The 72,089-nt window shown below is 42.3% G+C and overlaps 1 protein-coding gene across 1 annotated transcript; it reads left to right on the forward strand.

Annotated features, from left to right (window-relative positions):
* Positions 1 to 22,716: 22,716 nt before the first annotated feature.
* On the forward strand, positions 22,717 to 33,521 carry VIP (vasoactive intestinal peptide). The gene is made up of 7 exons (XM_075266591.1): positions 22,717 to 22,945; positions 24,198 to 24,314; positions 28,006 to 28,146; positions 28,998 to 29,102; positions 30,935 to 31,066; positions 31,553 to 31,667; positions 32,989 to 33,521. The coding sequence occupies exons 2-7, from the start codon at positions 24,208 to 24,210 to the stop codon at positions 32,995 to 32,997; spliced, it is 609 nt and encodes a 202-aa protein (XP_075122692.1). The 5' UTR covers positions 22,717 to 22,945; positions 24,198 to 24,207; the 3' UTR covers positions 32,998 to 33,521.
* The last annotated feature ends 38,568 nt before the right edge of the window (positions 33,522 to 72,089 follow it).

Genomic DNA, 72,089 nt, shown 5'->3' on the forward strand with positions numbered 1-72,089 from the left:
GGCACTCTTTGGGCCCCTTGGTACCAATTGAGCATCGTTGCAACGCCAAAGCCTACCTGAGTATTGTTGCTGACCATGTCCATCCCTTTATGACCACAATGTACCCAACATCTGATGGCTACTTTCAGCAGGATAATGCGCCATGTCATAAAGCTGGAATCATCTCAGACTGGTTTCTTGAACATGACAATGAGTTCACTGTACTCCAATGGCCTCCACAGTCACCAGATCTCAATCCAATAGAGCGTCTTTGGGATGTGGTGGAACGGGAGATTCGCATCATGGATGTGCAGCCGACAAATCTGCGGCAACTGTGTGATGCCATCATGTCAATATGGACCAAAATCTCTGAGGAATGCTTCCAGCACCTTGTTGTATCTATGCCACGAAGAATTGAGGCAGTTCTGAAGGCAAAAGGGGGTCCAACCCGTTACTAGCATGGTGTACCTAATAACGTGGCCGGTGAGTGTATGTCTCCTATCGATTAAAGTAATAGCATTGATACACATACATTGGTGGCTATAACAACATACCGTAGGTTCAGTGGCGTAACTACCGCGGTAGCAGCGGTAGCAGCCGCCACAGGGCCCGGGCTATTAGGGGGCCCGGGACCCGACCTGTGAATTTAAAAAGAAAATTTTTTTTTTTTTTCTTTTTACATCTGAAATCTCGCACCCCCCCCCTTGTGTTGGTGAGGGGGGGGGGGGGGGCGGTCTTACCGGTGGTACCGTGGTGTGTGTCCTATTTTAGCCTTTGCGGGGTGTTCGCTTTCCACCCCGCACAGGCCTGAACAGGACCTTCCGCAGTGTCTCCTCCCTCAGCGTGCGTCCTGACGCTGGGGGCGGAGACTTATTTTGTAAGAAGAAGCAGAGCTGGGGTAGTCCATTGTTTTAAGCGCGGACGCGGCAGAGCAGCCGCACAGGTGAGCGCTGGCAGGCAGGACAGGCGGGTGAGCTCAGCGCTTGTAAAGGGCGCTTGTGTGGTGGTGACCGACCCGGACCTTTACGGGGCCCGGGCCCCGACCTGTCAATTTGATTTTTTTTTTTTTTTTTTTAAATTTGAAAGCTTGCCCCCCCCCTCCTCTCTGGTGGGTGTAGAGGGGGGGGGGGGGGTCCGATCTTAAAGGCAGTACTGTGGCGTGTGTGTCCTATTTTAGCCTTTGCGGGATGTTTGCAGGCCTGAACAGGACCTGCCACAGTGTCTCCTCCCTCAGCGCTGACACTGCGGAAGTTCCTGTTCAGGCCTGTGCGGGGTGGAAAGCCAACATCCCGCAAAGGCTAAAATAGGACACACACGCAGGGTAACGTCAATTATGTGCGGCTGCCAGGGACCAGAAGGAGCACAATGACTGTGCAGGGAGAAAGTGCAGAGACAGGATGCATTCCTAGAGTCTTTATAACTAATAGTGACATTAGGGTTATTAATGCCGACATTCCAGCTATGAAGGCTTTGCAGATTCAAGTTAATGTACTCTCTGAGGTAAGGTAAGAGCTGCATCTTTGTAATAAAAACCCATGCAAAATTGCAGGCTATTCCCTAGAGAGTAATATGGCAATGAACTACTACTATACTTACCGTAGTTCAATATACATGGCATCAGCCTGGCATCTAATATGTAAGCAGTGGCGTAACTACCGCCATAGCAGCGGAGGCAGCTGCCACAGGGCCCGGGACATTAGGGGCCCGGTGACAGCCGCTACCGCTGCTGTCATTATACTCGGGGGTCTTTTCGGACCCCCGAGTATAATGATCAGAGGACCGGGAGAGGTAAGGGAACATAAAAAACATGTTACTTACCACTCCACGATCCTGCCTGATGTCCTTTCTGACGTCACATGAACCCGGCCTGCGTCCTGGGTCATGTGACGTCAGACGTCATTAAACAAGGACGGCAGAGGCGAAGGCAGCGGAGAAGACCACATAGGAGCCGGAGACAGGTAAGTAACAGTAGTTTTTTATGTTTTTCTCCCCCCTGGGTCTCCGATTATTATACTCTGGGGTCTGAAAAGACACCAGAGTATAATAATTGTTTATGGGTGTCAACTATGGGGGATAATACTGTGTGCAGGGGACACTATGGGGCATAATACTGTGTGCAGGGGACACTATGGGGCATAATACTGTGTGCAGGGGCCCCTATGGTGGATAATACTGTGTGCAGGAGCCCTTATGGGGCATAATACTTTGTGCAGGGGCCACTATGGGATATAATACTGTGTGCAGGGGTCACTATGGGGGGATAATACTGTGTGCAGGGGCCACTATGGGGGATAATACTGTGTTAAGGGGCCTCTATGGGGCATTATAGAACGCGCAGAAATGCGTAGGAGGGGGTCGGTCGAGATCTTCGGTGTTGGTCGGTGGGGGGGCCCCATGTCAAAAGTTCGCCACGGGGCCCCGCCATTCCTAGTTACGCCACTGCGTAGGTTCATATATATCCCATACCATTATATACAAGTTTAATAGCACTGTGGCTTACCCATGTTGACAATATAGGAGGTATACAAGTAGGGACAGGCACTCACTCCCCAGTACCTATATACATCTGATGTAACAGTGCTGAGTGTGAATTGAACCATGCTGCACACTCAGCTTTGCTGCATCTTATGTAGCAGTGCTGAGTGTGCGCTGAACCATGCTGCATACTCAGCTCTGCAGCTCTGTGTGTGCTGAGTTCTGCCGCTTCTCCGTGTAGCAGTGCTGTGTCAGCACTGCTACATCTGAAATTGGACCACAATGGAAACTGCTGTGGAAGGATCTTAGACTCTGCCTCCTCCAGCAGAACCAGCGTTGATTGGCCGAATGCTGTACACTGGCCAATCAACGCTGGTCAATGCATTCCTATGGGAAAAAGTCAGCTTGCGCATATCGCAAGCTGACAGGGATCCCGACCAGATAGAGCCCCAAAGAGCTGGGTGAGTAAGATTCCCCCCTAAATAAAGGTAATCACTAGCTAACGCTGCCTGTACATCGATCCCTGTCTCACAGTCACATAGTTCACAGTCTCAAATTAGTCGAATGTTAAATCCAACATTCGTCTAAATTGAAGGTCACCTGATTTAGCCAGCCAATTCCTTTTTCCGATTTTTTTTCAATGCCTCCATTGTCATAGTTCCTGTCCCACCTCCCCTGCGCAGTTATTCGTGCAAAAAATGCGCCAGGGAAGGTGGGAGGGGATACAAATTTTTACTGCGTTTGCCTCGTGGTATTCGATTGTAATCGAATACCTAGAACGGCCTGATATTCGATCGAATATGTATTCAATCGAACGGTGTTCGCTCATCTCTATTGACTAACATATGCTAGTTACCACAAGTAAAATAACAGAAAAATCATATTAAAATATTAAAAGAAGAAAAATCTTGGTTAAATTGAAAAACACATCTATATGTATATGGTCAGGGACAATCATAGCGGTGTGTGAGTTGTACAATTGTACAGATCTTATCATGCACTGGCACAGACTAGTAACTAACCTATGGTCCCCTTCACATCACATTAAAGGGGTTGTCCCATCATAAGGATCCTATCTATACTGCTTGTTAATGTGAATGTAAGACTTTTCCTAAATACATTGCCTCAGTAAAACTGCTTTGTTTTTCCACTATCTTACTTTATTCAATTCTTTGTGGCCACAGCCCTGACTTATCTGCTCTAAAGTCAAGTGATGTATCTGCTGCTCTCAGGGGGGAGGGAGGAGGGGCTAAGTGCACGGGAGAGAGCCTGTGTATCCAGGGGTGAACCTGCTCCTTTCGCCGCCCGAGCGAAGTACAGAAAGCCGCTCCCCCCCCCGCCGGGAGGAGGGGGCGGAGTGGGGGTGTGGCTTAGAAGAGGGGCGTGGCACCTCAAAAGGAGGCGGGGCTTAGCGCCGTTCGCCGGCAGAGAGCAGGCCCGGAGACTGCCTGCGCTCTGCCTGAGTGTGAGGGGAGGCTGCTGGAGCAGCGCTGCTCCAGTGGCCTCCCCAAACCACCGCTCTGTGCTAAGCCAGTCCAGGACAACTTGTCCTGGACTGACTTAGGTTTTCATGTCGGGTTTTTCTGTCAGCTTGAAAAGTCGGACATCTTTACATGCGGACAGGGAAGGAAGGGCACGGAGTGCAAAAGAACGCACCTGATACCCATTTAAATAAATGACAGGTGTCACGGACACAGCTAGTGTCCGCTCCTAATATCCGTGCCAGATTTTGAACGGACACTAGGAGCGGACACTACCTGTCGGACACCGACGGTAGTGTGAACGCCCCCTAATTCAGTTGTGTTCATTATGGCAGAGACAGGCAGTCTCTGTATGTAACACAGAATGGAGTTGCTGCTGCCTGTACTTCATAGTCCAATATGGGTGGGCGGAGCTACATGCAAATTTGGGGGCGGAGCTAAACAGCAGGTTGCATGTGAAACCCTGCCCACCAAATGATGCAGGAAACCAGGAAGAAAGAAGATTTTACAGCAAGTGAATACTGGTGAGTATGCGACGTGGGAATACCCCTTTAAGGTTCTCTACTTCATGCATATGTTGGAAAAGTCCCTGGCATATATTCCAAGCTTCATAGGGCCCATACTACTGAAGGAGAATACACAAGTATTCTATTAGCCTCTTCTGGATCAGTATGTGATGATAAAGGTATACAAAAGTTTATCACAGAGTATAACTAGTATGTTTTAAGCTTATATCGGAGGTATATGGTGAAAGCATTTGCACTTTATACATTAAAGGGGCTCTATCAGCAAAATCATGCTGATAGAGCCCCACATATGCGTGAATAGCCTTTAAAAAGGCTATTCAGGCACCGTAAATGCTATATTAAACTACCCGCAGTTTTAAAATAATACCCTAAAAAAGAATGTCATCTACTTACGCATCGCGCACACTGGGCAGGCATTCAGGGTGCGCCGTCTTCTTCATCCACGCCTCCTCTTCCTCCGATGTCCTCGGGTCCCATCCTCCTCCGGCGATCGCGAACTGACATTTGCTATAAAAAATGGCCTGGGCGCATGCGCAGTAGCCGTAGTAGAAGCCACATGCTACTGCGCATGCGCCCAGGCCATTTTTTTAAAATCATTGTCAGTTTGCGAGCGCCGGAGGAGGACGGGACCCGAGGACATCGGAGGAAGAGGAGGTGTGGATGAAGAAGACGGCGGACCCTGAATGCCCGCCCAGTGTGCGCGATGCGTAAGTAGATCACATTCTTTTTTTGGGTATTATTTTAAAACTGGGGGGTAGTTTAATATAACTTTTACGGTGCCTGAATAGCCTTTTTAAAGGCTATTCACGCGTATGTGGGGCTCTATCAGCATGATTTTGCTGATAGAGCCCCTTTAAATGGAATCTCAAAACCTAATGTGAACAGTGTCTTAAACCAGCCTGTGTCCTGCAATTCTTTGTCTTTCAAATGTTGTTTTTTCCACTAATAGTTTTAGAATGAAAATGAATAGATGTTAATTTAGAGTCCCTATTAAACTAAGTTATAAGCACAGTCAGACAGCCAAGGTTCACATGAATAAAATATTTCGTTTCTCCTTGCCAATAGTACTTCTACTGTAGAGATATTAGCTTTTCTTCTGATATGTCAATGAACTGTTTGGTGCAATGAGAGTATCACTATAGCTTTCATCACACCATAAAGCTACCCCCATGTTATGATTGACAGGAACAGGTAGTCAGGACTTTATCTGCCTTGAGATGAGATTGGCATGTTGCTTCTTATGACTGTGTCCTTTCCCTCCCTCCTGTGCTCTGAACTATACTTACAGATCACTAATGCGGCACCTGGAACCTTATCTGACACATAGTATTTGTGCATCTTCTTTTCTCCTCCTGGTTCCCATTGGTACCATACAGTAGGTTCCAGGAGCAGAGGAGAAGATACACACATCCTGTTTACCAGAACGAGTTGTAGGCCCCACATCAGTAATCTGTAAGGGGGCTTTCACCCCTGCGCTTGTTCTCCAGTTTGTGCATTCTGCCGGGTTTCCGCGAAACTGGACAGGGGACGGAAACCCAGCGGTCAGTTTTAAAACCCATTGACTTGCATGGGTTTTTAAAGGTGACTGTCTGTGTGCACCTTCTGCCTGTCCGCGAGGAAACCATTTTTTTTTTTTAGCCGGACACAAAGTTGGATATGCAGGACTTTGTGTCCGGCTATAAAAACCCAGTTTCCCTTTGGACAGGCAGAAGGTGCACACAAATGGTCATCTTGTACGGCTGTGAAACACGCCCGGTGTTACTCCGTGTGAATGCCCCCTTAGAAACCCATTCAAGTGAACTGCCAGGGTTCTGTCCTCTGTCCAGTTTTGCTGGTGCCGAAGACGGAAACCCGATGGAATGTACAAACTGGACAACGAACACAAGTGTGAAAGGACCCTAAGTACAATATAATTATAGCTCAGAGCAGATTGAACAATATGTGGGGGGAGGGGAAACTATTACCTTGGGTGGCCATTATTAGGCCACTAAAACAGTAAAAGTGCTTCTCCAGGTAATAGCATTACTTACGTGGGTGTGGCATTATTACTGTAATAGTGCCCCCTTTACAGTTAATAACATTACTTATGTGGATGGGAGACTATTATTTATGGGGGGTGGGGGTTGCTATAAGGGCTAGTTCACACGTGAGTATAAGGGGAGGTTTTTGACAGCGGATTTCGCGTCCAAAACCTCCCCTTATAATGGTGGTCTATGGAGACCGCCGGGCTTCTGTTCTCCGCTAGCGGCGAGCTGCTGCTAGCGGAGAAAAGAAAGGACATGTCCTTTCTTCAGGCGGAAGCCGCGCTGTCTCAGTCGCGCGGCTTCCGCCTGGCTGCAGCACCCTCCATGTTGGCTCATTCATTTGAGCCGACAGCAGAGGGTTAAGCCGCGACAGCGATGGTCGCGGCGGGCGGGTTTTGACAAGAGAGAGACGCGGCTCGCCGCGTCTCTCTCTGTGTCAAAACCCGCGCGGGCAGTTCACGTGTGAACTAGCCCTAAGGGCACAATTACAGTAATAATGCCCCTTACAAAAAAATAACATTACTTATGTGGGCGATGCTATTTGGACACTATTACGGCAGTAGAGCCCCTCCCAACAGCTAATAGCATTACTTATGTGTGGAGGAACTATTACCTGTGTGTGTGGGGGCTATTATGGCACTATTAATAGGCCCCTCCACAGTTAATAGTCCCCCTTATTCCCATATATGTTATAATGCTCTTTTTACCTGTGGGAGGCATTATTTTCCAATTTGGTTGGACTATTATCCAATTTGGGAGGACCTATTACTTGTATGGGAATTATTAGGGCCTGCTCACATGACAGAAAATTAAGAGGAATTAAGGTGGACATCTGCCTCAGATTCTTCTCTGTTTTCTGGCCATCCAGCTTCCCTCCTTTCACTCACACATTAATCTGAAATGAATGGGACTAAGAAAGTGTTTTTGATGCAGTGAGAGCAACGGTAATGCCCAGAGGCGTAACTTGGAGTTACTGTGCCTCAATGCCAAAACTGTAATGGGGCCCCCACTTACCATGTTATCTATAATGGCGGGTTCACAATTGCGCCCGGTCTCCGCTTTCGGTTTTCTATCTTCTGCTGCGACTATGTGTCTGGTTAAAAAAAACAGTCTCTTTGTACACCCATTCAAGTGAATGTCTTTGAAAACTGACCGCTGGGTTTCTGTCTCCTGTCCAGTTTCTCTTGGAAGAAGATGGAAACCTGAAAGCGGAGACCGGGCGCAGGTGTGAACCTGCCTTAATACTGGTAACATTGTATTTTGGCCCCTCACAGACTCCAGGGTCCGTTAGCAGTTGCTACTTCTACACACGTGCGTAATAGTGGCCTAATAGTGCCCACCCCTACTAACCCATGAAGTTATAATTAAAAAAGAATCTAGAAAATTGTGCCATTGTATGTCTAAATTTCGCTTGTGATTTTAACATGATATTTTGTAGGAATGAGACTTAGTACCTAAGAATTGCTTAGTTTTGTTTTCCTGCTGCTGTTTTGAATGCGCTTCTTCCCGCAGCGCTTTAAACAGAAAGTTCATGGAGATTTCCTCCGTGGACTTTCTGTTACCATTATATCTATACCAGGGGCGAACCTGCCCCTTTCGCCGCCAGAGACGAACTATAGAAAGCCGCCCCCCCCCTGCCGGGAGGAGGGGGCAGAGCGAGGGGGCGTGGTGGAGTGGAAAGGGCGTGGTGAAGTGAAGGGGGCGAGGCTTAGCGCCGTTCGGCACGGAGATGACCTGCGCTCTGCCTGAGCTCTCTGAGCTCTCTGCCTGAGCGTGAGAGGAGGCTGCTGGAGCAGTGCTGCTCCGGTGGCCTCCCCAAACCACCGCTCGGTGCTAAGCCAGTCCAGGACAGCTTGTCCTGGACTGGCTTAGGTAACCAAAAATGCCGCCCTACCTGAGGCCCTGGCATAGCGCGCTTCGGGTCGCCTCATGGGAGGTGCGGCGCTGATCTATACGGAGAAGCTGCTGGCGTTTATGTAGATATAATTGACATGCTGCAATTTCCAAAACCATGGAAATTGCAGCGTGCCCGCACCACGGATTTTACCGCAAAGTGGGCATGGGATTTGCATGAATCCCATGCACTTTGCAATTACTGTATGCGGTGTTTCCAACCCGTCGAGCCCCGGCCTAAAGATAAGACCTCATGTGGCGTCTCACAGCAAAAAAAAAAGCACTGTGGGAAGAACTGCAGCGGCAACACATCACAGTTCTTCCCCCAGTGATTTGCAAAGAAAGTTGGCAGAGGTTTCCTCTGCCGACTTTCTCTTTCAATTATACCTATAAGGAAACCGCCGACGTTTCCGTAGGTATAATTGGCATGCTGTGATTTCCAAAACTGCAACAATTTTGGAAATCACAGCATTTCTGCTTTTATCGTAAATTGAGGATGGAATTCACAACTGTAAAATGCTGCTTTTTTTTTTTTTTTTTTGCCGCGGGCATACCGCAGTGTTTTTGATATGTGGAGTTCTGGCCTAAAGAGGTCGTTTAGAAATTGGAGCAACCCATGTGGCATGTGTGGAGGTGTAGATTTAAAATAAAATGAGGTGCTAGAGACATTTTACACCTCCCTGACCACCACAGGGGTCGCACCAGTTTATGAACAACCTCTTTAAACTTCAGTGCGGCCATTATATTGTGTGGGGGTAGTGATGGGAGCTAACATCCTGTGGTTGGGACATTAAAGTGTGTGAGACATTAGGGGGGGAATATTAACCCCTTCCTGCCAATGACATTTTTCAATTTTCACTTTTCGTTTTTGACTCCTCCCTTCCAATTCCTTCCAACTTTTTTTTATTTCTCAGCTCTCAGAGCCATATGAGGTCTTAATGTTTGCGGGACAAATTGTTCTTCATGATGCCACCATTTATTATTCTGTACAATGTACTAGGAAGCTGGGAAAAAAATTCTGAATGGGTGGATTTGAAGAAAAAGTGTATTTGTGCGACTTTCTTATGGAATTCCTTTTTACAGAGTTCACTCTGCAGCCAAAATGACATGTCACCTGTATTCTATGTTTTGTTATGATTCCGAGGATACCAAATTTATATGGTTTTATTAACATTTTAACCCCTTAACAAAAATTCAAAACTGTGCCAAATGTTTTTTTTCTAAAAGTCGCTGTATTCTGACATCCGTAACTTTTTTATACTTCTGTGTACAGGGATGCATAGGGTTCCTTTTTTATGGGGCCCAGGTATACTTTTTAGTTATACCATTTTGGGGAATTGTCATTGCTTTGATCATTTTTTATTCAAATTTTTATTAGAGGCAAAACAGTGAAAAAACTGCGGTTTGGCACTTTTGACTTTTTTTTCCTGCTACGGCGTTTACCGTATAGGAAAAATAGTTTTATAGATTTGTAGAGCGGGAGTTTCCGGACACAAGGATACCTAATGTGTATGTGTTTCACAGTGTTTAAGTACTTTTATATGTGTTCTAGGTACGCCTCCTTTTATTGCTGCTTTTCCCGCCATTTAGAACATCTGACCAATCAGCTGTTTAGCATGCTGCTGGGCAGAATCCACATCTGTGAGGGGAATCCTCCTGACAACACTGAGCTGACCAATCAGCTGACAGAAAACTGCTGCTGAGCAGAAAACCAATACAACATGGAACCTGCTGATGGATTACCACAGTATGACCTGTAATTGACATTCAATCCAAACTGAAGAGAATAAAGTGAGTATCAGATAAACCATAACCAGGGGCGTAACTACCGTGGTAGCAGCGGAGGCAGCTGCCACAGGGCCCAGGATACTAGGGGTCCGGTGACAGCTGCTACCGCTGCGGATTTTTTTAAAAAATAGGTAACTCCAGCACGTAACGGGCCCTATTTACTGCAGCGCCGGGGGCTGCCTGAAGATGGAGAGGAGCTGCCTCCTCCACAGTCCATCTTTTACAGTGGTTGCCTTTACTATTGTACCCAAGCAGGAGCCGCCTGCCGTCCGGGCCCCTGCTGCCTCCCAGCACTTGCATAGTGACAGCAGGCAGAAGAAACTTCTATCTCCTGCCTGCTGTCCCCAGGCCCTGTGCCGGCATCTATACTAGTAGATTGAAGGACCTGAGACATGATGTCATCAAACGTCCTTTAATCTACTAACATAGACTCAGTGTCTTTTGTGGGCGGAGCTACCCGGATTGTACAGGTCAGTGTACAATGGGGGGAATGGGTTATAGGCTGTGAGGAAGAGGGTTACATGGGTGTGCAGGCTGTGTGTGAGAAAGTCTGCACCCCCATTCCTTCCTTTCTCACATACAGCCTGCACACCTATGTACCCCTCCTACTCACATTCTGCACCCCCCATTCTGCCCTATGTGAGCAAGAGGAGGGAATAGTGTAGGTTGTGTGTGAGCAAGAGAGGTACATGGGTATGCAGGCTGTGTGTGAGCAAGAGGGGTACATGGGCGTGCAGGCTGTGTGTGAGTAAAGAGGGTGACCTGGGGGCGCAGGCTGTGTGTGAGAAAGAAGGGGGAATGGGGGTGCAGACTGTGGATGAGCAAGAGTGTGGTGGAATGGGGAGTTCCCCCCTCCAGATCACCCTCTTGCTCGCACACAGCTTGCACCCCCATTTCCCCTCTTGCTTATACACACCCTGCACCCCACGTCACGCTCTTATTTACAAACAGCCTGCATGCCGATGTACCCCTCTTGGAGGGGGACCCATGTCAAAAGTTTGCCACGGGGCCCCGCCATTCCTAGTTATGCCACTGACCATAACCATTTATTATAGAAAAAAACATTACAATATAAATTAAAACACCAAATGGAGCTGGAACGATATCCCCATGGGCCCCCATACACAATACTCCTGAGGGCCCCCTCATTGCACAGGATGGTACAGACAGAAGATGCTAGGGGTCTGAGTGAGGAGAGCAGCACCTCAGAGAGCTGAAGACTTTTCCCCGATGCAGCAGCTGCCTTGTCAGCATAAGACTGCAAAAGTACAAAGGTATGTTATTTATTACTGTGACATGCTCAGAAATGCAGTGGTTGCTATTGAATATGCTTGATCTGTTCTTCAATTTGTGATAAGTGCTGGGGTATCTGTTTAAGATAAAGATGGCACAGCAGCAGTGATGGATCCAGACTTTGCGGGGCCCTGAGCAATTGACTTTGGCGGGGCCCTACTCACCGGGGGTCTGGGGGTCCCCCCCAGGATTTTTTGAAAAAATTAGCTATAAAAATGCGTTTTTAAGGCGTTTTTTAACTAGTTAGCTGTGTTTGACCAACTTATAAAACTGACCTTATTTGTGTACTAATAGCTGCATCGGGAGCGCACATGCAAGGCCAGCGGCATAGAAGTTACGTCGTCTTGTTGCTGGCTTTGCATATGAAACCCCGCCCACCAATTGACGCAAGAAAACCAGGAAGAAAGAAGAGTTTAGAGCAGTGAAGACTGGTGAGTAAGGGACATGGGAATACCCCTTTAAGGGCCTCGCGCTTCTAACCCATACCTCCCAACTTTTGAAGATTAGAAAGAGGGACAAAATGTGTGGCGCGCGCAGTGGCAAACTTGGCTCCGCCCACTTTTATTTTGATGCATTCTCATTCATTTTTCATGTGCTCCCACACTCCTCCTACAGTCACTCATAAATTATATGTCCTCCCTCCATCTCTCCCCCAGTTTCATATACACCCTTCATCTGCCCCTAGTTTCATGTCCCCCCCTCCATCTCTGTCCCCACTTTCATGTCCCCCAATTTCATTTCCCCCCGTTTCTGCCCAGTTTCATGCCATTCTCCCATTCATCTGCCCCAGTGTCATGCTGTTCTCCCCCCTCTTCATCTGCCCACAGTTTCATGCCCCCCCGTCTCTGCTCCAGTGTCATGCCGTTCTCCCCCCTTATCTGTCCCAGTGTCATGCTGTTCTTCCCCCCTTCATTTGCCCCAGTGTCATGCCGTTCTCTCCCCCTTCATCTGCCCCAGTGTCATGCCGTTCTCTGCCCTTCATCTGCCCCAGTGTCATGCCGTTCTCCGCCCTTCATCTGCCCCAGTGTCATGCCATTCTCACTCCCCCTTCATCTGCCCCAGTGTCATGCCGTTCTCCCCCCTTCATCTGCCCCAGTGTCATGCCGTTCTCCCCCCTTCATCTGCCCCAGTGTCATGCCGTACTCCCCCCCTTCATCTGCCCCAGTGTCATGCCGTACTCCCCCCCTTCATCTGCCCCAGTGTCATGCTGTTCTCCCTCCCTTCATCTGCCCCAGTGTCATGCCGTTCTCCCCCCTCATCTGCCCCCAGTTTCATGGGCCCCCTTCATTATGGTCCACCTTAATGTTTAACACAAAAAAAAAAACACACTTACCTTCCCTCGCTGCCCCGCCGATCTCTCCGCAGTCTCACTCACTCACTCACTCACATAGTTGTAGGCACGATGTGACATCATCACATTGCGGCTACAAATGCCAGAGCTCAGCGTTAAAGCAAGAGCTGAGCTGTGACAGCTCCTGCTTTAAACGCCTATGTATTCAGCTCATCGGGACATACCTCCCGCCGACCGGGACAGTTTTGTTAGTTGCAGTTGCCCGGCTCACCCGGCCCTGGATCCGCTCCTGCACAGCAGCGATGAAAGGAGACACAGAAACCGCTGGTACTTAGGTGTGAAGGAGCTGATACTGATAGTGGCATTTATATTATTTCTGCTAGTTGAATCTCTAGTTTTTCCACTTCTAGAGCGATGCCTCAGTGGCATAACTAGTGGGTGGGCCCCATGGCAACTTTTGATATGGCCAGCCCCCCACCAGGCGGACACCCCCACAGACCCCAACCGCCCCCCCTGCATTCCTGCACACACTATTATGCCCCATAGTGGTCCCTGCACAAAGTATGATGCCCCTTAGTGGCCCCTGCACACAGTATTATGCCCCATAGTGGTCTCTGCACAAAATATGATGCCCCATAGTGGCCCCTGCACACAGTATTTTGCCCCATTGTGGACCACCCATGAACAATTATTATACTCTGGGGTCTTTTCCGACCCCAGTGTATAATAATCGGAGACCCAGGGGAGGATACAAACATCAAAAACACTGTCACTTATCTATCCTGTGCTTCGGCACACTCCCTGCTGATGTCAGCCATCTTCAATGATGGGCAGGATATCACTTGAGTTAGGCTTGAGTCGCAGCGCATAATGACGCAAGTCCCGACCCACGTGACATCTGGGATGTCACCAAGTAAGCCTGAAGCCTGTTTAGCCAAGAGAGGTATGTAACAGCCTTTTTTATGTTGTCTAACCTTCCCTGGGCTTCCGATCATTATTCTTGAGGGGTCTGAAAAGACCCCCTGAGTATTATCATAGTGTTTGTAGGTTTCGCAGCCCATGGCTTTACTTACAGATCCTGGCTCCTGCTCACAGCAGCCTCCGCAGAAGGAGAAACATATTAAAAAAAGAATCAGCAGCAGTAGCGGATGCCACCGGGCCCCCTAATGTCCCGGTCACTGTTGCGGTGTTTTACAGTGATGGGATTCATGCAAAGGAGATGGGATTCATGAGAATCCCATGCCCACTTTGCAGATGAAATCGTAGCGTGGACACGCTGCGATTTGCAAAACCGTTGCAAAGCATGTCAATTACGGAAATGCCATATCCCATAGATATAATGTTAAGAGAAAGTCCGCAGATGAAAACTCTGTGAACTTTGTTTTAAAAGCGCTGTGGAAAGAACCGCACGCTGCGTTCACGCTGCAGTTCTTTCCGCAGCGCTTTAGCGCTGCGATTACGGCCCGTGGGACCTTAGCCTAAAGGTTCTCTTTTACGTTCAATTGCTAACAGTAAAAACTTCCATTCAACGCAAAGAAGGCAACTGAGTGAAATTGTTATTTTACATGTACAGAATCATCAGTGGGTTCAAAGCCCCCCCAGTCTCACGTAATGAGAAAATAAGTAGAATAAATCTTAAAATATATTTCAGTATTCTTTTTCAGATCATATATTATTATGATATATATTTTAGAAAATACTAAAACTTTACGGTAAGAAACTAAATGACAAGAAACCCTTTTTTAATACACTTTATGAAATAACTTAGGAAATAACATAGACAAATGTGGTGTCCCCATAACCTTTACAAACTACACAATAAAATTATCACAATTTTTAACGTGATCATAAAATGGGATAAATAAAAATAGATCAAAACAGATCCCATTCACTTCAATGTGTGCCGGCTCACGCGCGCTACACATTGAAATCAATGGGTTAACCTTTTCGCTGCCAAGGGTCTAAGGAAATTTTGCACCTCCAGTAGCCAGAGCAATTTTCACAGTTTTGAGATGGACAAATCAAACCTAAATTGCAACATTAAAAAAGCATCCAACCCCCCTATACCTATATATATTTTCTTAAAGTAGACACCTGCAGCATTGTCAGAATGCCTCTTGGTACTTTATATGAACAGGCAGCTTCATGCAATTTTGATTTAAAGTGAATGTTTTATGAAAAAATGCAAATAAATGTATATTAGTTGTTAAAAGCGGAAACCAAACAAAAAATTAAATGCACCAAACCTCCTAAAAATAAGATTTCAACATGTGCAGAGTTCATACATATCACTATGGCCTGAACCCGCCTGCACGTGTCTTCAGAAAATCGCTAGAACTGGAAGGAACAAAAATCTGCTTTGAAGCTGGAAATGTTAAAAAAGTATCATCCTATAAAATGTAGGGATTACACACCATGAAAAGTAAGTGAACCCCTAAACCCTATATATTTTTTGAAAGTAGACAACCTGAAGATTACAAATGTCTTAATGGGTCATCGATAGCCACATCCACCTTCATGCAACTTTGCGACCAACACAATTTTTTGAAAAAATACGCTAAAACACATATTTGCACCTAAAACTCATGTTCAATCTCACATTCATATACAAAATACTTTTAAAATAATAGCTTATGGTGTATACAATGTGTTTATATACTATATGTACCGCAAACATCAACTACAACAAGAGCTCGGACTCCCAAAAACACGAATACAGAAGACAAGCAGGATTTTGCTGTTGTTCACTAATATGTTAAAAAGCTATACTGCACCTACCAAACTGTGACTGTGATACCATAATCTAACTTTTTTCAGAGTACACAGCATACCGTATATAAAAACACAATTTAATAGTTTATATATACAACCACCTTCATTCAACTTTGCCGCAAACAGAGATTGCTAGCAAAAATTGCGCAAAAATTCAAATTTGCCACTAAAGTGTGGCTCAAGAAATCCCTTTCTGCAAACATAATGTACTGTCCATAAAACTGCAATATGTGAGGAGTTCATACATACCACACATGTATATATTTACAGGGGCGGGTGTTAAAGAATCGCCAAAATCGCAGAAATGCGCCATCCCATTTTGTGCATGCAAATTAAATAGGACTTTACATAAAAATGTTATTTTCCACCCCCCTATAATAATTTTAGCAAGCTATACGTTCATCTCTAGTGATAATTGTTATTACTATTATTTTAGTGTGTAACGGATATCACTAGAGACGTATTTTACTGTAGAAAGCTCAGGTATAGATAGGACAGGGATTGGGTGAAATGTAAACTTTATTTGCGACTTTATGTATATGTTGTGTAAGTGTTTGGTGCGACTTTTTTTTTTGGCTCTGCGACCTGGACAATGGTAAACATCTGGGTCACAGCGCCAATAAACTTCCTGGTTATGTTCAGGAGGTATAACATAAGAATACCCCACTAGTAAAGCTCAGGGGGGAATTACATTATAACTGTATGTGACAATCAGAGACAAATGTATAGTATACGCTCTGATTGGCAGGAGAAGGGTTAATAGGGACAACAGAGTCCCTGCCACCCCCCTCCTGCTGTCACATACAAGTTATGCAGAGAGTCAGATCAGTTTCTCTGTCTCTCTCTCTCTCTGCTGCACTGCTCCGTGTCCCTCTTCCTTTCTTGTTAGATCGCAAATTGCTTGCTTAGACAGAGGGGGGGGGACACTTTGGAGCTCTATATCTTTGGACTACATCAACATATCTTGATGCTTTCAATTGCATTTTAAAGAGGAGAATCTCATCTTTAAAATGATATCAAGAACTCGATGATTGGATGTACAGTTTTGGAGCAATTCACTGTTGAAACACTGTCGGGAATTGAGATCTGCAGTTGGATCTCAATGCCAAAGAGTGTTTTCAACAGTGAATTGCTCCAAGACTGTACATCCAATCATCGAGTTCTTGATATCATTTTAAAGCATTTTAAAGCATCAAGATATGTTGATGCAGTCCAGAGACATCGGCATTAGTAGGGAGGACGTACTAAGTACGTCCTTCGCTACTGAAGTGCCACCTTGGGAGCACGTACAGTGTACGTGCCTGGCAGCGAAAGTGTTAAAAAGCCTCCCATTGATTTCAATGTGTAGCGCCCGTAAGCTGGCACACATTGAAGTGAATGGGATCTGTTTTGAGCGCTCACACTCCGACATGTGTATACGTGTCTGAATGCGCAGCGCGTTACTGCGTGGGAATGGAGCCTAAGATGACATGTTGGAGCTTAGTTGTGAGTCAAGGTCTTAGTAAGTCAAGGCCTGGGCAGGCAGAGTACGTGCAGAATACATAGCCATATTTCCACAGATAAATATAAACGTATTTCACAAGCTAAATACCATCACAGATAGCTGATATAATGATATTGCTCAGAAAATAACACTAGCTAATGTTTTATAGTTCCACGTATTACTCAAATAAACAACATCAATTGTCTAGTTACAACTTTATATTACCAAGACACCATACAGAATGAATCACCCAATTGGTGACTTGTGTCCAATTCTTTTATGCTGTTTCTTGCTTCTCTTCTCAGGCAGGAACACTCCCTAACTCACGTTGGGATCATGATGCTAAACATTATAGACATCATTTTTTTTCTCACACCACAAAATGGACCTTCATGCGCCACGTACATAAATCACGATAGGGGTTGTTTCTGCACTTGTGAATTAGCTTGCACGCTATGTTCATATATGAATTTTGCTCCCTATTCTTCTGGTCCAACCATACTGGTAGAATACCAAAAGAAACAAAAAACGATCCATTCTATGAAGGACACAAGTAGAGCCTGAGGGACTCCAATCGACCGTAATGGGATCTGTTAGGTGGCCATAAGATGTCCTCTTTTTAAAACTGAAATCACCAGCTGAAAAAGTTAGGCTTGCTGCACTTTTTCGTCTGGCTTTTTATGACGCAGATGTGAACTCCGACATAAACAATAGTGAAAGAAGAAATTAATATGTTACTCAAAGGATAAGTATTGGTAGTTGTCTGTTGGTATAGCAGCTTGACTATATTGGGCTCAATGGGTTACAAAAACGCTGCATCCTCCCCACAGACTCACGGTAGGCAAAAAATCAAAATGCAGCAGAAAAGCAGTGAAAAACCACAAGCACTTACCAGACTGCGTTTTCCACTGCATTTTTGATGTAGCTTTTTCCATGGCTTTTCTAGTTGTGTTTCACTACGTGTGGTCTTAGTTTTAGGAATACAGGCACCATATTTTCATATTACAGGACATCCCATTTTATTGCATAGATAAAGATATAGATGACAGGGGCCACTATTGGGGATAATACTGTGTACAGGGGCCACTACAGGGGATAATACTGTGTGCAGGGGCCACTATGGGGGATAATACTGTGTGCAGGGGCCACTATGGGACATAACACTGTGTGCAGGGGATACTATGGGGAATAATACTGTGTACAGGGGCCACTATGGGGGATAATACTGTGTGCAGGGGCCACTATGGGGAATAATACTGTGTGCAGGGGCCACTATGGGACATAATACTGTGTGCAGGGCCACTAAGGGACACAATAGAGTGCGGAGGAGGGGGGCGGTCGAGGTCTTCGGTGTCGGTTGGGGGAGGGGGCCCCCCATGCCAAAAGTTCGCCACGGGGCCCCACCATTCCTAGTTACGCCAATGCATGGCAGCCATGTGTAGGGAGGTATACATGGCCTAACATCTCATGCAGTTTATTGCATACTTATACACAGTGGTGTATCTAAAGTCTTGTGGGCCCCGGTGCAATCTTTTGTCCGGGGCCCCCTACCTCATCGCTACAGCGAATTCTTGATAGTGATGGTTAGGGGTGCCAAGGAGTTTAATCATCCTTAGTGTGGTTAGGGTAATCTGTGGGTCTCCTTGGCTTATGAAAGCTGCAATCTCAATACTGATGCCAGTGCTTATGGGCCCCCTAAGGCTCCTGGGCCCCGATGCGACTGCACCCCTGCACCCCCTCAAGTTACGCCCCTGCTTATAAATACTAGTAATGTAGCACAGGTAAATAGAGAGTGAAAAAATAGAACATCTTCATTTTGTAGAAACTACAACTCAAAGTACACAAAATAACTGAGAATAATATTCTAGCAAACCAATATTCAGTACCAGTGTTGCTGAGAATGTTTATTAGTCTTCTGAATTACATTATTTATGCCGTATTTCTGTTGCATAGAGCTTACACTGGATTATTCTTTATTGATAACTGTTTTAATGAGGCTTATCACTGGGATAAAATGCATTAAAACGTAGGAAGAATGAGCCCTCTAGTTCCATTAATATTGAGGGAATTCTATTATTTACCTGCGCACACTTACTTTCTTCAATGAAAACCAAATGACGTAGTTGCAGCAAATCAATATTTTTTTTTCTTCATTGTAAAAAACCCACACCTGTAGATGGCGCTCTCATAACACTACAAAAGCTACATAACATTCCCAAGCAATTTCATAGGATTTTATAGGACAATACACAGGCATCTTCACATTTGTGTGATTTTAAGTAAATGTTTTATACTTTTATATTCCCAAATACTTGTGGTTATACCGTTAAATAAAGAAACAAATCACAAGAAAAGGGCAAAAGGTAAGGTTGATATGTGCCCAGAGCAGAGATGTGCAGTAGATGCATCGTCCTTGAGTCATTAGGTAAGAGATGACATTTCCTGGAATTAAGCCATAGCAGGAACTCTGGTTTCAGTTAAAGCTGTCAGCAGATAAACAAATTTCCAGGCAGTTTTAATTTAATTCGTTTAATTTTGACACAATTTGATTAGAATGGAAGATTAGGAATTGCAGAATATTCCATAGACGTTTTTAACAAAAGGCAGCATGACCTGAAGACGCAAGAATTATGTAAAGTAATGCAAGTGCATTGGCATTAACCTGATGACCTATAGCTACAGATGCTTGAACTTCATCATGACATCAACCAGTAGAGGCGGCTGGATTTCTCTCATACACTTAGAGAAACTTATTAACAGTACATCTTAATCACTGTAGATGTTCATTATATTTTCTATTATCTTGAGAAAAATCACTGATTATATTGGATCATAATTCAGACACCCTAAAAATGTAAGCACATGTTGACTTTGGTTCATTTGCACCCAGGGTCATAGCTGAGTGTTCTGATACCATGTGCCATGCTTAGCTCTTCATTCTGTATCTATATACTCTGGCCAAGGCAGAATGAGTTTTTGGCACCCTCGGCACAAAACACCCAGGTGCCTGACTTATCTGCTCTCCATAATTCTTGCCTTGATTGTTCTACTGCAGAGATGGTGAACCTTTTAGAGACCGAGTGCCGAAAATGCAATCCGAAACCCATTAATTTATTGCAAAGTACCAACATGACAATTTAACCTTATTGTTATGGACCCGCAAAATTCAATCATGTAAATGGGGCTCTAAAGAGCTTTCAATGATACAAAAAACTTTGTACTGAAAGGTAGATGTTTACATTTGGTACTTTTGAACAATTAATGTTCTCTATTTACATCGCACAGGATCTGTTTTATAGTGACTGTGCAATGTTATCACAGCCTATAATATTATCATAAGTCTGTTATAAAACAGATACTGTGTGATAAAATTAGTGAAGGGCCCCACACAGTACAATCTGCTCCATGGTGGCCCAAATACAGTACAATATGCTACACAGTGGCTCCCACACAGTACAATATACTCCATAGTGGCACCACACAGTTCAATATACTCCATAGTGGCCTCCACAGAGTACAATATACTCCATAGTGGCCCCACACAGTTCAATATACTGCATAGTGGCCTCCACACAGTACGATAAACATTATACTGGCCCCCACACAGTACAATCTACTCCATGGTGGCCCAAATACAGTACAATATGCTACACAGCGGCTCCCACACAGTACAATATACTCCATAGTGGCCCCCACACAGTACAATATACTCCATAGTGGCACCACACAGTACAATATACTCCATAGTGGCCTCCACAGAGTACAATATACTCCATAGTGGCCCCACACAGTACAATATACTCCATAGTGGCCTCCACACAGTACAATATACACCACAGTGGCCTCCATGCAGTATAATATTCTCCTGTACTTACCTGCACCCCCATGGAGAGCAGCATGGTGACCTTCTTCTTCCACCACAAAGCAGATGCTGATGAATCCCGTAATTACACCTGCATTGGGGCAGAGGTCATAATCTTCTGTCTGTGTAAGCTGCGGCCTATACTGACAGTTTTAAGGTGTATTTGCATTTGCACGTACAACTGAAAGAAAAGATGAAACTCACCAGTGGATCTGGGACAGCTGTCCCAGATTCCCCGCTAGCGAGCGATCGAGGAGTCTGGCTGGGGCGACTGTGTGTGTGCCCACAGACAGGGCTCTGAGTGCCCACTCTGGTATGTTGCCATAGAGTAGCCACACTGAACTACTGCCTTAGTAGGCACCTACTTTGAGTGACCAGCACAGATGGACATATGTAAAACTGCCTGTGGGCCTTATGAGCGAATAATTCATTATCATAAACTATTTTTATGGCTTTCTAACAATTTTGTCAGACTACAAACTATAGGTGCCCATAGATGTCATCAGGGAATACTTTTCTCCAGTACAAGTAACACACTATTTAGACTACAGCTTTCTGATCCATATCAGTGTATAAATGAGTATGTGATAATAGATTTAGGTTGTCAGCCCCAGCGGGAGGAGGGAGAAATGACAATGGGGCAGATTTACTAATACTGTCTAGTTTTAGACAGCACAAACATGGACTGAACAAAACTGCCCCAGATGTCAGTGTTTTTTTTTAACGTAGATTGCGAGCCCCATATAGGGATCACAATGTACATTTTTTTCCCTTCATTTAAGTTTGTCTTTGTAGAATGGGAGGAAATCCACACAAACACGGAGAGAACATACTAACTCCTTACAGATGTTGTTCCTGGCAGGATTGGAACCCAGGACTCCAGTGCTGCAAGGCTGCAGTGCTAACCACTGAGCCACCATGTTGCCCCTACCAGTTTTCAGTGTTTAATGTCGTTTGACTGTCTAGTCTAACCTTAAACCACTTAGTAGATTGCTTAGATTAGGACAAAAAAATTGTAGCAAAATTTTGGTGCTTATTTGGTGAACGGCGTCTCAGTTAGGGCCACTCCACCTTCTGATAAGACACAGCTCTTTTTTGTGCAAATTGTAAACGTGTCTAAAAAGTTTGAACGCTTGATAAATGGGGAACAAGACATTTTTTGGTGCAAATTGTGCCTGAATTGTGGTGCATTTTCCTACATCTTTAAGGAGCATTGGATCAGATTATGGCAATATAATCAAATAAATATGTCTTAAAGCATAAAGTACTAAAATACTTTGTTGTTTTGTTTTATTTTTAAGATGGTGGGCCTCCTTGTTTTACAGCGGGACCCCCCACCATAAGTAATGTAGAGATATCTGTGACATGCAACACAATTGTGACACTAATGAAGAATGCAAATTAATACTTTACTTTTATAGCTAATATTCTTATGACTTATACTTAGTTTTACATTACAAATGTACAAAATCATGATAAATGCAGTGTGGATGTACAGAATAGTGACAGTGTACAGTACCAGCCATGTTACACAGTGTGCCCTGTATGAAGAGCAGCCAGGCTGCAGGCAGTGCTGTGCTGTGCAATGTGTAGTGTAGTCCAGTTACAAGTGTGTTAATGACATTGTGGATGAGCCATCAGTCACTACCTAAGTAAATTACCAGCTACATAGTCATGTCTTATGGAATCCATTGATCACACAAGGACTTCATCTGCAGTCCTAAGCAAGGAGGTGATGACGACTTTTTAGTGTATCCTCCTGGGATGTGCAGTGACGTCTTCTTGTAAGCCCCTCGAGTCTTGTTGACCAGCCCTTCTCTCCCACTCGTTTTTATAGGAGCTTGTTTCTCTATTAAATGAGACGTTGTGAGGCTGCCTGACAAGTGCACACTCCTAGCAGTGCAGGAGGAGAGCAGGACAAGAGCTCCAGCTACTTCCAGCAGCTCAATCTGCTTTCTGGAGACTTGGCTGAGACTTTTAGGGATAGAGCCTCGTCCTTTGTGTCCCTTGGAGGAAGTTCTGAAAAGTCAGCTCTGGTTTAAGGACATAGAGCAGAGAAGAGGAGGCTGCATCTAACGTAAGTAACAGACTTTACAGACTCATACAGCTCAGAGAACATCAAGGAGCTGCTAAGATGTAAAGGGAGATGCTCAAGAACTTCTGAGATAGTAAAGAACCACACTTTGTAGCTTTAGAGATTTACAGTATGATATAAATATCACAGTTATAGGTAATAGCTAGATATTCAACAAGTAAGAGAGATAAGAAATAGTATAGGTGATATCTAAATACAAGGCTATATAATATGATAATGGTCTAATAGAGTAGATGGAATATGACTAAACTAATATATAGTTATTAGAGAGAGATGAAAAGATACATATATAAAAAATAGGAATTGGGCAGTCCAGATAATGTATGGATAGATGTATTTAGAAATAGCTGGGGAGAATAGATAGATGGATGGATGGATAGATAAATGGATGGATAGATAGATAAATAGATAGACGGATAGATAGATAGATAGATAGATAGATAGATAGATAGATAGATAGATAGACAGATACATAGATAGAATAGATAGATGGATGGATGGATAGATAAATGGATGGATAGATAGATAAATAGATAGATAGATAGATAGATAGATAGATAGGAGATAGATAGATAGAACTAGATAAATCCATGCAAGAATAAACAACAGGGTAAATAGCAGGTCTTAACAATATTTGATACTTTTACAATGTGAACAGATATTGTAAGAAGCAGAAACTATAGGTAGATAAAAAATTTCATTGGTGTTAATTGATTCATTGATTTGTAATAGTTTTTAGATTTCATGTAATGATAGCCATATACATCTCATATGATCACTATGTAAATAAATAAATGTTGGCAAACTAAATATAGATATAAGCTGCTTTTTGTGAAATTGGGAAAAACAGGTTAAAAGACTGCAGTTCATTGAGTGCTGTGGTTTTATGATTTGTTGCTCTTTCATCTTAGCTTTTGTCATTCTCAGTTATAATTTAGATAATTACAGTTGTTAATAGTTAGAATAAGACACTATAATATATATATATATATAGAGAGAGAGAGAGAGAGAGAGAGAGAGAGAGAGAGAGAGAGAAAGAGAGAGTCTTATTCTTTCATATATATATATATATATATATATATATATATATTTATATATATTCATCACATAATATAATACACTTTTTAACTATTTCAATGAATGCAATGAATTTTACATTTATTACAAGGAGCAGGATATTTTGACATTCATCCATGTTAAAACTGACATATTAAAATGGTTTGTGCTCTGTCAGGGTCGAAGCTATGGAGCATAGAAGCATCTTCCACCTTATGGTGTCTTTTACCCTGTTCAGTGTTTTCTACCTCCGAGCACAGGCGTTACCTCCTTTAGGGACGTATTCTAATAGCAGGTAAGGAAAATTTTTATAATTCCAAATCATATACATACTTACTTACGTCATTGAGCTTTAGAAAGAAATCCATTGGTACCTGTAATTGTTAAATTCTGTCATTTTCACTGAGCAAACAAAATACGATGTATAGGAAGACACTGATATATTTGAGTCCAAGTATATAGCATACAATAGAAGGAGCAGATTGACTTCATTACTGTCTTATCATATGTAATCTATAGTAGAAGCTTGAGTTGTAGATTATAATCTGTTTGTCCTGAAGAGTTTGGACATCCTAACATTACTTTCAAAGATTTCATAGATTAGAATTGGTTTCTCAGGAAATGGATGCTCTGAAAGTTTGAGCTGAGAATATTGGGATACACATCTGACCACATTACAAAAAAATCCTATCCATTGTCAGCTGGACTCTTTACACTTCTTCACTTCACTGCTTAGTCAATGAACAGGGTTATAAGACAGTGTGGATCCATCTTTGGTTATCGTACATTTATATAAGCAGTCATTCTGTATATTGGTTCTCTTTATAAGCACTGTTATAGCTTTTTGATACAAGCAGTCATCATGTCTGACCACTGAAACTCCAAAAAAATAGAAAAAACTTTTTCCAACTTTTTCTCATTTTAATGAATGGAAGAAACAGCTGATAAGCGATTGTATAGGAAACTGCTGAAATCAATATTAGTATAGACTGGAATGTGTAGATCATTGGTGCAGCCCATCAGCAGGCACAGGATGTGTATGCTGCTGACAGATATCTAGACTGTAGTATAGAATGACCCTAAATGCTTTAATGATATGTTCAGAATACCGCCACTAACTACACTGATCCAGACTGTGCTGCTCTTAAAAATGGTTAGTAAGAAGCCTCAGTGTAAAGTATAACATTTTGTAGAGATTCTTGTTTATATATAGTCATATCTGACATGTATTATGAGTGCCATCTGAATGTTAGCCTCCTTTTATGCAACAAGAGGTTGTCACATCCTTACCTATAACCAGTAGTGTTACCTTGACAAGTCATGACGATCTCTGCTCAAAATGCTTGCAAATTTCTAGACTTCGAAGGTCCTTGGAATAGGATTTAGTACAAAAGAATATCACAGAATAATTGGAAATGAGTATACATTTGCTCATTCCTTTTTCAGTTTAAGAACTAGTGGCATTCTCCATTTTGACTATTCACCCTAAATAGTTCCATCATTCTAAAGTCATCATTGAAAGCTATAAAGAGGGTGCACATGGCATCGAGTATTTTAGGTTCCCAAATGAAATCCAGACAGAACAAATAATAGAAAAGATGTTTTTGTTAATATAATAAGCTATATACTCATATATGTGAAGTGCAGAAAATAATTCAATATATAAATGTAAAACTCTTGAAGATAAAATATGGTTTAACATCATCACTTTCATGGAAATACACAACTGCTGCCATATGTTAAAACTAGTTGGTTTTCTATTATTGAAAATACTATAAATAAAACTACTTATTGGTAGAACAATTCCCTATAAAGTAGAACGTTAACTACTTAGTCTGGTGCTGTGTTAGGCTGATACATGCCACTATAGATGTCATATAAAGTTACGTTACTAGTATATGCCATCGATTGACTGCTAGGAATCTGACCCCAGTACCCTCACAATCCCAACAATAAGGGGCTAACAGCACAGATTCCTTGCCATAGCCCCTTCCCATTATTTCCCTGCACTGCAGCTTACTCACTTTGAATGGAAAGTGTGGCACAACTACGTGTAACCACAAGAAGTAAGCAAATAGGGTCCCATGTAGCAGGGAGTACTGCTATATAGTAAAAGGAGAGTAGCAATGAATTACCACTGTAGCCCCTTACTTACTTCTCAGGATCAGTAGAGGTTCCAGCGATCCCATGTGTGATCACCTTAGGAGATGGGAATATCCCTAGGTTGACTGGCTTATTAACCCCTATAAACCCCCATCTATGATATATGCCAGGATTTGGGATTTATTTTGTGAACATGTTCATCAATCTTGACATGGTTCTGTTAGCCATGGCGCTAAGGTCAGCAGAGCTGGAAATAAACCAAACCAAGAATCCAACTGCAACCATTAAATAGTGCTAAATACTGAGCCATTCTTCCACCCTTTTATAGCTGCACTAGGCGTATAATTACATCCATACTGATGTCAGATCAACAAAGTCTTTATAGTAAAGAAAACTGGAAATTCTAATTGTTCAGCCGCATTATTCAGCTGTAGGTCACTTCTATTAGATATGATAAAAGGTCATCTCCAAACCTTGCAATGTATTGTATATACTGTATAAACCTTGCAATGTACTGTATATCTAATTATATAATCGGTGGAAATGCTGTTGAAGCTCAGGTGCCCTGTGCAGGCATAACATCATGCTTTGTGCCTCAGGTTAAAGCCTTATAGTCTATAGTAGTATAATACAAGAGTACAATATAGTTATTTTAAATAAAATAAGAAACCGCCTTATTTATCATCATGGGCCTCACTAATTCTCAGTTTTTGGTGCTGTGCACTGCACATTACCATGTGATTAGCACCTTATACAAGCTTTATCCCTGTGCATATCAAGTGCTAGTACCCCCACCCAATGGACAGTAGGGGTGCGAGTGGTGGCTTTATTAGCATTATACACATGTGCTGTATTCATTATATATTACATGCGTCTGCCTACATCCAGCACAGAACCATGGTTACATCTGGCATCAGGTAAATGCGCCTTTTCAGTGATATTATAATCAGGATAGCAGTACACTTGGATAATATTCTAATATTCAATAAAATCTATAATAATTAAGTATTTAACCTGTTATTATATTACATATTGATTAGATGCCAACCTGTGACTGGACGACACAAGGAGAATATTCAATAAGCTGCAAAGTGACATATCATTTAATCAATGATGGGATAAGGAGTCCAGTAATCTAGATGGAGCTGCCTAGTAGAAGTATACTAGTACCCCTCCCCTATAACTGTGACTCAATAAATAGTGGTGGTGTTATGAAAAGCTTTCTGTATAACCAGGGTACACTCCCTTCTTTTAATACAAAATTAAAGGGAATTCTAGTTTTGTAAATGTGCTTTAAAGTAGCCTATTAATAAGTTGGATTCTTTCATTCAGACTTATCAATTAGCTGTGACAGAGATGGGTTACAAAGAATAGCTTGCTTCACTGGAGGATCCAGTATGTCCTTGTATTATATAGAAATCATTAGATTGGAGGACTGTATGTAATGCTTCATTTCACCTATGGAGGCACTGTGGGGCAATCAAAGACTTCCCAGCAGATTACAGCTAATTGCTGGCCAGTTTATTTTCAGACGACCCTTCTAATAAAGTGTTTGCAAAAATCACCTTTAATATATTGTCATTGCTTAATTTATTGCAGTGCCAAGTGGTCAGGAAGGAATGCAATGTATCATTATAAATTATGTGATATTTGACAAAAACTAGAGGCAGAGTTAGTTATATATTTCAGGTTATGTTTTGACAAAATTTGTTTACAGACAGAAAATGTGAGATAAGTTTAAGTGTCTTTAATATCCTGCTTAAGTTGTTCTTGGTAGAAGAGTGATATTGTAAGTAATGTAAATGGGGATATATAATATAGAGGAAGAACAGAATGCCATCTCCATAGTGTTTCATGTACATAATAAATATAACTTATTTTAGGCTAGGAAACAGATTGTCATTTGAGGGAGCAAATGAAGCCGACCAGACACAGGGGACATTAAAGCAAGATACAGACATTTTGCAGAACACTCTACCAGAAAATGACAAGTTTTTCCTGGACATGGCCCAAGGAGTTGGCAGGTATACCATATACCATATGTATGATATGCTCTATATGTTATATTCAGTATCTTTGCCTTACTGTGTTGTTGTGGTTCACATGTAGAAAACCTATGGAAATTCCATATACATTAGTCATAAAAGGTGCAACTTGCTAATGTAAGGAATTATTTCAATTTTCTTACAATCTATTGTATTGTATCTATGTTTGCTACATATATGTATTTACCATGTCAGTAACATGTTTTTAAGGAAACCTCCTCACTGTGTTTATAATGCTTTACAGTCTCCCACTTGTCTCCAATGGTTCCTTGGCAGAAAGTTTCACTTTAACTGCAGATTCCTATTGAGATCTTTAGTTAAAGCTATGTAATTCTTCCTTTGTAGTCACATCTTCATTGTGGCAACTCCAGCAGACACTGAAAAATTGGCCCATTGCTTTGTCTTAGAATGGGTTGCCCGTGCAATGGTGTTTTTTAGGTGATTGACAAATGGTTAATGGGTTCTGCAAGCCATCAGTGGAAGTTATGGACAAAATATGGATGAGTTATTTTTCATTCTGTTTTAAATCAAAGAAATGTTTTTAAGGCTAAGGCCCCATATACCGTAGCTAGCCACAGACATAAAATCTAATTTTCAAAAACACTCACAATTTCCACTGCAAATTTTATTCTGCAGTGCATGGATAGAACTAGCCAGAATCTCATCCACTTTGCAGGGACTGTAAAACGCAGCTTTTTCACAACGTGGGGCTTCAGCCTTAACAAAACCTTCAACGGTTCAATAATGAATGTTTTCAACATAATGTACAATATTATACTATTTTATGCAGAAGTACCATTTTAAATTTTTCTTTTTTTTTATTATGCCAGAACATCACGACACGCTGATGGACTTTTCACTAGTGGATACAGTAAACTCTTGGGTCAACTCTCTGCAAGAAGATATTTAGAATCTCTAATTGGCAAAAGAGTAAGGTAAGATTTCATGATAAATCTGGGCAAATTTTATAAATATAAATTAATGACCAATACACAGCTTAGAATTACGTACAGTATATATGATGAAGCCAGTAAAGTTTTAAAAACGATAGAAGTTATGTGATTCTGAGTAGACACAACAAATGAGTCACAGACTGGACTGTTTATATAAAAATTTCTGTTATAGACATGAACTAACTGGGTAAATTTCTATTTATACCACTTCACATAGCAAAGGCTGTCACCCTAACATCTAATATTACATACCAGGGGTGGCAACCTTCAGCGCTCCAGCTGTTGTAAAAATACGACTCCCAGAATACATACTTGCTCTGTTGTTGTAGGAACTCCCATGGAAGTGAATGGAGCATGCTGGGAGTTGTAGTTTAACAGTAGCTGGAGTGCCAAAGGTTGCTGAACCCTGTTATATACAGGGATAGTTGTTATCCATAATACACAAAGTGATTTCAAACCCTCTCTCATATATAACAATCACAATCTAAGGCCAAAAGTGGTCATATATTAAAGGGGTATTATCACGTCGCATACTCACCAGTCTTCACTGCTGTAAAATCTTCTTTCTTCCTGGTTTCTTGCATCATTTGGTGGGCAGGGTTTCACATGCAACCTGCCGTTTAGCTCAGCCCTCATATTAGCGTGTAGCTCCGCCCACCGCATAGCATGATCCTATGGGCGGCTGAAGGGCCTGTGACACAGGTCCTTAAACAACACTATATGCACAATATTGGACTATGAAGTACAGGCAGGAGCAACTCCATTCTGTGTTACATACAGAGACTGCCTGTCTCTGCTATAATGAACACAATTGAATTAGCTAGCTTGATAACTGGGAGAACAGAAGACGAGTTCAGAAATGAAAGCAGCTCCTCTCCCCTATCTGATAGCAGGAAGCTAGGTCACGTGGTGTAGACACAGGAATAGCTAGATACACAGGCTCGCTCCTGTGCACTTAGCCCCTCCTCCCTCCCCCCTGAGAGCAGGCAGATACATCCCTTGACTTTTGAGCAGATAAGTCAAGGGCTGTGTCAACAATGAATTGAATAAAGTAAGATAGTGGACAAACAAAGCAGTTTTGCTGAAGCAGTGTATTTAGGAAAAGTCTTACATCCACATTAACAAGCAGTATAGATACGATCCTTGTGATGGGACAACCCCTTTAAGTGTCTCTAGATAGCAAACCAGAGTATGGTCCTGCTTAGACTAGACTATTCCTTAATAGAGTCCTTAATATATATTCAAACAGATTCCTATGAATCTGTATGGAATCCCATTTGCTCTTTGAATAATTTAATACTGCTTTAGAAATTCAGTGGAACAGACCTTAGCAAGCAGCAGTATGAACAAGGCCTTAACATTGCACAATATTTCTTAAAAAAACCAAAAAAAAACACCAAAAACCTTGCTAAATAACAGCGCGAAGCAAGCATAGTTATAGGGTTTAATAGTCATGTAGAGAAATTTAGAAGGAAATTAAAATTTTAGTTTTAAGTCAATCCAGGGTAAAATATCCAAAAAAGGCAAAATATTTCAGCTGTTGGTAGGTCTATTATTCAAAATGATCAAACAGTTTACTTGGGTAGGCAAAAGAATAAGGATAGGAAGGAATTATTTACTCGAATATATGTAACAAATTACATCATGAATAAAGGATTTTTGTAGTTTTTAAACTTCAGTAATTTAGCTGCGATTTAAACCAACCTTCATAGTATTACTCATAGTAGAAAATACCTATAAAATGCATTTTACACACATTTTGGTTTATGATTTATGTATTAATCCATTTTTGTGTTATTTTTTCCCTCATTTAGTAACAGTGTTGTGGAAGATCCCGTCCCTGTAAAACGTCACTCTGACGCTGTCTTCACTGATAACTACAGCCGATTTAGGAAGCAGATGGCAGTAAAGAAGTACTTAAACTCAGTTCTCACTGGAAAAAGAAGGTATTGCTGGAGTAGCAGAAGGACTTTAATTAAAATACCACTAACTCTGCGAATCACATCGGGACAAATACATCTACTTAGTCATGATTGTCATTATCTTCAGGGATTAATTTGGATACTTTGCAGACAAGTGAAATGATTGCTATGTACTGCATATAATGAAAGAAGCCATATAATAACACTTATTTCTTATATTATAATGATAGCTTTCAGTAGTACAAAAACTGATACATAAGGGGAATAGTACTAGATTTGTATGTCCACCTACTGTAGCTGCTCTTCTATTTATTACCATATCTTGTTGATTTGGTTTATTTGTGTGTGTATATATATATATATATATATATATATATATATATATATATATATTTGATCTCCTCCCCTGCAATTGAATTAGTTATTTTCATATGAATACAAGAGCTTGACTCCTATTGTAGAACTAGGTGGTGACAATTATATAACACAATTACTTCTTATTTTTCATAGTCAAGAGGATATCAATCCTTCAAGCCTTCGAGAAGATGCTGATCTAAGTCAAGCTCCATATTCAGAAAACTATGATGACGCCACCATCGATGAATTGCTGAACCACCTACCACTGGTATATTATTAATTTCCAATGATATTTCTCATCTGAGCCCCATTCTATTTGTTATTATTATGGGTTTTTTTTTTACATTTTATTTCAGCTTTCTTAAACTCCCTACTTCAGACACCAGCTAATATATTTTTATTAGAAGCCTTCCTTTGACTTTAAACCAAGCCTTGCTCCCTGAAAGAAATTGATTTTGATGTAAAATCTAAGACTTCTTCTGTTGCCATTGTCTTAGACTGTACTTATATTTAATATTATTCAAATAATCAATTGAAGTAATATCATAAAGCAGATTTAGTATTCAGTGGGGTATTCACCTTCAAGATGGTACAATGAGCGTAAATAATGACAGATGGTCAGCCTAAATAAATATTTATGAAGCAGATGTTGTACCATTTACTTTACGGCCCTCCCATGGGCAACGACCAATAACATTTTGCATATTGTTGTCGAACGCATGGAAAACTAAATCAAAAGATAAGCAGTAATGTGGGAATTATTTTGCCATGCGCTCTATCAGAAACTTAGAAAGCCATCTCAAAAAGTCCTTACCCATATTTCAGTTGTGCAAAATGTTCTTACTTATATAAAGATTATGTTGTAAAAGTAATGATGATGAAGAATGAGACAGGAATGTCTAGAATGTGCAAAATGATGGCAGTCCCCTGTATGGGCCTATACTTGGGCCCCCATTATGATTCTAGGTTTTCACTCAAATGACCAAAAAGTTTGATATTTGTTATCCTTTCCATGCCTCTTTGGTAAATTTCCATCGTCAATAGTGCAGTTCCTTTGTGGAGAGTGGCAACGTTGGGCAAGACCTCCCCTCCCCAAAAGGGTCTCAAAGAGTTCACATGCTTTGCCTTTTTGATATGTACGCCCATGGTTCTGGTGACATAAGAGCTCCATTAATCCTTCTCAATGCTCATTGACATCAGATAATCCAAGGGCTACATATAAAATAAGATAAAATAAGATAATCCTTTAATAGTCCCACCATGGGGACATTTCAGTGTATTAGAGCAGCATGATAATACAGATACAGGATAATAACAAGTAATATATTTCAAAAGGAGACACATAAGCTCAGAATAGCAGATAGGAGAAAAATACAGGGAGTCATAGAAGCTAAGAAAAAAAGAAAAAGACTTCAGGATCATTTAGTTCTCTGTGCGGACTGCTCTTTGCTTGGCCTGATGTAGATTATGTAGCCTTACCACGGTTGTTATTGTATGTGCAAATAGATTATAGTAATTTATTACAATGGTTTTCATGGTACATGTCTAATATTGATTTCTAAAATCCTTCTTTACGCTCTTTCTTCTAGAACCTTTGAGGAACGCCATTCCGTTGTTTAATCAGAAGAACAAGTTTACTATATTTTTGAGTTTGACATAGTATTTCAAAGAGATTACTTCTGTATTCAAACCAAAACCAATGTTGTGAGGTGAAAATTGTGGCAAATATGTTTCTTATATTTACAAGTTGATGTTTACACTGTAAATATTACTTTAGAGATCTCTAAACCTAAAGCTGTACATAGATATGCAAATTTCATGGAAAGCCTGTGATTTCATATGCTTCAAAATCTTTATTTCAATAAATGCATTTGAAAGATGAACACAAAGGAAAGGACGGTCTCACACTTTGTAGGATGAACTATTTCGGGGGACTTAAATACAAGCTTTGGATTGAACTCATAAACAAGGCTGAAGGCTGAGGAAGGCCAAGTGTAGCCTCTTGAAGACATCTCACTTTACTCCAGGCTAAATTAGAGATACAATACCTATTGGTCTTTGTGTATAAGAACAAAATGGTGACCTTCTTGCCCATAGTAGCCAATCAGAGTTCAGCTTTCATGTTCTAGGTGCACTACATCAATGAATGGCGAGTCTGATTGGGTTCTGTGGACCGTAAAGTCTTTTCAATTCTCAGACTTCCCTGAGATGTGAGGTTCTTCATGTCTCGTGTAGACTTTCATATTCACCCTTTAGAACCATATTGGATTTTGATTACAGAGTATTTCTTAAACTCCAAAGATAATGAAATATATGTCTATTTTCCAAAATATACACCGAACATGGCCCATATAAATAATGCACCTTTTCATGATTTGTAATTAACCTTTATTTTTTTTAAAGATTTTTGATAATTTCAATCAAATATAAAGGCTGAATGTATCTATCATTTTAATGTTATACTGTAAAATGCTGAGGATCTTAAAAGGTTAAAACATGCCTAGAGGAAGATAGACAGAAGAGATTTGTTTAATGTAAAAATTTATCTACAGCAGAAATATTCAGAAATTAAACTGTGTATATCTTTGCTGATGACAGCATTACTTATATATAAAGTGGATACTGGGAAATTATAATATTTTTTCAAAATGAATGTAACTTATGAAATATGCAGATAATAAAGAGATTTTATCATCACTGCAAATTCGAATGGTTTTGCATTTGGATTGTGTCATTCTGTCTTGAGACCATGCTCATAGCTGTCACTGTCTTACTCCCGATACCTGCACTTTATATATAACACAATGGGGCAGATTTACTAAAGCTGTCTAACATTTAAGCAAAAAATGTGAGAGTCTTCAGTAGTTGATACCTTTTTTAATGGGTAACTAACAAAGATGACAGATTACAAGCTTTCGGGATAACTCTGATCCCTTCCTCAGGTATAGTGTGTATACTACTACCTGAGGAAGGGATCAGAGTTATCCCGAAAGCTTGTAATCTGTCATCTTTATTAGTTAGTAGAAATGAGCGAACACTAAAATGTTCAGGGTTCGAAATCCGATTTGAACAGCCGCTCACTGTTCGACTGTTCGAACAGGTTTCGAACCCCATTATAGTCTATGGGGGGAAATGCTCGTTTCAGGGGTAGGCAACATTCGATCAAATTCTACTTACCAAGTCCATGAGTGAGGGTCGGGCTGGATTCTTCTCCCTGCGCAGCGTCTCCGTGTCCTCTTCCGGCCTTGAATTCACTCTGCTAGGCATCGGGCCTGGGCAGAGCCGACTGTGCATGCCCGCACTACAAGTGGACATGCGCAGTCTGCTCTGCCCAGGCCCGATGCCTGGCAGAGTGAATTCAGAGCTGGAAGAGGACGCGGGAATGCTGCGCAGGGAGAAGACTTCTAAAGGTAAGAGAAGAACCAGCGTTGATTGGCAATGTATAGCATTCTGCCAATCAACGCTGCTTCTGCATCAAATCTTAACAGCTAGTAGTACTTGATCGAGTACGAGTATTTCGAATACCGTAGTATTCGATCGAACACCTACTCGATCGAGTACTACTCGCTCATCTCTACTGAAGACTCAAGTTTTTTGTTTTTTATATTGCATATCCACTGGCTAACACGATACAAAAACATACTTTTTCCTAACATTTAAGCAGCATAAACAGTGACCAGGCAGTCTGAAGATTTATCAAATCAGTAACAGTGCGGCTTGCAGTTTCATAGATTTGCTCATTTGTTTACCTCCTGGGTGATATACTTTAGACCAGTATCCTATGCCAATAAAATGGTGAAAGCCAGAAAGAAATCTGGTACAATTTACTACTTGCCAAAGTCGTAACTCTTTTTCTAAATACTATTTAAGGGATGACACCACGCAGTGTTTTACTGTACCTACTAAGTGGATAGGATTCTGGTTAATCCTATCCACACATTGCAGAAAAATATCCACAGAGGAAATGCTGTGATTTCCAAAACCTTAACATTTTTGTAAATCGTGGCATGTCAATTATACCTTTTGAAATGCTGGAGTTTTCCGAATAGGTACAATTGAAGCATAAAGTCCACAGAGGAAAACTCTGCGGACTTTCGGGGAAAAGCGCTGTGGGAAAAGCCACAATGTCTTTTCGCCACAGTTTTTCCCATAGCTAAATTATTGTGCAAATCTGTCCCAATATATGTAGGGTCTAAAAATGTTAGTTATATACTGATCACCTATAATATTTAAACCACCGATAGGAGAAATAAATAACATTGATTATCTTATGGCAATGAGTAGAATATATATATATATATATATATATATATATATATATATATATATATATTTTTTTTATTTTTTTTTATGTCCCATATAGGGCTCATAATGTACATTTTCCCCTATCAGTATGTCTTTGGAGTATGGGGGGAAATCCACACAAACACAGGGAGAACATACAACCTCCTTGCACATGTTGTCCTTGGCAGGATTCGAATCCAGGACTCCAGCACTGCAATGCTAACCACTGAACCAATGTATTGCCCCCTATGACTGGAATATATATACGGAAGCATGTGCAAAACCAGTTCAGCTAGTATAGGGATCTCTGTGAGTTTGACAATAGCTAAATGACTCGGTCACAATATCTTCAAAACAGCAGATTTTTCCAGGGTGCTCGTGATATGCCATTAGTCCTAGTTAGTTGGTTGGTTAGTCCTAAAGAGCTGGTGAACTGGCAATAGGATCTTTGACATCCAAGGTGTATTGACGTATGTGGGGAATAAAGGCAAGCCCATCTGGTTTGCCAATGCAGAACAACTACTGCAGTACAAATTGCTCAAGAAGTTACTTGTTGGCTTTGTGGTACCTGTATCCAGAGTTAAAGTAAGTTTTCTGAATTGTATCAGCAAGTAACACCAGCAACTGTTATGCTTTACTCCCTTATATACTATAGGTGTAGGTTGTGAGGTACAGAAAATCATGCTTTAGCTAAGATCCTCCAGGAGAACCTCTGTATCACCATCCATATCCTAAGGGATATCATGGAAGTGTAATTATGTGATGCTTATGGTTGTACTGTATGAGCATTTATTGTTGTTTTTAATGTATATTGTGAGCCCCATGTAGGGCTCACAATATACATTTTTCCCTATCAGTATGTTTTTGGAGTATGGGAGGAAATCCACACAAAACCAGGGAAAACATACAATCTCCTTGCAGATGTTTTGTCCTTGGCAGGATTTGAACCCATGACTCAAGCAAAAGGCTACAATGCTAACCACTGAGCCACCATGTTGCCCCTGAGTATTTATTGTCATTGTAATGATCTAAAATTAGTACCAATATCAGAGCTACAGGTTTAGGAAAGTGAAGTGTGTTGGCGGCCATGATTCTCCCAATATTACGAACTTTGCTAATTTTCTACTTAAATTACGGTACATGAAATATTTTAAAATGGGTATTATTGGGTGATATTGTAGTTTATCTGTTATAACTAATATTTCTGGTGGTTTATATAGGGTACAATATTGACATTTAATATTCATATACATAATTGGCAAGAGTGACTATTGATGAATATATTGGAGGACTAGGGCAGTTCGATGGTAAATATAATTATTGTATATTGTTATTATCATATTGTTTTTATATTGTTGTTCAATAACTATATATAGCTATAATGATACTGTATATATTTGCCAGTTCTTCATTTACTGTATTTAAAGATAAGACAAGTCCAGAAACAAACTATAAATTTACTGTTAAATTGTTAAACCGTATTGAGTTTTAATAGTACTTTTTAGTAAATTAATTTTTTTGGTCTTTATAGGTTGTTACACATCTTAATTTTTATGGTGTACAAGTGTCAAAATGACACTGATAGGCTAGTTCATGTGGTTTCTGGAGTTGCCTAAAGTTGACCATAAATATGAAATATGAAATATTAAAATCAATAACCCCTATTAACTTGCATATATGACCTGCAACGTGTCAATGATTATCTATGGCAAGTGATGCCCATGCGTAAAGGGAGTCTGTCAGCAGCGAATTGGTTATAAATCTAATCACAGTATCTTGTAGCAATGATTCTACAGCTTACCAATATACCTCTGTTATTCTGGTTTTTGAGCCCTATTGTCAGTGTCTTATTCATGTGCAAATTAAGGGAAATGTGCATTGGGGACTTGCCTTAGCTTGCCTGGACTTCAGGTTCAACTCTGGATTACCACACAAAGCAATTGACCCCTCATTTCCAGATAAAGAAATACAAAGGTGATTTACATAAAAATGTGGAATATTTGGAAACTTTGGTTCATTTCTAGAAGGTTTTGTGATTAGGTTTAGAACAAATTTACTGTTAACAGACTCCTTTGAAGTGTATTTGCTGTTGGGCTCATAGTAAATCACTAATCCATTTATACGTATAAATATATTTTCATCTTCAGCTATGCAGACTAGAACAGGATCAATGAGGTCTACAAATAATTTCATTTTTATGCTTATTATTGTGGAAATACCATTTGCATTATAGCTATTTATCAATTATTCAATTGAAGAAAGGTTTAATATATATCTTTATTACATCACTACAATCATGTGCTGTTAACCCAGTACTATGGTAGTATTTCTATCATGACAGATATTAATACACATATAATAAGTATTGCTGAGTTAAAACATATTCAGTATTGGTAAATGTATTGTCCTTTATCCTACCCCCAATTCAAATATCAAATATCTCTTCTGTCCCCTTCTTTTACCTCCACAGCATACTAATTCTAACTCTCTCTCCCTGTCTCTGGAAAGAACAAATCAAATCAAACAAGCTTTATTGGCACGTCCGTATAGATCACCTTGTATTGAAAAAACCCGGTGGTTTATGACATATGATTTTCTACTTTTATATATATATTCTAGGGACAGGAGGTGATTTAGAACTTTTATTTATTTCATATTTTTATTATATATTTTTAAAGCTTTTTTTTTTTACTATTTTATTACCCCCCGGGGGCTTGAACCTGCGGTCACTTGATTGCAAGTCCCATAGACGGCAATACAACTGTATTGCCGTCTATGGGACATTCTGTCTATTAGTATTACGGCTGGTCATAGACCCAGCCGCAATACTAATATATAGCAGTGACAGGCCCGGAAGCCTCAGTAGGCTCCTGGCTGTCACCCGAACAGGTCGGCTCCTGCGATATCGCCGCGCAGGAGCCGGCCTGCAACTTTACAGGTACGGGGCCGGTGGGGACCGGCCCCGGGGGAGAAGGGGCCGCCAATACAGACTGCAGACCCGGCATCCGCTGTACTAGAGAGGCGGATGCCGGCACGGGATAGAGGCTGGGGCCTGATACATCGCTACGCTCCTCTGCCCTGCATGAAGCCAGCGGCTGGGGCACGGAGGAGCGAAATAGCATCACTCCTCCCGCTGCTGGCTTCATGCAGGGCAGAGGAGCGCAGCGATGTCTCAGGCCAAGGCGTCTATCCCGTGCCGGCATCCGCCTCTCTATTACGGCGGATGCCAGGCACCACATTCAGACTATAAGACGCACCTTTCTTTTCCCCCTTTTTTTTAATATAAGCTCAAAAAAGTTATTTTCCTACACCAACAATAAAAATCCAACTACCAGACAAAACAAAATATATCTCAACCAGAAATTTATTTGCAGCATAAAATAGTTTAAAAGAGTAAAAGTAATGTTTTATAATTACAATTGTGTATTTAAAAGTTAGTTTATGTTCAATCTAATTTTACTGCTCCAAAGCATCTAAAAGAAAAGGAGAAACTTTGGAAATAGTATATTAGCATATGTATATTATGCAGACATATGTGTTTCTATAGTTACAAATTTAAACCAAACCCTACTCCTTTCCCTTTGTCATTTGCTTTTTCCCAGTAGTAGAAGGTTCAGATAAAAGGAAGCAACTTATGATTCCTGGATTCAGCTACACCAGTTTTATTGGAGACCAGTAGTGAGACCTAGATCTGAATAGGAGCTGTAAATATAAAACCGTAGATTAAATTTAATCATTACAGTTAGCAAATTTGCTTCATTGTTTATTGTGTATGCATTTGGTCAACATAAAAGAAGTTAGGGGCAACAGGGTGGCTCAGTAGTTAGCACTACAGCCTTGTAACGTTGAAGTCCTGGGTCCGTATCCTGCCAAGAACAAAACATCTGCAAGGAGTTTGTTAGTTTTTTTTTTTGTAGGACTTAAACTTTCAGAAATTATTACAGACTAAATAGCTTCAAAGAGACAAGCTAAATGTGAGTATACAACTTTTAGAAGCTTAGTTAGTGAGAACTCGTATGTTATAACCATATGGGGCAGATTTGTTGCAGAAATTGCTGCAACCTAAAATCTATTGCATAAATCTGACTCGACCATAATGGGTACAGTTTAGCACCCCTCTCATAACTGAGATATTCAGATTTCCTTTAAATCAGCTAGACTGAACTGAGATCATTAAAGAAACCTATGTCCATAATCCATGTATAATTCAATAAAATGTACCTGTGTTACTACCATATGAAATCAGGATTAGTCCATGGGTTTACCAGAAATTCCACACAGAGACTTACCAAGGAATATCTATCTTCTTTTTATGAGGGAAAAAAGTGAAATATAAAATGTGAAATATTAGTTACTGAAGTCTACCCCAGGAGCAGGTCAGAACAGGCTCAGCTAACAACTGAGATGCCTTTTCAGAACAAAATAGCACTGATGCTTATGGAGATGTATGTAATACAGACTTGCATATTCTTCCCATGGTCCCTTGCAAAGTGGAGTGCTAAAGGCTTAATAAGTCTCCACACACCTATATGGTGGTCTCTCCCCAAGGAGTGACGATATCCCCCTAACCTTGTCTAAGCCTCTCACCTCTACCAGGTTAGTCTTCTCTACACTGGGCTGACGAGATGCAATAACATTGAAACGGCCATCCTCGGTTGAGAGACTATACCTGGTAATAATCCCAGCATCATTGCAAAACAAAGGACTCTTGGAAGGTCGAGCATGATGTTAAAGGGAGCAGCCTTTATTGGGCCATATCACTGAGATTCAGGGAAGACAGGCTTGCACATTCCAGTGAGCGCCCTCTATTGGTTTGTAAAACTGAGGCACCTGACTTCCTAATTACATCATGGAAGACAGATTTGCAAATTCTTCCCATGGATACTTATTTCCTTTAATCATGCCCTTTACCATCCCCTGATTGAATTTGATGGACATTTTACGTGAGTTTTTCGATAGTTTCAGCTTGAATTTCATTGCAGGATCTCAGAATAGCCACCCAGAGCTGCTGTTTTGATGTCAACTGATTCCCATCCTCATAGATAGTAGCTCCTTCTCCTGCCTTAGCTCAGCCTTCTCCTGCCTTAGCTCCTTCTCCTGCACCATCCTGTGACTCTTCACAGCAACCCACCATCTCCCAGACTTTTGAGTGCAGGCAAAAATACAGCACTACCCACACCCATGCACAAGCCTTATACGCACACATCTCCAAACTCGTGGCCCAGGAGATGTTGCCGTTCCGGCTTGTGGAAACTCAGGTCTTCTGTGACCTGATGGTAAGTGCGGCACCTCGCTATGCCATCCCTAGCCGTCACTACTTCTCCCGCTGTGCTGTCCCCGCCTTGCACCAGCACGTGTCACGCAACATCTGGCGGTCCCTAAGTTCCGCGATTTGCACAAAGGTCCACTTGACCACCGACGTGTGGACAAGTGCATGCGGTCAGGGATGCTACATTTCATTGATGGCATACTGGGTGAATATAGTTGAGGCTGGGACCGGGTCACAAAGTGGGGCGGAATACCTCATTTCCCCGCCTAACATTCCTGACAGGGGCTCTGAACCACCACTCTCCTCCTCTGCCATCACATCGACCGTAGCTACCTGCTGGAAATGCTGCAGCACTGGTGTGGGGAGACGTCAGCAGGCCGTGCTGAAGCTCATCAACTTGGGGAACAGACAGCACACTGCCTCCGAGGTGAGGGATACCCTCCTCGATGAAATGTCGACATGGTTTTCACCGCTGCACCTGGGCCCAGGCATGGTCGTGTGTGATAATGGCCGGAACCTGGTAGTAGCTCTGGAGCTTTTCAACCTCCATCTGGCCTATGTGTTCAATTTAGTGGTGCAACGGTTTTTAAAAACGTACCCCAATTTACCTGAGCTACTGGTGAAAGTGCGGCGCTTGTGCGCCCAATTTTGCAAGTCTATAGTAGCTGCTGCTAGCCTCCAAAGCCTCCAGAAACACCTCCGTCTGCCAGAACACCGGCTGATGTGCAACGTCCCCGCACGCGGGAACTCGACATACCACATGTTGAGTAGAGTGTGTGAGCAGCAGAGATCCTTGATGGAGGCCATGGATGGCAGACTTATGCGAGATCTTGCGTGTCTTTGAGGAGTCAACCATGAGGGTCATCTGTGACGATGCACTCGTGAGTGTCACAATCCCGCTCATGTGTGTGATGCGAGAATCCCTCATCACCATCAGGGATAACGCATTGTACACTGAGGGGTCGGGCATAGGAGCAGAACCATCCCAGCAGGATAGTCAGGGCACACTCCTGTCTGCTTCACAGCGTATATTGAGGGAGGAAGAGGAGGAGGAGGATGACCAAGTGGCAGATCTCATTGTCACACAAGAGGCTAGCGGGGAAGTTCAGTGTGTCCCATTGCTACAGCGCGGTTGGGGCAAAATGGAGGAGGAGGAAGAGGAGGAAATGGAGAGTGACCATTCCACTGAGGGCAGCCAAGTTATGCCAAGTAACACTCTGGCACACATGGCTGAATATATGTTAGAATGCTTTTCAACTCACAAACGCATTGTCAAAATCCTGGAGAGCAACGAATACTGGATTTTTGCAATCCTTGACCCCTGGTATAAAAATAATATTTCTAATTTTATTCCGGTAGAGGGAAGGGCCAGTCGCATCAGTGATTGCCACAAGCAACTGGTGCAGAATATGATGGAGATGTTTCCATCAACTGTTGTTGGCGGCAGAGAGGAGAGTTGCTCCAACAGGCTAACAACTATCATCCGGTCCACACCCGGCAGGGGCACACTCTCCAAGGTCTGGGACGCATTAATGGCACCCACTCGCCAAACTACCACCACTGAGGGGCCTAGTGTCACCAGGAGGGACAAGTATACGGAGTACCTGGTCGACCCCAGCTCTGTCCTCTACGATCCCTCTGCGCCCTATACTTATTGGGTCTCCAAGTTGGATTTGTGGCTGAAACTTGCGCTGTACGCATTGGAGGTCCTTTCCTGCCATGTCGCCAGCGTGCTTTTGGAAAGGGTCTTCAGCGCAGCCAGTGGCATAATTACGGATAAGCGCAGCCGGCTGTCAGATGTCAGTGCTGACCAGCTGACGCTGATAAAAATGAACAGCCACTGGATAGACCCATCATTTTCATGTCCATCGGTGTCAAGCACTTGAAGTTTCATGTGTGCGCTCACCCTCTACAGTTCCTCCTCATACTACTCCTCCACCATCAGCGTTGCACAATTCTGCTCCAACTAGTTTCAATCCACCCTGATTCCCCCACACTCTGCTGGTTAGAGTCTCAATCCACCCTGATTCCCCCCAACTCTGCTGGTTAGAGTCTCAATCCACCCTGATTCCCCCATCTCTGCTGGTTAGAGTCTCAATCCGTCCTGATTCCCCCCAACTCTGCTGGTTAGAGTCTCAATCCGCCCTGATCCCCCCCCCCCCCCCAACTCTGCAGCTTAGAGTCTTAATCCCTCCTGATTCCCCCAAACTCTGCTGATTAGTGTCTCAATCCACCCTGATTCCCCCAAACTCTGCTGGTTAGAGTCTCAATCCACCCTGATTCTCCCAAACTCTGCTGGTTAGAGTCTCAATCCCCCTTGATACCCCCAAACTCTGCTGGGTAGAGTCTCAATCCGCCCTGATTCCCCCAAACTTTGCTGGTTAGAGTCTCAATCCACCCTGATTCCCCCCAACTCTGCTGGTTAGTCTCAAAGCACCCTGATTCCCCCCAACTCTGCTGGTTAGAGTCGCAATCCACCCTGATTCCCCCAAACTCTGCTGGTTAGAGTCTCAATCCACCCTGATTCCCCCAAACTCTGCTGGTAAGAGTCTCAATCCACCCTGATTCTCCCCAACTCTGCTGGTTAGAGTCTCAATCCACCCTGATTCCCCCCAACTCTGCTGGTTAGAGGCTCAACTCACTCCAAGTGCCAAAAACACTGCTTTTTAATGGCTCTACTCACTCCAAGGCCCAAAAACACTGCCGGTGCAAGGCTCTACTCACTCCAGGGGCCAAAAACAATGCTTTTTAAAGGCTCTACTCACTCCAAGGGCCAAAAACAATGCTTTTAGAGTAGAGTAGAGTTGTGTGTGTAGACAATGAGTAATTATAAGATTATCATACACTTTCTGAGTAAGGCATGCAGACAGCTGAAAAAAAAACATCAATAAGAGGGGAGCGTAATCATAGAAACTACAGTTCTTTACATAGGTACAGTAATCCCATCTACTGTATGCTCTAGCAACCTGAAAACAACTGTGCTGCACAGAGATAAGAAAAATTATGACCATACAAAATAACTACTTTTTATGGTGAGATCATCTATTCTGCATTCAGACAAATTTAAAAAGTTTTCTTGATTTTTTTTAAATATAAGCTCACAAAAATTCTTTACCTACACCAACAATAAAAATCCAACTACCAGACAAAAAAAAAGTGTCAACCAGAAATTTATTTACAGCATAAAATAATTTAAAAGAGTAAAAGTAATGTTTTATAATTCTCAAGAGTTTCAATCCACCCTGATTCTCCCCAACTCTGCTGGTTAGAGTCTCAATCCACCCTGATTCCCCCCAACTCTGCTGGTTAGAGTCTCAATCCACCCTGATTCCCCCCAACTCTGCTGGTTAGAGGCTCAACTCACTCCAAGTGCCAAAAACACTGCTTTTTAATGGCTCTACTCACTCCAAGGGCCAAAAACACTGTCGGTGCAAGGCTCTACTCACTCCAATGGCCAAAAACACTGCCAGTGCAAGGCTCTACTCACTACAGGGTCCAAAAACAATGCTTTTTAAAGGCTCTACTCACTCCAAGGGCCAATAACACTGCCGTACAAGGCTCTACTCACTCCAAGGGCCAAAAACACTGCCGGTGCAAGGCTCTACTCACTTCAAGGGCCAAAAACACTGTCGTTGCAAGGCTCTACTCACTCCAAGGGCCGCTCTACTCACTCCAAGGACCAAAAACAATGCTTTTTAAAGGTTCTACTTACTCCAAGGGGCAAAAACAATGCTTTTTAAAGGCTCTACTCACTCCAAGGGCCAAAAACACTGCCGGTGCAAGGCTCTACTCTCTCCAAGGGCCAAAAACAATGCTTTTTAAAGGCTCTACTCACTCCAAGCGCCTAAAACACTGCAGGTGCAAAGCTCTACTCACTCCAAGGGCCAAAAACACTGCTGGTGCAAGGCTCTACTCACTCCAAGGGCCAAAAACAATACTTTTTAAAGGCTCTACTTACTCCAAGGGCCAAAAACACTGCCGATGCAACGCTCTACTCACTCCAAGGGCCAAAAATAATGCTTTTTAAAGGCTCTACTCACTCCAAGGGCCAAAAACAATGCTTTTTAAATGCTCTACTCACTCCAAGGGCCAAAAACACTGCTGTTTAAAGGCTCTACTCACTCTAAAGGCCAAAAACTAAATTTCTGCTCTTTAAAGGCTCTACTCACCCAAAGGACCAGCAAATCTCTGCTGGTGCAAGGCTGAACTAAGTTAAAAGGCCTAAAACTCTGCAGGTAAAAGGCTGAAGTCATCTGAAGGGCCTCAATCTCTGCTGGTAGCTCAGCTTAAGGGCCTCTAACTTAATTTGGAAGGGCTCACGTTAAGGGCCAAAAAAGTGAATTTTTGAAGGTCTCACCAAATCACACACACATAAGCAATGACAGTTAAGGGTGGGGGCTTTTGGATTTCCCATTGCCTATTCCATCTGTGGTTGTCATGGGCAACATGATTTAAAATGGTGCTTGTTAATGTTTCTTTAGCTTTAAATTTGGGTTTCTGTCCATCCAATTGGGGAGGAAAGAAGGTTTCCAGGTATTTTTGCACATTCATAGTGGTTTTTTGAATGTAGAAAGTGTGTAGTTGATAGGCTGTGATGGTGGGGTAAAACTTTGACTTCGGCTTGTTAGATGCCCCCAGGCATGCTTCCCCTGCTGTCCCAGTTGCATTGCAGAGGTGTTGGTATAATTTCCTGGGGTGTCATAGTGGACTTGGTGACCCTCCTGAGTCGAATGGTGGGTTCCCCTGAAATGAAGCATTTTTCCCCATAGACTATAATGGGGTTCAATATTCGTTCAAATAGTGGAATATTGAGCGGCTATTCAAAACGAATAACGAATATCGAATATTTTACTGTTCGCTCATCTCTAATCTTAGGCTAAGACCACAACAAAAAAGCGCTGTGGGAAAAATCGTGGCAGAAATGCTTTGTGTTTTTTCCCCCAGTGCTTTTCACAGAAAGTCCGCAGAGGTTTCCTCTGCAAACTTTCTGCTTCCATTATACCTATAGGGAAACTGCAATCATTTCCGTAGGTATAATTGATATGACTGTTTTGGAAATCGCAGCATTCCTGCTGTGTGTATTTTTCTGCAATGTGTGAATGGAATTCACTAGGCCATGTGGGGCTTTAAGTTTCTTTAGTTGGGCTCACCTGGCCAACCATTTACCATTGGTGTTTGGGACTGATTTCAGTGATCCAAAGAGTCCCTAGTGCAATTGAAAGACAAAAAATTTAATCTTTATGATTAAATTTAATCTTTTTAAATCCGATTTGCATAATAATTTGGAATGTAGATGGCAACACTCGTCAACCAAAGTTGGAGAATGTGTTCACACATGTGTTGGAATGTACTCACAAAAATTTTAGCCATTTTGCACCAGTGTTTTTTCTTTAACAGTCGTTGAAGTGAGTTGTATCCCAGAAAACAGTCGCCATCACTTTCCCAGCCGAAGGAACTGTCTTTGCCTTTTTTGGAGCCGATTCTTCTTTCACAGGCCACTGTTTTGACTGTGTTTTTGTTTCTGGGGTGTAATGGTGTATCCAAGTTTCATCCACAGCAATTAATCGGGGCCAAAAATATGACTTATTGCACCTAAACTGCGCCAACAGAGCTGTGCAAATGTTCATCCAAACATGTTCATCCATTTTTGGTCCAGAGTCAGCAATTACGGCACCCAGCGTGTGGTCAGCTTTCTCATCCCTAAAATTTCAACCAATATGTGGCAAACACGTTCTTTCAATATGCTTATAGCCTCTGCTATCTCTATAACCATAATTTGATAGTTCTCTAGCACCATTTGGTGAACTTGAGCAATATTTTCGTTCGTGGTTGCAGTTTTTGGCCGTTATGAACGTTCATCATCAACCAAGCTGGTACGGTAACGTTTAAATTCAGCTGCCCAAAATGTGATGGTGGTATATGATGATGCAGAGTCCCTGTACACAGCGTCCAACTCGTCTTTAATTTGCGAAGGCGTATTGCCTTTCAAAAACAAATATCTAATGATAGCTCGATATTTGATTTTATCCATTTTCACAAAATCACTCGCATCGACTCACTTCAACGACTGTCAAAGAAAAACCGTTGGTGCAAAATGGCTAAAATTTTTGTGAGTACATTCCAGCGCATGCGCGAACACATTCCCCAACATTGGTTGACGAGTGTTGCCATCTACATGTGGAGCTCAGAAACTTTTCAGACTACCCTCATATATCTTTTTTCAACTGTACTGAGAGGATGAGCCTGATCATTGAACCATTGGTTCACTCTTCACTGCCTGCTACTAGATGGAGTATTTTGGTCAGGATTTTGAGGCCGTATCCGCCTCAAAACCCTGGCCAAAAAAGACAGCTCCCATTGAAATCAATGGAAGCTGCTCAGGCTCCCAGAAAAAGAAGCGATTGGGCCTAATCTGGACTCTCCATCTATTATGTACAGTACCTTTGTACCTCAGGCTCAGATTTATAAAATGCACGTTCTGATGTAAAATTAGATCTAGATGTTAAAGATATAAAGAAATTTCATTTATAAACATGACACAATGGGAAATCTAAGCCTGTAAATAAAAGAGAAATGCATTATCATGTGTACTTATGTATTGATTGATTCATAACAGATACCAGTAAATCACATTACTCATATTATCTTTTTGTGACCCACCAGCAGACTCAAGTTGTTCTATGCCTATGCCTATTAAAGCTTAGTGGAAAAAACATGTACCTTAAAGGGATTCTACCATTAAACTACCTTTTTTTCTAATGAACACGTCGGAATAGCCTTAAGAAAGGCTATTCGTCTCCTACCTTTAGATGTGGTCTCCGCCGTGCCGTTCCATAGAAATACCGGTTTTAACCGGTATGCAAATGAGCTCTCCGCAGCAATGAGGGTGGGCCCCAGCGCTGAAACACCGATGAGCGCGTCCCCATTGCTGCCCAGAGCTCTTTCCTGCGCTGCCTCCTTCTTCTGCAGCAACTCCGCCTCTTCTGACTTCTCTTGCTCTAGTAGTTCGATACAGGAGCATAGAGAGGCCACCCCAAAATGGCCGCCGGCCAGCTCCTGTATTGAACTGCAAGAGCGGCTACCCCAAAATGGCCGGATAGCCTTACTTAAGGTAATTAGAAAAAAAAGTAGTTTAATGGTAGAATCCCTTTAAGAACAATGACCTGGATGTGACTACTACCTCTGCAGATGCTGTGACTGTGCCACAGACTATGACAGTGGCCATTAAAGTTTAGGCAACAATACACAATGTCAAAAAGATGACCCTGAAGATGATTGAAGAACTCGCAAAGCAACAGTGGGATTTAATTTTTCTGCTGGTGACCTGCTTTTCAACACAATTACACGAGCCTATAGAGGATCATTTTTGCAAATCCAGTTTCATTACACGGATAAAGAAAATGTTAACTTGATACTTAACACATTACATACATGCAAGTAACGCATTGTGACAAGTCACAGGACTACTAAATCCACATATTATCGCTCTTCCTCTCTAATTCTCGTGCATGTGAGACAAGAAGTTTAGGAGGAGGGGGCTGGGTATACCCTGCATATTTTTGCAGCATAGTACTAACAGCAGTAGTAAGAGTGCTGGGAGCTGTGCCACTTACAGTGCCAATTGTAGTACCAATAGCACCAGCAGTAGTACTAGTAACAGCGCCAATGGTAGAGTCTACACAGTGACACCAGCCGGCTATACCTCACTAACTCACAGTGAATACAGTGCAACCTGGTATAGCTCCATAGGGAAAGTCACCTAATTTTTTCAAACTGCTGAATGGCAAACACCTGTAGTTATGCTTTGATAATCCCATCTAGTATATATTAATAATATGCTGATTTATTTTTCATGAGCTTTAAAAAGTTGGCTAACAACTAGAGATGAGCGTGTAGTATTCGATTGAGTAGGTATTTGAACGAATACTACGGTATTCAAAATACTCGTACTCATTCGAATACTATTGCTATTCGCAGTAAAGATTCAATTCAGAACCAGTGTTGAATTGACGAATGCTATACACTGTATAGCATTCAGCAAATCAACGCTGGTTCTGCTGGAGGTTCGCCTGTGAGGAGGCGGAGTCTAAGATTGGACCACAATGGAGACTGCTGTGGTTTGATCTTAGACTCCGCCTCCTCACAGACTAGCCTCCGGCAGAACCAGCGTTGATTGGCCGAATGCTGTACACTGTATAGCATTCGGCCAATCAACGCTGGTCAATGCATTCCTATGAGAAAAAGTCAGCTCCCGCATAAACACAAGCTGCCTGCTCTCCCGACTAGCAAAGGCGAGCCTGCTATACACTGTATAGCATTTGGCCAATCAACGCTGGTTCTGCAGGACAAGTAAGGGCCGGTTCACATTAGCGCTTGCCTCCCGTCCGGAAGGAGTCCACAGGAGGACCCCCCCGAACGGAATATCAGCGCAATACAAGCGCTGTGTAGTTAAAGCGCACGGCCCCCATAGACTATAATGGGGTCTGTGCGCTTTAACTGCACAACGCTCCTCCTAAACATTCTCCTCCTGCTATCATCATTTCCTGAAGTGTCATAGTGGACTTGGTGACCCTCCTGAGTGGAATGGTGGTTTCCCCTGAAACAAGCATTTTTTCCCATAGACTATAATGGAATTCGATATTCGAACGAGTAGTCGAATATTGAGGGTCTACTCAAAACGAATATCAAATCTCGAATATTTCACTACTCACTCATCTTTAGTAACAACTAATGGCAACTTTTTTTAATACCACATTGGGTATGTAGTATCTTCCCTATTTACTTCAAAATCATGATAGAATTACATCTCATTGTACGAGAAATGCTGGGTGACATCGCATATGGAGCTGTGATGGGGAATACTAAACAAAGATATAGGCTGCAGTGAGGAAATAAGAACAGTCTGGTATGTCTGCAAGTTTTCTGCTAAACTGCTTGCGGAATCAGTTTTCAGATAATCCTGCAGATAAATCTACTCAACTACATGACAAATGGTTTTATTTTATTTTTTTTTAGTGTTCAGGATTTAGCCTTTTTTTTAATATGAGCAATATTAACATTTGCTACATCTATCTATCTATCTATCTATCTATCTATCTATCTATCTATCTATCTATCTATCTATCCATCCATCCATCCATCCATCCGTCCATCCGTCTATCTACTCTATCTATCTATTTCCTATTAGAGATGAGCGAACACTAAAATGTTCGAGGTTCGAAATTCGATTCGAACAGCTGCTCAATGTTCGTGTGTTCGAACGGGTTTCAAACCCCATTATAGTCTATGGGGAACAGATACTCGTTAAGGGGGAAACCCAAATCCGTGTCTGGAGGGTCACCAAGTCCACTATGACACCCCAGGAAATGATGCCAACACCTCTGGAATGACACTGGGACAGCAGGGGAAGCATGTCTGGGGGCATCTAACACACCAAAGACCCTCTATTACCCCAACATCACAGCCTAACAACTACACACTTTACACACTCAATACCACCTCTCTGACAGTAGGAAAACACCTTGAAACATGTGTATTTGGCACTTGCAGTGAGGAGAGCTTGTCACCAGCAGTGAATTTGGCCCTTGTAGTAAGTTGAGGTTGGCCAGCCCAGTTTGGACCAATTCATGGTGGAGGGAGCCTCTAAAAACCCCAGTTTGGACCAATTCATGGTGGAGGGAGCCTCTAACCAGCCCAATTTGAACCAATTCATGATGGAGGGAGCCTCTAAACAGCCCAGTTTGGGCAAATTCATGGTGGAGGGAGCCTCTAACCAGCCCAGTTTGGACCAATTCATGGTGGAGGGAGCCTCTAACCAGCCCAGTTTGGGCAAATTCATGGTGGAGGGAGTCTCTAAAAAACCCAATTTGGACCAATTCATGGTGGAGGGAGCCTCTAAAACCCCAGTTTGGACCAATTCATGATGGAGGAGCCTCTAAACAGCCCAGTTTGGGCAAATTCATGGTGGAGGGAGCCTCTAACCAGCCCAGTTTGGGCAAATTCATGGTGGAGGGAGCCTCTAACCAGCCCAGTTTGGACCAATTCATGGTGGAGGGAGCCTCTAACCAGCCCAGTTTGGACCAATTCATGGTGGAGGGAGCCTCTAACCAGCCCAGTTTGGACCAATTCATGGTGGAGGGAGCCTCTAGAAAACCCAGTTTGGACCAATTCATGGTGGAGGGAGCCTCTAACCAGCCCAGTTTGGACCAATTCATGATGGAGGGAACCTCTAAACAGCCCAGTTTGGGCAAATTCATGGTGGAGGGAGCCTCTAAAAACCCCAGTTTGGACCAATTCATGGTGGAGGGAGCCTCTAAAAACCCCAGTTTGGACCAATTCATGGTGGAGGGAGCCTCTAACCAGCCCAGTTTGGACCAATTCATGGTGGAGGGAGCCTCTAACCAGCCCAGTTTGGACCAATTCATGGTGGAGGGAGCCTCTAACCAGCCCAGTTTGGACCAATTCATGGTGGAGGGAGCCTCTAAAAACCCCAGTTTGGACCAATTCATGATGGAGGGAGTCTCTAAACAGCCCAGTTTGGGCAAATTCATGGTGGAGGGAGCCTCTAACCAGCCCAGTTTGGACCAATTCATGATGGAGGGAGCCTCTAAACAGCCCAGTTTGGGCAAATTCATGGTGGAGGGAGCCTCTAAAAACCCCAGTTTGGACCAATTCATGGTGGAGGGAGCCTCTAAAAACCCCAGTTTGGACCAATTCATGGTGGAGGGAGCCTCTAAACAGCCCAGTTTGGACCAATTCATGGTGGAGGGAGCCTCTAAAAACCCCAGTTTGGACCAATTCATGGTGGAGGGAGCCTCTAAACAGCCCAGTTTGGACCAATTCATGGTGGAGGGAGCCTCTAACCAGCAGAGTTGGTGGAAATCAGGGTGGAGGGAGCCTCTAACCAGCAGAGTTGTGGGAAAGCAGGGTGGAGGGAGCCTCTAACCAGCAGAGTTGGTGGAAATCAGGGTGGAGGGAGCCTCTAACCAGCAGAGTTGTGGGAAAGCAGGGTGGAGGGAGCCTCTAACCAGCAGAGTTGTGGGAAAGCAGGGTGGAGGGAGCCTCTAACCAGCAGAGTTGTGGGAAAGCAGGGTGGAGGGAGCCTCTAACCAGCAGAGTTGTGGGAAAGCAGGGTGGAGGGAGCCTCTAACCAGCAGAGTTGTGGGAAAGCAGGGTGGAGGGAGCCTCTAACCAGCAGAGTTGTGGGAAAGCAGGGTGGAGGGAGCCTCTAACCAGCAGAGTTGGTGGAAATCAGGGTGGAGGGAGCCTCTAACCAGCAGAGTTGGGGGAAATCAGGGTGGAGGGGGCCTAGTATTAGCAGAATTGTGCAACGCTTATGGTGGATGAGTATGAGGATGCGGAGGAATTGGAGAGGTTGAGTACAGACATGGAGTTTCATGTTGGGGTGCTTTACACAGGTGGGCACAAAAATGAAGGCTCTATCCAGTGGTGGTTCATTTTTATCAAAGTGAGCCGGTCGGCACTCTCAGCTGACAGACGGGTGCGCTTGTCAGTGATGATGCCACCGGCTGCACTGAACACCCTCTCAGATAGGACGCTGGCGGCAGGACAGGACAGCACCTCCAAGGCATATAGGGCAAGTTCAAGCCACAGGTCCAACTTCGACACCCAATACGTGTAGGGCGCAGAGGGGTCGGAGAGGACAGGGCTGTGGTCGGAAAGGTATTCCCGCAACATGCGCCTATACTTCTCACGCCTGGTGACACTAGGACCCTCCGTGGCAGCACTTTGGCGAGGGGGTGCCATCAAGGTGTCCCAGACCTTAGACAGTGTGCCCCCCGTTTGTGTGGACCGGTGAGAACTTGGTTGCCTACTGGAGGAACTGCCCTCCCTGCCACCAACGTCACATGCTGGAAACATCTCCATCATATTCTGCACCAATTGCCTGTGGCAAGCATTGATGCGATTGGCCCTCCCCTCTACCGGAATAAAAGACGAGATGTTGTTTTTATACCGGGGGTCAAGGATAGCAAAGATCCAGTACTGGTTGTCCTCCATGATTTTGACAATACGCTTGTCGGTTGTAAAGCACCCCAACATGAACTCAGCCATGTCTGCCACAGTGTTAGTTGGCATGACTCAATCTCCATTTCCTCCTCATCCTCCATGTCTACCCATCCGCGCTGCAACAATGGGACGATTCGAAGTTGCCCGGAAGCCTCCTGTATCACCATCACATCATCGGACAACTCTTCTTCCTCCTCCTCCACCTCCTCCATTAAACGCGATGAAGCGGACAGATGTGTGGACCTACTCTCCAGCTGTGACGGATCGGATGCTATCCCTGACTCCTCTGTGTGATCTGAGTTATCCCTGATGTCAATCAGGGATTCTCTCAGAACACACAAGAGCAGGATTGTAAGGCTCACCATCGCATCCTCAGAGCTCACCCTCCTTGTGGACTCCTCAAAGACCCGTAGGATGTCACAAAGGTCTCTCATCCATGGCCACTCATGGATGTGAAACTGAGGCAGCTGACTTTGTGGCACCCTAGGGTTTTGTAGCTGGTATTCCATCAAAGGTCTCTGCTGCTCAACCACTCTATTCAACATCTGAAACGTTGAGTTCCAGCGTGTGGGGACGTCGCACAAAAGCCGGTGTTGTGGCACATGCAGGCGTTGCTGGAGAGATTTTAAGCTAGCAGCGGCTACTGTCGACTTGCGAAAGTGGGCGCACATGCGCCGCACTTTCACCAGTAGCTCTGGAACATTGGGGTAGCTCTTTAGGAAACGTTGCACCACTAGGTTGAAGACGTGGGCCAGGCATGGAACATGTTGGAGTCCGGCAAGCTCCAGAGCTGCTACCAGGTTCCGGCCGTTATCACAAACGACCATGCCTGGGCCCAGGTGCAGCGGCTCAAACCATATTGCCGTCTCATCGAGGAGGGCATCCCTCACCTCGGAGGCAATGTGCTGTCTGTCCCCCAAGCTGATCAGCTTCAGCACAGCCTGCTGACGTCTACCAACGCCAGTGCTGCAACGTTTCCAACTCGTAGCTGGGGTCAATCTAACAGCGGAGGAGGAGGCGGTGGCGGAGGAGGAGGCGGTGGAGGAGGAGGAGGGGGGTGTTCTTCTCGTGTCCCTGCCAGGAATGTTAGGCGGGGAGACGAGGTACACCGGGCCAGTTTGGGAAGCAGTCCCAGCCTCAACTACATTCACCCAGTGTGCCGTCAGTGAAATGTAGCGTCCCTGTCCGCATGCACTTGTCCAAGCGTCGGTGGTCAAGTGGACCTTTGTGCAAAACGCGGAACTAAGGGCCCGCCTGATGTTGAGTGACACGTGCTGGTGCAAGGCGGGGACGGCACACCGGGAGAAGTAGTGACGGCTAGGGACGGCATAGCGAGGTGCCGCAGTTGCCATCAGGTCCAGGAAGGCGGGAGTTTCAACAAGCCGGAACGCCAACATCTCCTGGGCCAGCAGTTTAGCGATGTTGGCGTTCAAGGCTTGCGCGTGTGGGTGGTTAGCAGTGTATTTCTGCCGCCGCTCCAATGTCTGAGAGATGGTGGGTTGTTGTAAAGAAGCGGCTGATGGTGCCTTTGATGGTGCAGAAGGAGATAAGACAGGAACAGGGGAGGATGAGGAAGAAGTCAACAAAGTGGCGGAGGCAGATGAAGTGGTGTCCTGGCTCGTCCTCTGGAGTGCATCGCCAGCACAGTCAGCAGTGGCAGTGGCAGAGGCAGAGGCAGTGGCAGTGGCGTGAACGGCAGGCGACCTTTGTCCTGCCGTTGCTGCCTGCCACTGATTCCAGTGCTTGGATTCCAAATGACGGCGCATTGAAGTGGTGGACAGGTTGCTCTTCTCAGAGCCCCTAATCAATTTCGAGAGGCAAATTGTGCAGACAACACTATATCTGTCCTCGGCGCATTCCAGGAAAAACTCCACACCTTCGAGAAACGTGCCCTCGAGGTGGGAGTTTCTCGGGGCTGGGTACGAACTGGAACATCTTGGGAGATTCTGGGTGTGGCCTGGCTTCGCCTAAGCTGCTGACCTCTGCCTCTGCTCTAGATACCCTTTTTGGTGCTGCACCTGCCTCAACATCCACACTACTTTCCCCGCTTGACATCCCCCCTGTCCAGGTCGGGTCAGTGTCCTCATCATCCACCACTTCCTCTTCCAACTCCTGTCTCATCTCCTCCTCCCGCACAATGCGCCGGTCAACTGGATGCCCTGACGGCAACTGCGTCACATCATCGTCGATGAGGGTGGGTTGCTGGTCATCCACCACCAAATCGAACGGAGATGGAGGAGACTCTAGTGTTTGAGCATCTGGACACAGATGCTCCTCTGTTAGGTTCGTGGAATCGTGACGTGGAGGGGCAGGTTGAGGGGCAATGAAAGGAGCGGAGAACAGCTCTGGGGAGCAGGGACAGTTGGGGTTATTGTTCTGTGAAGCTTGGGAATTTTGGGAGGAAGGAGGACAAGACTGTTGGGTAATAGGAGGAGAGGAGGCAGAGTCTGACTGGCTGCTGGACAATGTGCTGTAAGCGTTCTCTGACAGCCATTGCAAGACCTGTTCCTGGTTCTCGGGCCTACTAAGGTTTGTACCCTGCAGTTTAGTTAATGTGGCAAGCAACCCTGGCACTGTGGAGTGGCGCAATGCTTGCTGCCCCACAGGAGTAGGCACGGGACGCCCTGTGGCTTCACTGCTACCTTGCTCCCCAGAACCATTCCCCCGACCTTGCCCACGGCCTCGTCCACGTCCCTTTCCGGGAGCCTTGCGCATTTTGAATTCCCAGTTAGAAATTGGCACTATATACCAGTAGCAAAAATTGTGGGTGCACGTAACCCCAATATATTCTTTGAATTACCAGTCAGAAACTGGCACTATATGGCAGTAGCAAGAAATGAGGGTATTTGTAACCCCAATATATTCTTTGAATTACCAGTCAGAAACTGGCACTATATGGCAGTAGCAAGAAATGAGGGTATTTGTAACCCCAATATATTCTTTGAATTCCCAGTCAGACAATGGCACTATATGGCAGTAGCAAGAAATGAGGGTATTTGTAACCCCAATATATTCTTTGAATTCCCAGTCAGACAATGGCACTATATACCAGTAGCAAAAATTGTGGGTGCACGTAACCCCAATATATTCTTTGAATTACCAGTCAGAAACTGGCACTATATACCAGTAGCAAGAAATGAGGGTATTTGTAACCCCAATATATTCTTTGAATTCCCAGTCAGACAATGGCACTATATACCAGTAGCAAGAAATGAGGGTATTTGTAACCCCAATATATTCTTTGAATTCCCAGTCAGACAATGGCACTATATACCAGTAGCAAGAAATGAGGGTATTTGTAACCCCAATATATTCTTTGAATTCCCAGTCAGACAATGGCACTATATGGCAGTAGCAAGAAATGAGGGTATTTATAACCCCAATATATTCTTTGAATTACCAGTCAGAAACTGGCACTATATGGCAGTAGCAAGAAATGAGGGTATTTGTAACCCCAATATATTCTTTGAATTACCAGTCAGACAATGGCACTATATACCAGTAGCAAGAAATGAGGGTATTTGTAACCCCAATATATTCTTTGAATTCCCAGTCAGACAATGGCACTATATACCAGTAGCAAGAAATGAGGGTATTTATAACCCCAATATATTCTTTGAATTCCCAGTCAGACAATGGCACTATATACCAGTAGCAAGAAATGAGGGTATTTGTAACCCCAATATATTCTTTGAATTCCCAGTCAGACAATGGCACTATATGGCAGTAGCAAGAAATGAGGGTATTTATAACCCCAATATATTCTTTGAATTACCAGTCAGAAACTGGCACTATATGGCAGTAGCAAGAAATGAGGGTATTTGTAACCCCAATATATTCTTTGAATTCCCAGTCAGACAATGGCACTATATACCAGTAGCAAGAAATGAGGGTATTTATAACCCCAATATATTCTTTGAATTCCCAGTCAGAAACTGGCACTATATACCAGTAGCAAGAAATGAGGGTATTTATAACCCCAATATATTCTTTGAATTCCCAGTCAGACAATGGCACTATATACCAGTAGCAAGAAATGAGGGTATTTATAACCCCAATATATTCTTTGAATTCCCAGTCAGAAACTGGCACTATATGGCAGTAGCAAGAAATGAGGGTATTTATAACCCCAATATATTCTTTGAATTACCAGTCAGAAACTGGCACTATATGGCAGTAGCAAGAAATGAGGGTATTTGTAACCCCAATATATTCTTTGAATTCCCAGTCAGACAATGGCACTATATACCAGTAGCAAAAATTGTGGGTGCACGTAACCCCAATATATTCTTTGAATTACCAGTCAGAAACTGGCACTATATGGCAGTAGCAAGAAATGAGGGTATTTGTAACCCCAATATATTCTTTGAATTCCCAGTCAGACAATGGCACTATATACCAGTAGCAAGAAATGAGGGTATTTGTAACCCCAATATATTCTTTGAATTCCCAGTCAGACAATGGCACTATATGGCAGTAGCAAGAAATGAGGGTATTTGTAACCCCAATATATTCTTTGAATTCCCAGTCAGACAATGGCACTATATACCAGTAGCAAGAAATGAGGGTATTTGTAACCCCAATATATTCTTTGAATTCCCAGTCAGACAATGGCACTATATGGCAGTAGCAAGAAATGAGGGTATTTATAACCCCAATATATTCTTTGAATTACCAGTCAGAAACTGGCACTATATGGCAGTAGCAAGAAATGAGGGTATTTGTAACCCCAATATATTCTTTGAATTCCCAGTCAGACAATGGCACTATATACCAGTAGCAAGAAATGAGGGTATTTATAACCCCAATATATTCTTTGAATTCCCAGTCAGAAACTGGCACTATATGGCAGTAGCAAGAAATGAGGGTATTTATAACCCCAATATATTCTTTGAATTACCAGTCAGAAACTGGCACTATATGGCAGTAGCAAGAAATGAGGGTATTTATAACCCCAATATATTCTTTGAATTCCCAGTCAGAAACTGGCACTATATGGCAGTAGCAAGAAATGAGGGTATTTATAACCCCAATATATTCTTTGAATTACCAGTCAGAAACTGGCACTATATGGCAGTAGCAAGAAATGAGGGTATTTATAACCCCAATATATTCTTTGAATTCCCAGTCAGACAATGGCACTATATACCAGTAGCAAGAAATGAGGGTATTTGTAACCCCAATATATTCTTTGAATTCCCAGTCAGACAATGGCACTATATGGCAGTAGCAAGAAATGAGGGTATTTATAACCCCAATATATTCTTTGAATTCCCAGTCAGAAACTGGCACTATATGGCAGTAGCAAGAAATGAGGGTATTTGTAACCCCAATATATTCTTTGAATTCCCAGTCAGACAATGGCACTATATACCAGTAGCAAGAAATGAGGGTATTTATAACCCCAATATATTCTTTGAATTCCCAGTCAGAGAATGGCACTATATACCAGTAGCAAAAATTGTGGGTGCACGTAACCCCAATATATTCTTTGAATTCCCAGTCAGACAATGGCACTATATGGCAGTAGCAAAAATAGTGGGTGTATATAGCCCCAATTCTATTGCTAGGGGACTTGCGGTGTATTTCTGGGGTGAAGGTGGGGGGGCACACCGTTGGAACGGGTATCGGGAATACACTGTCAGTGTGTTCCATTCAGGATCCTGGGAAAGCTGGGTTGCGGCGATTGAGCCCGTCAGTGCCACGTTACACTGACAAACTTCTCCCTGGAATTGAAGTTATATGTAACCCCCATATATTCTTTTAATTCCCAGTGAGACAATGGCACTATATAGCAGTAGCAAAAATTGTGGGTGCACGTAACCCCATATATTCTTTGAATTCCCAGTGAGACAATGGCACTGTATAGCAGTAGCAAAAATTGTGGGTGCACGTAACCCCAATATATTCTTTGAATTACCAGTCAGAAACTGGCACTATATAGCAGTAGCAAAAATTGTGGGTGCACATAACCCCAATATATTCTTTGAATTCCCAGTGAGACAATGGCACTATATACCAGTAGCAAAAATTGTGGGTGCACGTAACCCCCATATATTCTTTGAATTCCCAGTGAGACAATGGCACTATATACCAGTAGCAAAAATTGTGGGTGCACGTAACCCCAATATATTCTTTGAATTCCCAGTCAGACAATGGCACTATATACCAGTAGCAAAAATTGTGGGTGCACATAACCCCCATATATTCTTTGAATTCCCAGTGAGACAATGGCACTATTTACCAGTAGCAAAACTTGTGGGTGCACGTAACCCCAATATATTCTTTGAATTCCCAGTGAGACAATGGCACTGTATAGCAGTAGCAAAAATTGTTGGTGCACGTAACCCCCATATATTCTTTGAATTCCCAGTGAGACAATGGCACTATATACCAGTAGCAAAAATTGTGGGTGCACGTAACCCCAATATATTCTTTGAATTCCCAGTCAGACAATGGCACTATATACCAGTAGCAAAAATTGTGGGTGCACATAACCCCCATATATTCTTTGAATTCCCAGTGAGACAATGGCACTATCTACCAGTAGCAAAAATCGTGGCTGCACGTAACCCCAATATATTCTTTGAATTCCCAGTGAGACAATGGCACTATATACCAGTAGCAAAAATTGTGGGTGCACGTAACCCCAATATATTCTTTGAATTCCCAGTCAGACAATGGCACTATATACCAGTAGCAAAAATTGTGGGTGTATATAGCCCCAATTCTATTGCTAGGGGACTTGCAGGGTATTTCTGAGGTGAAGGTGGGGGGGCACACCGTTGGAACGGGGATTTGGGGTGTATATATGGGGTATACGGGAATACACTGTCAGTGTGTTCCATTCAGGATCCGCGGAAAGCTGGGTTGCGGCGATTGAGCCCGTCAGTGCCACGTTACACTGACAAGCTTCTCCCTGGAATTTAGCTCTTATAAGAGCTGTTGGTTGTCTTCTCCTTCCTATCCTAGCCTGTCCCTGCCTACCCAGAATCTAACCCCTAGCTAACTGGACGGAAACCTCCGTCCCCGGTGAATTGCAAGCTCAGAATGACGCGAAGCTGGGCGTCGCTGTTCTTTTAAATTAGAGGTCACATGTTTTCGGCAGCCAAAGGGTTTTGCCTACTTTTTTCAACGTCACCGGTGTCGTAGTTCCTGTCCCACCTACCCTGCGCTGTTATTGGAGCAAAAAAGGCGCCAGGGAAGGTGGGAGGGGAATCGAGTAATGGCGCACTTTACCACGCGGTGTTCGATTCGATTCGAACATGCCGAACAGCCTAATATCCGATCGAACATGAGTTCGATAGAACACTGTTCGCTCATCTCTATTTCCTATCTATCTATCTATCTATCTATCTATCTATCTATCTATCCATCTATATACTCTATCTATCTATCTATCTATCTATCTATCTATCTATCTCCTATCTATCTATTTATCTATCTATCTCCTATCTATCTATCTATCTATCTATCTATCTATCTATCTATCTATCTATCTATCTATCTATCCATCTATCCATCCATCTATCTATCTATCTAGCTATCTATCTTGTATATATATCTTTACCTATGTTATTATGTAGAGCTGGTTGTTTAGATCTGTACATTCATTTCCCTTAAGTAGCATTATATAATAATATATTTGAGGAAACTTTATGTTGCTTGAAAATAATTCAGTCCCCAGTGAGCATTTACACTATTTCTCCTCATAATCTACAATGTGCTTTCTTGCAAATATTCTAAATCCGTTGTAGTCAGAGTAAATCTCAAGCAGAGACTCATATATGTAAAGAGTATAATAAAATAGATTTCCCATATTGTACCATTTGTCACACTGTGAGATTCAACATATTTTGCTTGTGAAGTATAATGTCCGTTAATAAATTTCCATTATTTATCTGTATGTAGCTGTAAAGTTCTGCAGATGTTTCTATATCTGTATCAATCTGGCATTTACAATGATATGTTTAACCCTTTCCCAACATCCACTGTAATAGTAAAGTGGTTGTTCAGTATGTTGAGTATATGGCCGATGGCAATTCCTTCAATCAGTTTCCACACTGATTGCAGTCAGTATCCCCCCTTCCCAGTGCCTTAGTCAAAGCTGACCTAGGTGCAATTTTGGGGGGATTGCTAGCTCCCAGGATGAGATCCACAGCTGCCAATCCATTTCCATGACAGCAGGTAGCCTATTAAAGGCTTCCAGGCTCGTCTGGGATGTGTTTGTATTAAATCTGTTCTATGCAGCCAGTAATACAAGTGTCGCAATTTTACAATGCAGTACAATGCATTAGCATTGCAATGCCTGTATGGTGGTTCAAGACTCCTAGAGGGTCTAATAATTACATGGAAAAAATAAAAAGAAATTTTAATCATCACTCTTTCCTTAATAAACATAAAAGAAAAAAAAAAGAAACACATTAGACGTCCTTGTGTCTACAAACTTAAAAAAAAATTTCATATAGTGAATGCCCATAAATATTTGGAAGAAATAGACATTCCCAAAATTGGTAAAAATAATAATTTCCCCTGTACAGAATATAAAAAAGGTGGGGCAACATGGTGGCTCAGTGATTAGCACCTCAGCCTTGCAGTGCTGGAGTCATGGAATTCAAATCCCACCAGGAACAACATCGGCAAGGAGTTTGTATGTCCTCCCTGTGTTTGCATGGATTTCCTCCCATTGTACAAAGACATACTGATAGGAAAAAAAAAAGTACATTGTGATCCCGAAATGGGGCTCACAATCTACAGTAAAAAACATATAAAAAAGGTTTCAGAATATGGCAACTCCAAGAAATGTTATTATAAAACATTCACTCCTAGTAAAATTGTTATGATAATCTGGGATAATCTGGATTATATTCCTAGATGACCTGGTGTCAAAGGACATCCAAGAACAAGCAGTGTCTAGTAGTAATATAGGTGGTTGCTTAAAACAGTTGGCGATAGCAAGTTCAGAATATACTGTAGCATGTTACCAAGTTAGGTGTAATATTAATGTACTATAGTTTAGACAAGAGGCATGGTGGCCAACAAGGTCAAGTGCTTTGGTCAACAACAACAAGGCAATTACTGGAAATTGACAACAGATAGGAATTGAACAATAAGCTAAGTAATAGCAATAATGTATTCCTAATTCATTACTGCCCTTTTTTTTATCCTAGACATTCACAGGATTTGCTCATGGTAGCAACCCATTTTTAAACAGGAACCTGTGATCGGCTGATTTTTTTGGGCTCCAGCTTCTCCACCCCCAAATATAACCGGGATAAGCTACAGGCACACTCACATTTCCCCTGTCATTGTCTTTCTTTCTATATGGCAAGGTCACATATCGGAAGGTGGTTTTTCTCTAAACTGCTAAGCAATAGATACAGGCTGAACTTGGATGCCTAGCCTAGTCAATCCCCTGTTTTTAACCTGTTGTGTAGCACAGGGCTTGGTTGTGGCTTCATTTAGCCACGAGTAGGAAGGTGGATTCTGCAACTGCAATAAACCACAGTGTAGACTGGTTGGAATGAAGTCTAATGAGAAATTAGCATTCTGATGCAGTCAGGTATCAAAAGCCACTAGTCAAAATATGAGTCCTAGATCTGGTATCCCTGAATCCCAAGTCCCCAGTATATTCACACTTTGACTGTGGTATTGCTTTTGGAGATGTCGTGTGGTCTGAAACAAAAGCAAAGGTTACAACCAGAAGATCAGAGTGTGTCTGGCCAAAAAATAAAGTCAGGAGAAATATAGAACCAGGAATAGGACAAAAGAGAGCAAGCTGACAATGCAGAAAAATAAGGCAGAAGAGTAATAAGTAACAAGGCTGAGGTCAGGCTCCAGGTCTAGGTCAGGAGATAAACACTTACAACGACAAGAGTCTAGGAAGTATAAGCCATAAGGGCAATGGCAAAAAAGAGCTACCTGAAGCATTACAGGTGTTGAAAGGAGAATAGACATTCTGCATGATCCAAGGGTGTTTAGTAACACTGTAGAAGGCAATAAAGTGAAGTGTAGATAGCAGCACAATAACAAGTAGTGAAGCTAGGGTCCCACTCCAGTAGTATAATCAAGGAAAAGACTTCACACTTCAGACTGTATATGTCTTTCAAGCTCAGTATTTTATTTACACACGTAACAAAGTATAGAGTAATGTTTCAGCCGTATTATATGGCCTTCAATAGACTCAAGTAGAGAAAATCCCATAGAAATATTCACACTATCAGGTAGTTGAAAGAGACTGCAAAACTTAGCAGGCAGATAAGAACGGTGAGTCAAGGATTAATAACCCATATGCCATAGTGCCATAGGGAGCATACAGGAAAGTGGTGGTCTCAGGAATAGATGGTCTCCTCTTTGAACCACCTGATAGTGTGAATATTTCTATAGGATTTTCTCTACTTCAGTCTGATGAAGGCCATATAATACGGCCAAAACGTTACTCTACACCAGGGGGCCCTCAAACTTTTCAAAAAGGGGACCAGTTCACTGTCCCTCAAACCATTGGAGGGCCCAAATATAGTTTTAAAAAAGTTTATATGCTCCACAGCAGGCCCCCCACAGTATTATATACTCCAAAGTAAACCCCCTCACACACAGCATTATATGCTCCTCAGTATGCCCCTTCCCACACAGTGTTATCTGCTCCTTAGTACACCCACCCACACTGTATTGTATGCTCCTCAGTACGCCCCCCCATACACACACAGCATTATATGCTCCTCAGTATCCCCCTCCCACACAATGTTACTGCTCCTTAGTACACCCACCCTACACACAGTCTTATATGCTCCTCAGTACACCCCCCACAGTAATTATATGCTCCTCAGTACACCCCCCCACTGTATTATATGCTCCTCAGTACACCCCCCACACAGTATTATATGTTCCTCAGTACGCCCCCCCACAGAGTATTATATGCTCCTCAATACGCTCCCCTCACACACACAGTATTATATGCTCTTCAGTACACACCTTCACACTCCTACACACACATACTGTACAACTGGAAGCAGCAAAAGCTCACTAACGGGGTATTCTGTACTAGATTCCCTGTTAGTGAGCGATCCGGGCGACGGCGTGCGGACCACATGCAACGGGCTGTAAAAATGTCCTCAGCAGCCGTAGTTTGAGGACCCCTGCTCTACACCTTGTTACGTGTGTAAATAAAACACTGGAGTTGCAAGACATAAACAGTCTGAAGTGTGAAGTCTTTTCCGTGACTATAGAAGACAATGTTACGGAATACATTGCTGATACATTGCTCGGGGATTATCTTTCATCATTGTTGAAATTACCTGGACTGTGAAGTGAATAAAGTTCAACATCCTATAAAAAGGTCACATTGATTGTAATGCAGGAACATGGCTTCTGTAACTCTCAAAATGTTACCTCCACCTATTGGAGTTTACATGTATGAGGCTGTGTATTTACGTCTGAACTTTCAGTATGAAGATATGAAAGCAATGCTTCCGCCATTCTCTTACTTTAATCTTTTTTTCTGTGATATCAACAATTAATCTGTTTACCTCTCATTAAAATCAGAGCGCAATGTGCAAGGCATGCAGTTCACCATAGATTTTAAACAGAACAATTTTAGGACCTATTGAAGCAATTAAGAAGAGAATAATTTAATTAACAAAGTCTTTTCGTCTAGACAGCATTGTGGAATTGTGTTTTAACCAAATGCATTTTCAACATGCATCATCATTTTTCTACTGTGTAACAGATTTGATTATACGTTGTTAGTATATTTTTCATAATTGGCATGATTATAGCAAATAGCGTGCGCTTCATTGTTACGTTATAACGTGCATGAGAATGAAGAAATTAATGATGCTGAGTAATTTGCATCTTTAGGTCATATATATTTTCATCGTATTACATTAATAACATGTATATGATAATATAATAGGAAGATCGGTGAGCTCAGAAATACCAGCATTCTGGAATTTAGTGGGCGCCAATGCAGACATCAGAGTGGCAGTGGTTGTGAACGAGTGTGTGTGTGTGTGTGGGGGGGGGGGGGGGGGGGTTGGGGGGGGGGGTTGGGCGGTATCTATGTATTTATTGCTCTCTCATTATGGCAGATTTTGAGTTCTACTTGTGGATGTGAACTATAGAAAAAAATATGAATAAAATGTATTTAACACAATCTCATGCTACATCCTCAGCAACTAAATATGAATTCACCTCCATAAAAACCGGATATATGTTTACAGACATGGTGTTTTACCAGTCCTCATGTTTTCATTTGTTGGGCTACCAAAGTAATTTTTGCATTTCTTTTTCACAACCTCTAGGACGTCCATTAACACCCTAGTCCATTTTTTTTTTGTTTCTTAATGTTAGTGCAATATAGCGTTAAATTACAAATTGACACCAAATAACCTATTCTATTAACAATGTTTTGATATATTATATGGATAATTCCAGATGAACAAGGTGGTGATCGTGATAATTCACTATTCATATATCGCTCAATCATGTAATGTGTAAAGAAAAAGACTTTAATAAAGTACTTTTGTCTTTTCCCCACTTGTGTCCTCTCCCCAGGGTCTCCTCCAGGAGCACACCAATGAAAATTTGGAGGTCAGTGACAAAAAACAATATAGAAACCACAACATAGAAAAGTAGCTTAGAGAGCACCCAATCCTTGATCTCCTCAAAATCTCTTCACATAATTTGGGGTGCACGGCACATTCAGGACAGTGAATGAATTGTAGAACAACTTGAAGAAAAATAGGAAAAACTGGTGACTCTCCGAAGAAGAATATAATAAAATGTAACTTTTAATTGTAAATCATAAAAAAACAAAAATATACAAAGGATGAAAACAAAAAAACAAAAATAACCCCCTAAAAAACGCTAACGCATTTCGGATAAGGATGTTCCTTCATCATAGCATACATTTCAATGACTGATGTTTGGTAGATTTTTTCCACCTTTGACTATTATGCTCACATATATGTTGTTTTTTTTATTCATATGTATGATGACATTTATGCTGTTTATGTTCTGATATGTCATGCGTTTAACTGCAATGTGAGAGTAAGTTGAATAGAGGTTTGTATAGTCCAATTTAAGGTGGTTATTCAATTTATAAATGGAAATAATTTGGGATTAACAAGGTCTTCAACTCACCATGTTTATGTTGTAACTTGAGGCTCATGTTTAGTGCTGTATTTTCGCATTTCTTGTCGTATTTTTATGAATGAGAAAATAGAAGCTCTTGATTGGATGATATTTGATCATGTGATCCACTACATAAGACCAATAGAGCTCTCTACTGATAATTTTTATGAATGGGAAAAGAGAGGTTCTCCATTGGATGAAAGTGGTCATGTGACCAATCACATAGGACCAATGGGGTCCCCTCTGGAAATGATTGCATGTTTTTTATGAATGGTAAAGGTATAGTTTGAGTCAGACTAGAGTGAAAACGTCATATGATCTATTAAATCAGTAGAAGGTGTGTTTCCTTCAGAATAGAGTGTTATTTTGGATGTGAGTATATTAGAAGGAACACATAGAGATATAACTTTTATTAGTGAACATCTTTATGAGTATTTGGTGGATTTTCACCATATATATCCAGCTCTTGAGTGCGGTCATTTTGTGGCATGGTGTGAATATGGATTCATTTCAGTTTGGGTGTGATTTTCTCCATTTAGTCCTTTGGTTGTACATGATGTGAGTATGGATTTATATACAGCTATATGGAGAAAGTTAATTTGGCAATCGGTATATAATGTGAATATAGATCTGTCACAACTTGAATGCATACATATCCTTTCCATCGCCTTTATAGATCTGTCACAACTTGAATGTATATATATCCTTTCCATCGTCTTTATCTATTCTACTGCAGGAGTTGCAAACATGAAATTACACATAGTTGAATGGAAAGGAAATGTACTGAAAAGACGCAATAGATGTGAATAAGTGCTTATATATAGTTGAATGATAAAGAAATTTACTGACAAGACGCAAATAGGTGTGAATAAATGGCTACACATAGTTGTATGAAAAAGAAATTTATTAAAGAAAGAAATAGGTGTGAATAAACAACTATATGCAGTGAAGTGAAAAAGATATTTATTGAATAGACGGACGCATGTGTGAATAAGTAGTTATAATGGAACTGATAGCACTGATCCCATAGTACTGATTCCCTCACCAACTGCACATTAAGATTGTCCATTCTCATTTTTTGAACCTGTTACAGAAGAGGAAGTCTCTCAGCTACTTTCTTCATCTCGCCCTACAACCTGCAGTAGTGACCCCTTCCCCTCACGCCTTCTCCAATCTCTGTCGCCTGCTGTCACAACTTACCTTACTAAAATATTTAACCTCTCTCTCTTCTGGAATTTTCCCATCATCTTTCAAGCATGCTGTTATAACCATGCTATTGAAAAAACCCTCCCTGGACCCGTTCTGTGCTGCTAATTATCAACCCATCTCTAACCTCCCCTTCATCTCTAAAATCTTGGAACGCCTGGTCCTTCTCGTTTAATCCGCTATCTCTTTGCTTGTCCCCTTACAATCTGGTTTCCGCGCTCTGCACTCTACCGAAACGGCTCTCACAAAAGTCTCCAATGATCTCTTAATAGCTAAATCTAATGGTGACTTCTCTCTTCTTATTCATCTGGACCTCTCTGCAGCTTTTGACACTGTTGACCATCAACTCCTCCTCACTATGCTCCGCTTAGTCGGCCTCAAGGACACTGCGCTCTCCTGGCTCTCCTCTTATCTCTCAGACTCGGTCCTATGTGAGATAATGTGATACACGCGTATCACATTGAAAGCAATAGGTAAAAAAGCCTCCCATTGATTTCAGTGGGTAGCGAGCGTATGCTGGGACCCATAGAAATCAATGGGATCTGATTTAACGCCGCTCATTCTGAACGAGTTTTACATTCAGAATGAGTGAAGCGTAAACTCCGTGTGAAGGCTCCTTAAGAGAGAGTTGTGAAGAAGGAATGAATGGAGGGATAAAGGAAGAGAGCAAAGAAGGAAGGAAAGAAGGAAGGAGCAAACACACAGGGAATAAAGGACTTTGTCATTCAGCAAAGAGCTGTTCTTTTCAGATGACTACTATTAAGAATTGACAAATACGTTAATTTATGTAATTTTTGTATATCAGATAAAGTATTTGGCTTTTCATATTCAGTGGAAGTTCCAATAGATTTCATAGAGCTGCAGTCAGAGAATATTTTCCTCTATGTTGTGAAGTGTTAACTGCAGTTTATTTGTCACATATAGTATGACTCATTTGCTGGTTTTAAGGCATGGCAAGTAGCCAGCTAAAAACCTCTGAGGACTGACCATCTTCCTCAAAAGCTTCTATTAAAAAATAGAGCAATAGCATCTGTTCACTTATTTGCCTTGTAACCAAATTAGTTAAATGTCAATTAAGCTTTGAAGTGCAATAGAAATTGGCAGATTGACCACTGTGATGTTGGAGGCTAACCACAGGTGGAGTGTAGAGACTTATGTAATGAAACGCATGAAGAAATCTACACACAGCTCACCACATAGCTGTTTATGTCCAGAGTAAGGATACATGTTCAGTTTTTGTTGATGCGGTTCCTGAAGTCAACACCAGGAGTGAGGTCAAAAAAAGTATTATCCATTATTTATAAGTTCTTACCCTTTATGATCGACATTTTGGCTATATAAACTGCAAGAAGAAAACCTAATCTTACCCTAAGGCTGCCTTCACATGGACATATTTGAACTTGAAACTATGGACCATATATTGGTTGTATTTTCCAGACCAAGCAGGTAACCATGCTCAAAGCTGTCTCCACGTCAATTGGGCAAAAACTCAGTATTTCCCATGAATAATTAACAATTATCTTGACCTGTTATTTCTATATTTATAGGCAGGATTCTACCAGTAAATTATCCACTGAGGAAGCTGCAACAAACCCTGCCAGAGGTAGTGCCTAATAGTCTGGCTGTCAGATTGTGACAGACAGTATAATACTGTACATTGAACTGCATAAGTAGTGTAATGTATTAAGTAAGCCAGGGATCCTCAAACTTTTCAAACAGGGGTCCAGTTCACTGTACCTCAAATGATTGGAGGACGGAAGTATAGTTTAAAGAAAATTTAAGATTATATGCTCCACAGTAACGCCCCCCATAGTATTATACGCTTCACAGTTAACCCTCTCACACAGTATTATATGCTCCTCAGTACGCCCACTCCAACACAGTATTATCTGCATTTCAGTACGCCCCCCCACACAGTGTTATATGCTCCACAGTACACCCCCCACAGTATTATATGGTCCTCCATATACCCCCCATTGTATTATATGCTCCTCAGTATACCCCCCACAGTATTATATGCTTCTCAATACGCCCCCCTCACACATATACAGTATTAAATGCTCTTCAGTACACACCTACAAACACACACATACACACACACATACATACACATATACACATACACACTTACTTATACTTACCCATGAAGAGCCATGTCCTCCTCCTTCAGACTGCAGGCGCGATGAGCTACGATATGTAGTTCCTTCATTAATTTCTGGGGGGACCACAGGATATTACACTGTGGATATCCCCAAATGGTTCTATTGAAATTAATAGAGAGACCAAGTTTCCGACTAGTTGCTCCATTGAACAAACACCCCAGTACTCATGACCAGTGAGGGTCCCAGTGCTTGGATGATCAGTCACCAGTTAGAAGGTTACCTTCTATCCTGTGGACTGGACAACACTTTAAGTCTATGAAGATATGTGTTGTCCATAACAGGTTTGATCAGGCCCTGTAATTAGTTTAGTATATATTAAGATTTATGATTGTCACAAATGTCAGGTACAGTACCAGACCATAATACAGTTCCACGTGCCCCTTTAGCTGGAGCAGAGGATCTACCCTATGTAACTGCTCTGGTCACACAATGATCGCCCTGGAGTCACCTACAAGGAGTTTGAAACTGGAAGGTGAGTATGAAACAATCTAATAAAGAAACTCAAGATTAGCAAATGGACAAAAGCTTTCTCAGACCAAGAACACCATATTTATAGCTTTGGCACATTTTTATTGGATTATGCATGGGTTGTTCAAAATTCTTTGCCGAAAAGCAGCAATTTTTTGCTGCCAATTTTGCTATTTTTTTTTTTTTTAGAATGGCTACAAAAGTAATGGGAAATATATAGGAAGTATTTACATTTACACCTTCTTCTCAATTCACTCCTGGTTTTGGATTAAAAAAAAACACAGCAAAATGTGCAACAAAAAAAGTTTGGATTTGCATTTCCGTAGTTTGGTTTCATTATTAGATGGTTTCATACTCACCTTCCAGTTTCAAACTCCTAGCGGTTCAGTGTGCAGAAATACACATTATGTAAAGCCTAAATTTGTTGTTTATATTGATTGCTTATATATTGTGCTCATATTTTCAAGTATTGCATAAGCTTTATACAGTAAGTGTTACGTTGTCTTCACAGTATTTTTTGTTCATCCAGTTCACCTCGTCCTGTAGTGACTCAGTTTGCATACATTATTAAACAGTACTGTTGAAGCTTTCAAAGAACTATACATAAGGCAATTCATTTGGTGTGAAGAGATTTAAGGAAAATCAATTAGGAATAGCACTAAGTAGGTTAAGTGAATTACACGTTCATTTAAAAATCATTGATTGGTTCACAGCAAATATTTTTTAAGCTGCCATCCTAAAATAAAGTAATTCAAAATCTAAATAACCTACATTATAATGCATAACCTTCAAGTATACTGTATACTGCTATATAGTCTGTTTACTGTACATTACCCAAACTGCTCCTTCATGTGAAACCCTTATGATTGTTATTACCAGATTATTTCAATAACATCATACTCAGTCACGATGAACGCCCTTTTTGAATTCTATGGTTTTACATATCAGTTCATAATAAAAAAAATAAAAATCTTGTCCTTAGATGATCTTAAAAATAAGTAAATGCAATCTCAGATCAACAACACACAACAGATTTCACCGATCCATAGTTTATTCAACAAAAATAAAGCCAAAATGGAAATCCCATGTGTGACAAACTAAGTGCACTCCAGGAATCAATATCTTGTAGAGAATCTTTTAGCAGCAATATTTTCTGTATTACTATATCTATCGCTAACATCGTTCTGGAAGAATGTTGGCCCATTCTTCTTTACAATGTTGCTTCAGTTCATTGAGATTTGAGGACATTAGTTAATGCACAAATCTCTTAAAGTCCCACCACAGCATTCAATTTCTCTGAGCAATTGTGAACTGTCTTAAATGTTCTCCACTTGTGAATGATTTTTCTCCCCGTACAATTTTGGACTTCAAATGTTTGGAAATGACCTTACAGCACTTCCCAGATTGATAGACAGCAACAGTTGCTTCTGTAGCATCATTGCTGATACTTTTCTTCCTTAGCATTGCGTTATCTCTAACCAGTGGCGTAACTAGGAATGGCAGGGCCCTGTGGCGAACTTTTGACATGGCCCCCCCCCTTCCTGACCGACACCGAAGACCTTGACCAACCGACCGCCCCCACGCCGCATTCCTGCACGCTCTATTATGTCCCATAGTGGCCCCTGCACACAGTATTATACCCCATTGTGGCCCCTGCACACAGGATTATGCCCCATAATGAACACCCACGAACAATTATTATACTCTGGGGTATTTTCAGACCCCAGAGTATAATAATCGGAGACCGAGGGGAGATACAGACATAAAAAAAAAAGTTACTTACCTGTCTCCGGCTCCGCTGCAGTCTTTGGTTGTGTTAGCCATCTTTAATAACACACTGATGTCACATGACATTTCATGCCCTCCCTCCATCTGTCCCCAGTTTCATGCACCCCTCATCTCTACCCCCATTTTCATGTCCTCCCCTCCATCTCTGCCCCTAGGTTACTGTTGCTCCTCACCACACATACATACACACTCACACACAGACACACACTCTCCATCCTGCATCTCACATCCCCCCCATCAGTTTAACACAATACAATACACAGAGCGCCCCCTGACTACTATTAGACAGTCATTAGTAACAGCAATTGCAGGCAAGTCTGAATACAAACAATGTGTAGAGTACTGATCCATCTAC

Source organism: Leptodactylus fuscus, chromosome 3, assembly GCF_031893055.1.
Source record: "Leptodactylus fuscus isolate aLepFus1 chromosome 3, aLepFus1.hap2, whole genome shotgun sequence".
Taxonomy (NCBI): Eukaryota; Metazoa; Chordata; class Amphibia; order Anura; family Leptodactylidae; genus Leptodactylus; species Leptodactylus fuscus.

Coding starts and splice junctions, on each gene's coding strand:
- VIP (XM_075266591.1), top strand. CDS start 24,208: ATGGAGCATAGAAGCATCTTCCACCTTATGGTGTCTTTTACCCTGTTC. Junction 28,147..28,997: donor ATGGCCCAAGGAGTTGGCAG/GTATACCATATA, acceptor TTATTATGCCAG/AACATCACGACACGCTGATG. Junction 29,103..30,934: donor CTAATTGGCAAAAGAGTAAG/GTAAGATTTCAT, acceptor TCCCTCATTTAG/TAACAGTGTTGTGGAAGATC.